Source organism: Mesocricetus auratus, unplaced genomic scaffold (genome assembly GCF_017639785.1).
Source record: "Mesocricetus auratus isolate SY011 unplaced genomic scaffold, BCM_Maur_2.0 Super-Scaffold_100021, whole genome shotgun sequence".
NCBI classification, from domain to species: Eukaryota; Metazoa; Chordata; class Mammalia; order Rodentia; family Cricetidae; genus Mesocricetus; species Mesocricetus auratus.
This window is the reverse complement of record NW_024429202.1, coordinates 34,877,721-34,941,722: the sequence shown is the minus strand read 5'-3', so window position 1 is coordinate 34,941,722 and position 64,002 is coordinate 34,877,721. Positions and strand designations below refer to the sequence as shown.

Sequence of the window (64,002 nt, the reverse complement as noted above, 5' to 3'; positions counted from 1 at the left end):
GAGTGCACCCTTTCGTGCCAGCATGCTACAGGAGAAGCCCTAATAATTGCCAGCTGTTGGCTGGGGAGAATGCTAAGATCACTGGCAAGTTGTTTGTTTGTTTGTTTTTCTCAGTTTAGTAATCTTGCTTTGAATCCTAATGCTGCAGTTCTAGGTCATCAAGAGCAGCCTGGGTCTGCTGTCGCTGCTTAGCCTATGATGTCACTGAGTTTCCCCCTCTCTACTTTGACAGTACAGGGTAACCATTTTCTATAGTGGAGTGATTCCACTAGAATCTACTGGCAGCCCACATTCAGACATGAGTGTTGCCAGGAATGGGTGTGCCAGTGGGGACTGGATCCTCCTGAGAGAAGCCATTCTGTCTAAACCAGTGGCTCTCAATATTCCTAGTGCTGCAGCTCTTTTAATTCCTCATGTTGTGGTGATGTGTCCGTTCCCCCCCACACACAATAAAATTATTTTCTTTGCTACTTTATAGCTGTAACATTGCTACTGTTGTGAATTGGGATATAAATATCTGACATGTAGGATATCTGATATGTGACCTCTGTGAAAGGTTTGATGGGGAGGGTGGCCAAGGGGTCTCGATCCACACATCTGAGAAACACTTGCCTAAATGGCTACGAAGGATGTTAGGTGTACCACGAATAATAAAAGACCCAGAGACTGATATTGACTGATGCTGGGGCTCAAGCTGATATTCAGATAAGCAAAGCAGACAGCCACTACTTCTTACCTCTACCTCAGACTGAAAGGGCGATCTGGCTAGCTCCATAAACCCTGAGTGCAATCCTAGATTGCTCCCTGTCCTCAATGTGTCTGGGAGCTAAGTCTCCAAGACTTTACTGCTTCCTTACGTACCTCTCTCTACCAAGTCATATTGCTCCTGTCTCTACCCCTAGTTCTGGGATTAAAGGCGAGTGATCCCAGGAGCTGGGACCAAAGGCCTGAGCTCTGTCATTCTTCACTCTTGTATAGGCCAGGGTGGCCTTGAACTCAGAGATCCATCTTCCTGTCCCCTGAGTCCTGGGATTAAAGGTGTGTGCCACTACTGCCTGACTCTGTCTACGTGGCCAGCTTTGCTTTCTGAACCCTCAGGCAAGCTTTAATAAATCATAAATAATATATCACCGTAGTTAGGTTAAGCGAAAGTGAGGCAGCATCAGAGAAATGCATTGTGTGTGGTCTTCCTACATGAGGACAAAAGAGAATGCTGATCAGAAGTTGTCAGTGGACTGCTGGTACTCTGAGGCTGAAGGAGTAGGGCGAGGGCTGGGTGTGGCTGGCCAGGGGGCACTAAGTTAGCTAGATAGACTTAACCTCTGGGCTCCTCTCGTGCAGAGCAGTGACCACAGTATTGGACATTTCAAAAACAGCTTGGAGAGTTTTGAATGTTCTCATAACAATAAGAGAAGTTTAACAGTTGGAGGCCAGGGCTTGTTAGGACAACGCAGAAGCAAACTAGAAAAGCTTCAGCTGATTGAGGGAAGGATAGGAGAGAGAGAGAGAAAGAAAAGCCACGCTGGCATCCAGGCACCACGCTGGGTTGGGTAGTGGGATAGGAGCTGGACAGAGAAGGCTGCTCCTGTTGCCCTGAGCTCGGCGGCGTTGAGCTGGCGCTTCTCCCCGTCCTCTGGGCCTGGTATGACCCCCACACTCCTCTTTACTCATCATCTCATGAACGGGAGTCTCAGGCGCCCGCTCAGCGTTTGTCTTCACCCAATTTGAATCAAATGCCTTCGGTGCCCCTCCCCCCACCCCTTTTGGTACATTAGCATTTAGACAGCTTATAAACAATTCAAATCACTGACAAAGCAAACACAGTGTTGAAATGGCAACTGATGTCCAGTGGTTGTCATTCAGTTCTGGGGACCCCACGGTTTGAGACGGAAGCAGCGGATGCCAGACTTACTGGCAAGTGATCTCCAGGAGGGGGCGGCCACTAAGCCTCAGAAGTTTGGCTGCAACTCTTCTCTAACCATTTGCATCTTTCATTGACAGGGCTTGCTTTAATGGTGAGATAATTACAGGTTCAAATGTACGCATAAAGGAGTAAGTGAGAATTTAGAAATGTGAATGCAGTGGGTAGATTTAGAAGGATAATCCACATACCTAGTATTGCCAGAAGGCAGAAAGTGTCCAGGAATCACAGGAGGTTAACTCTAGGAGGAGGCTGGAATCCCTTCCTCATGGCTAAGGCATTCAGTTGCTTATTCTGTTGTACAGTACTCCATCTTGTGGTTAAACAAGGGTACTAATTGAGATGCTACTGTTTCACACAGAAAATCAATGCCTAGTCGCTGTCCCCCGCATCTGCAGAGATCCATTCTAAGACCCCAGTGGCTACTTGAACATGGATAGTACCAAAACGCACGTGCTTTTTCCTAACAAAAATTAATAACATGTAGGACAATTACAATTCTCTAATTAAAGACTCACGGATGTGCTCTCCTCGCTCTGTGTTTCTGTCTCTGTCTCTTTCTCCATCTCCATCTTCTTGTGTGGTACCCTCTGTCTCTGTCTCTTTCTCCATCTCCATCTTCTTGTGTGGTACCTGTCTGAATTTCTAGCACCACTGCTTTTGCACTTTGGGCCACTGTTCAGTAAGATAAAGGTTACTTGGATGCCAGCCCTGTGATCTCAGTACTGTTAGCCTGGTATTCAACATGGCTGCTAAGAAGCTAACAGGCAGGTATTGTGTATATCACTGGTATGCTGGACAGTAGGGATGGTTCATTCTAACCAGAGATTTCATCAGGCTACTCAGAAAGGAATGTATTTTAAATTGTGTGAATTGTTTATTTCTGGAATTTTCCACTTAACATTTTAGAGCAGTTTTGCTCAGATAATTGACACAATGGGAAGCAGAATCTCAGCTGTGGGGAACTACCATATTCTATATGCTTCAAAGTTATGAGTGACTTTTTAAAGAATTCAAACCAAGGCCTCAGAATATGGCTCAGTTGGTGCATTGCTTGTCTGGCATGCACAGGGCCCAATCCCCAGCACCCCATAAAACCAGGAATGGCAGTTCACACCCATAATCTCAGAACACAGGGTGGAAGCAGGAGAATCAGAAACTCAAGGTCATCTTTGGCTATATAGTGAGTCTGAAGGCAACCTGAGATTTATGAGACCCTGTCACAAAAATACCCTCCACCAAAACTATACAAAAATTCTGAACAAGATTGATAAACCTCTAAACATAAAAGGGAAAGAAAACTTTTAATAATTAATTCACAATCCCCTTAGTCTAGAGGTACATGCACAGATGTATCTTAGAAGTCAAGTACAGTCAGATGCATACTTTATTAAATAAGAACTTATGTAAGACAAGACTAGTAATTGGCTCCTTTTAAAAGATTTTTATGTGCGTTTGTTGTATGTATGTCTGTGTACCACGTGTGTACATTGCCCAAGGAGGAGGCCAGAAGAGGTCATCAGAACTGGAACTGGGGTTAGATAGTAGTTACCCTCTATGTGGGTGCTTGGAATAGAACCCAGGTCTTCAGGAAAACCAGCCAGTGCTCTTAACTACTGAGACACTGCCCCGCCCTACCCCATCTTTTTTTTTTCTTCAAATGAATCACTATTTCAACTTAGTTCAAGGAGGAGATCTGGTCAGTAGATGAGCTAACAATTGAATATCTTTGTGGTGATTAGGTTAAGTAGCCACTGGTTGTATAGGAACCTCTTGATTTGTTAAAGAGAGTGTGGGGATGTACCAATGGGATGCCAGCTCCAAATTCAACATTTTCATAATAATTTGAACTTTCTGTGCTGACAGTGTTTTCCTTTCATCTCTACCCTCTGGCCTTGCACTGGTCCATGTGTTTATATTGCTTGCCTGGGATGGATTTGGTTGGCAACCACTGGATCAAATGATGCTTTAACTCTCCTCGCTCTGCCTGAGACATTTAACCATGCAGTTCCTATCCTGAGGATTGCTTTTTGTTCTTGGAATCTCCAGCTGCTTCCGCTGCCTCCTGAGTGCCACAGGGATGCTTACCACTCCTGTCTCTCCTGAGAATACTGGCTATAGGAAAGTAGTGATCCTCAGGAACTCAACCAGGAAGGACCACAACTTGCCTTGGAAAGCTACCGGGTAACACTGGTACAAGTTAACTAACATTAACTCTGAGGTTCACCAATGGAGAGCAACGATTAAAATTCCCTGCTCTTTCTTATTGGCCTGTCATTCTCCATTCTTCATTCTCTCAGTTTTCCCTCTGCTCGGGAGTAGGCTACAATTCAGAAATGCTCACAATATGAATTGTATAACTTACCATGATGGCGGTTATTGGCAGTCTCTATCAACTTACAGGTTATGGCAACAACCTTAAGATAAAATCAAGAATCACTGCCACTTGATTTTGGATTGGCTTTCAAATCAATCTGATGTGTTTGATCAATCAATTAAACCAGTCTGTCCCTTCTCTGACTCCACTGTTAGTACTCTGGTCCAAGCCACAATTATCTGTTATCTGACTTGGTTCAATAGTTTCTTGTGTGAGCTCTCACATTATGTTAGCCCTCTTGTTCCCTAAAACAAGCAAGGGGAGTCAAACCTGCACCCCAGTAACACCAATGAGTCCCCTGTAAATTGCTGATGAAGGAAATGCCCTTGTACACTCTGACTGTACTACAGGTCTGCAGACTTGGTCTTTCTAGACTAACTCAAGATGGGGCTGGGAAGAGGGTAGTCATTTGATTGATTGATCAAATCAGGTTGGGATGGGAAATAGGTCATGCAGAACCCCCAGAAAGCCCCAGGATCAGCATGGGTTCCAAACAAAAACAAGGTCAGTGAAATAGTGTTAGTGCGGGCTTCCTCAGAAAAGAGAGGCCCAGGTAGAGCTGAGGACGGACTGTTGAGTGGCCAACTGACTAAATACTACCAGGGAGGTGACACTCACTTTCTCCTTTGGGTCTCCAGGTGGTTTAGAAGATTTTGGTCAGTGCTGATACCTCTTTAGAAGATTCGATCCCAGCATCATGTGACAGGTGAGGTCATGTCCCTTATCACCTACCACATGGGGGGACCATTCCCATTCCCACTTACAGCCAACACCTCAAAGCCAGGACTTAATTGCCTTCTAATTGTTTTCTCTGCACTTGTGTTTCTCTAATTAGCCTAGAAACTCGGAGGAGAGATGCTCCACTTGACTATTTGGTAACCATCTTGCTACTGAACCAAAGGTCGGGAGATGCTTATCAGTGTAGAGGAATCTAGACAGTGGGAAGACATGTCATGCCAGTGATTTGAAGATATTTGTAGATCAGCAATGTGGCCCTTTCACTGGCAAGCAAACACTTCTCTGCTTTCTGTGTATAGGTTCTGGGACAACCTAGGGGAGTAGTCAGACAGAGGGCTGTTGGAAGGGCATGGTGTGTGTGTGGGGTTTAGTAAGCCTGGGACAGCAGGTAAAATAGTGTAAGTTGGTCAAGAACATTCAGTAGCTACGGCTTCCAGAGGATTTGGGTCAAATTCTACAGGTTCAAAGAGGCAACTTCTATATAGGATATCCTGGATACATGCCCAGGGCAGAGCCCCTTTGTCTATGCAAGCTGCTACCTTCTGGGAAAATGAAGGGCTGTACCCTGAGAATTGTACCTGCTGCTCCAGCATGAGTTTAGCCAGGATGGTTATCGTTTTAATGTGAGCCGAAGGCCAGCCTCTGAGGGGTGGTGAGCGATTCCTGGATTCCCAGCATCTTTTAGAACTCTAAGTGTCCAGGATAGAAGTGTTTCCAGAAAGCTGGCTGAGCAAACCAAGGCAGCATTTCTGTACAGTGTGTGTGTGTGTGGGGGGGGGTAGGGGAGCTGGGCATTCTGAGCACACTTTGCTGCCCTTCCAATAGGATCCTTTCCCAAAAAATGCCCCTTCAGACAGTTCAAACTGGGCTCCCCCCCTTCTTTTTAACCTAAACCAGACTCCTGAGTTTTTCTAGTGTAGCCACAGACTGCAATGCAGAACTCAGTCTCCTGGACTTTACTGAACAACACCACGCGAAGCAACTGCCGCTGCAACTCTCCTCAAACAAGCCATACTGTGACATAGCCAAGGAGAAACTCAAGGGAATAATGGGGCTCCCTGGGAGGGGCCAGCTTCCTCCAGCGAGTAAGAGCAACACCCTTGGAGAAGATAAGGCTAGGCACCCCTGGAGAGGGTTCCAGAAGCAGCTTTCATTTGTCTCACAGGGAGGCTTCACACTGTGAGGCCAGCTCCCCCGGAGGGTTCAATCACTTTTAGGAGGGCCACGGAGCGGAGCGCTGGGGAAATGAAGAGAGGCACAGATCTGACATTCTCCTGCAGTTTTCATCGAGGAGAGGTGATTTAAAGGAAAGTGGTGTTAAGACCGAGAGCCCAGCCTGGATAGCACACTGACCTTGTGGGCATCAGGAAGGGTTGACAATGGTTAGCATGTATTCTCCGAGGGCCGAGGAGCCACTCCCAGGAACTGACCTGGGTATCCAAGCACTACTGGAGGAGTCTATCCTAACCACCAAGTGTCAGCTCACTAACCAGTCCTTTGTATTTTATTTCCCTCATTCTGGATCACCGCCTCTCCTTCATATTAAAAATGAACAACATGTACACGTTTAGGCAAGAAGCCAAACCCCAGGCCCTGCTAGTACATTAGTAGAACCAAGAGGCTGGAGTGTAACTTTCCTATTCTTGTTTTTTTTTTTTTTTTAAGTTTTATCTATCAGTCATTTCTCTACCACAGTTGTAAATATCAGTCAGGCAGAGTTCCTTCCAGGACATTTCTGTGGAAGGAACGGTCCCCGTTATCAGCACAGAACGTTCATTCTGCTACCAAACTGGGCATGAAGAATGCCAATCCCTCAAGGATAGGTTTTTCAAAGGAGAAAATTTAGGTACAAGGTGGTCCAGCGTGGAGACGGAAGATCAGCTTTCAGACTTATTTCCCTGAGGGCAGAGCTCTATAGCTAACAACGTTTTACCAAAGTAGGTGGCGATCTTTTTTGTCTATTTTTTAGTATTAACATTAATAATTAGCAATAAAATTAATATAAATCACTAATACATTGATCTTTGATTTTTTTCTGTAAATATAAAATAACATGTCTTTTTTTAAAAAAAATAAATAGCTGTAAGTTCCTTATCAGGAGCGATCTAATGTGGTTTTGATGGCTGCCAGGCTGAACTTTTTGTCTGTGGGGTTTCCTGGGCCAGGATTTGCCAGTTGACATGTATACACCTGATCTAAAACATCAAATTGCCCCAGCATTTATATCATTTATTTTTCCCAGTAGTCAAGGTACTTGCTGCTAAGGAATCGATGTATCAAATGTTAAGGGATTGGCCGGGTCTTTAATCCCAGCACTCGGGAGGCAAAGGCAGGCGGATCTCTGTGAGTTCAAGGCCAGCCTGGTCTACAGAGCGAGTTCCAGGACGGCCTCCAAAGCTACAGAGAAACCCTGTCTCGAAAAACAAAAAACAAAAAAAGAAAAAAAAAGTTAAGGGATTGACTGTCATTTTATTTTCAAGAAAACCACTGGTTTACCTACCTTCTCCCTCATCTCTTCCAAACTCTTGTTATACATCTGTATACTTCTATTTAACTTGAAAGCTAAGAGGCTCAGTACTCACACCAGCATTTACAGACAACTTCCTGCAGGCCAAGTGGTTCACATGTACATACTGAATGTTATTATCCAGGCATCTGTACTGGCCTGTCCTTGGGGTTCTGACAGGATACGCCCTCAGCTGCAGCCACTAAGAGCACCACCTGTGCACATTCACTGTGCTCCCTTTTAAAAGGGCCCTGCCCACCTCCCATCCTTCTCCCTGTCTGTTCCCCCTCCCTCTCTTCCCTTTCTCACCCTCTTCTTCTCTCTTCTGCTGCTGCTCTCCCTGCTTCCTTTTCCCCTTTTGATGATCCCTTTTCCTAATTAAACAAAAACCCTCGCTTGAACCCTGTGGCAAGGCATCTTTCTCTGGCGTGCTGCTTTTCTTAAATCACAACTCTGAATGCTAGCAATGTTTGGAGATGATGCTTTCTCTCTACCTCACAAATGAGCCGCCAAGGTTAAGGGTCAGCCTGCCTGGCATCATCATTCCACGATACCAGCGCCTCAGCTAGGATTCTTGTGTCGGCCTGACTTGGGTACCAGCTGCACGACTTAGGGCAAGTTACTAGACTTCGGTGAGTGATAACTGTCTCAGTGTCTACCTTAAGACTACTATGGACAATTAAGCTGAAGGAGATGTCAAAGGAATAGGGACTCCAATGGTGGGGGTTGGGGGAGACTCTCAGGCAGCATCAGCCTGTTTCCTGGGCCTGGTTTCCCCTCTAGGCACTGCTCTCCTCCCTTGGGCTTTACTCTTAAGACATTTCTCCACATGTGCGACCAGCATGTGAAGAGCTTTGGGGCTTCTCAATGTACTTCTTCCTGCCCACCTTCCAAGTTGCCCCAGTGGGACAGTCTCCCTAGTCTCTTGCTTCTAAATGTGGGGCTAACATTGTAGGTGCTGTAGGCAGACACAAACCCCAGTAGATCTCACTGTTCCCCTTTTATTTCCCCTCTCCCAACTTTCCCCAAAGTTCTATCCAATGGCCAGCCTGATTTTATACTGGAGATCCACACCACCAATGCATTATCACATTGGCCCAGGTGAGCTGAGGAACATTTCTCCCTGTGAATTCTCACTTCAGAGTCAGAGTCTCCTTTCTTATGCCTGCAAATGGTTCCTTAACTTCCAGAAGATTTTTTTTCTAAATACTTTTTCTCAGGGGCTCCAAAACTGCTGTTTAGGAAGGTGGGATTGAATAAGGCTCAGATGTTTTTATTATACTACCTGTGGTGACCCTGCTCCATATATCTTTGAAGTATCCTCTTGTAAAACCACTGCTCGGCTCTGGTCTCACTGCTATTCCTGGTGGGTGTGGTCACATCTCCATGACAGTTTGGTCCTCCAGACTTGCCTCGGCCCTGGCCCTTCCCAACCAGCTTTCACAATGAACTCTTCCCTTGCAGCAACCCCCAGCCCTGCCAGGCTTGTTCCCATCTCCCCGGTTTCTTTCTGCCCCACTCCCCCAACCCATGTCCTCTCTACCTCTACATCAAGGCCAGCTTTGCATCAAGGCCAGCTTTGCTTCTCCTCTCGACCTCATTCTGGGTTTCCACAACCGGATCGCCCCCGTGACATGGATGCGACTGAGGGAAGGACGGGATGGGAACGTCCCAGTCAGCACCCACCTGCTAAGAGCACACCAGATAAAGCAAAGGCCTAGGCAGGGCTGAGACACTGGCCGATCCAGTGCTCTCTACAGGTCCATGCTACACAGGGATGACCTTCTCTCTCCTGTCACTGACTTAAAACAACAGCATGCCTAAAGACTGTGGCTAAATAAACATGACTGACCAAAGCCAGACACCACGTCACTAGGGGGACTGCTGTACGGCAAGAATCACAGAGAGCTCATAGACAGCAGCTTCACCCCATGCATGGGGTGCTGTCACACATGCCTGTAGGCTTACTGTTTTCAGTTTGGGTGTGTACAAAATGCCTCAAAATTCATCTGAGTTTTTTTTTTTTAAGATTTTTATTTATTGTGTATACAGTGTTCTGTTTGCATGTATGCTTGCACGCCAGAAGAGGGCACAGATCTCATTACAGATGGTTGTGAGTCACCACGTGGTTGCTGGGAATTGAACTCAGGACCCCTGGAAGAGCAGCCAGTGCTCTCAACCTCTCACCTGAGATTTTAAATAAGCAAAAGAAACCACCACCGAACAAACCTCTCTAAGAGAATTGTGGGCTAACTTCTGTGGTATAATAGAGATTTCTTAGCCATAGGAATGAAGTAAGTCAGATTCAGAAAAACAGATACTCACACTTTTATTTTCTATGTGGAATCTAGATTAAAAAAAAAAAGACTTGAAAAATAAATGCAGGAGAGGGTAAAGGTATGTAAGAGGGTATTGGTTGAGTATGGACAATATCAGATGTGCACAATTGAGAATGTCATAATGAAACTTGTTTTGTACAATGAATACGTTTATATACTTAGATAAGAATCATTTAAAGTACTCAGCTACAAATTGCCTTATTTTCCCTCTAAGACCCACTACGAAATTGTATGGAGATAAAAATGTTAAGTTTCTTCATTTAAGCCAGGGAAGTTAGGAACCCTAGCAAACTTCAATTTAAGTGTCAGTTGTGTCCAGCTCCAGGCCAAACACCGTGTGATGGATGGGCCATGTCTAATACTTAACCTGGCAGATCTCATAGGGTTTCTGTACATCTGGCCTGGGGTCCAGCCAATCTCTGGCTACCACTGGGAGAGTCAGTAAGGGAATCCAGACTGCCTCCCTGCCCCAGGCCATTTGCACAGCAGCCCTCTGAGTCCGGGTACCTTCACCCAAAGGCCCTGTTGCCATTTCCTTAACCAAATCCTTTTTCAAGCACCTTCAGTGAGGCTCCAAGGGGAAAAGCTTTCAGGTATCTTACCCTCTATTCTCCATGTTGCTGACTGGAAATGGATTCCAAAATGGACCAATAAAGAACTCAGTATGTGGTGAGTGTTGCTTGTTTCATCGCTCCTAAAATACCTGACAAAAAGCACTCCAAGGAGAAAGGGTTTACTTTGGCTTGGTATCTGAGGGCACAGGACATCACGGCAGGGAAGGCATGGCAGCAGGAGATTGCAGCATTCCAAGTCAGGAGGTGGAGAGGGCATGCTGGCACTCCACTTACGTTCTCCTTAGTCTATCTGGGATGCTGACCTACCAGTGTTGTCTACATTCATTGAGAGTTTTCCTATTTAACAAACATTTCGAGAAGCACCCTCACAGACAGGCCCAGTGGTTTATCTGTGGGATTTTAAGTTACATCAAGTTGACACAAGGTAAGCATAAATGTGTGTGTGTGTGTGTGTGTGTGTGTGTGTGTGTATGAGCCTACATGACATCTATAACAATTCACACTTTAATTAAAAAAAAATCCTTCCACCTGACATGGATGAACCATGAGGATATTACACTGAGGATATTACACTGCATCCAATCTCACTCAGCTGTGCCGTTATGAGAGTTGGACTTGGAGAAAGAGCACAACAGTGGACGTTGGTGGGGTAGGGAGAAAGAGAGGACCTGGTAAAGGGTGAGACGTCCCAGCACTATGGGAAGGGAAGAGTAAGGCTACACAGCTAACTCAGAGCATGTGCATCTTAGGAGTCTGCTTTTCATTCTACACACAAAAGAGGAGCCATAGGAGGTGACGGATGTGTTCTTTCTCTTGATTGCAGTAAACATTCCATTAAGTACATCAAAATACCCTGTTGTATACCTTAAATATATGACTAAAAACCATAAAACCCCAACTCCAAACTGATCTAAAATAGGCTCAGCCTCACTCCGCTCCTGTCCAATGACTGCAGATGAATTGCCCTCACTGGCTGCAGCCTCACCAGCTCTGCGGAGCTCCTGCTGCAACCCAAAAGTCTCAGCTCTCAATTCTAAAAGCACACTGCAAGAACGACCAACTGAGTGGGACAACAAGCCTACTGCAGCGAGTTCCTACTCCGGGCCTAGCACTGATGAGCAATGGTCTCTCTCTGGTAGGCTGCTTCACCCTTCAAACATAATCCTGCACAATGGGGTTATTACTAACTTTCAAGTCCATGTGCTAAGATTTTGTAAAATACACACCTGGATCTCGAAAAAGTTAAAAGAAGACTGAAACCAACATTATTTTTCACTATTTTTAATGGCAATCACAACAAAATAACACTTAAAAATAAATCATGTCGTATCTCACAGTCAAAACAATGTCTAAATGTGCTGCCCGCCCTTGGTCAGTGTACATGAAGGCGCTCTCCCACGGGCCAGGCACACAGACACAGGTTCCTCGCTCTCTTGTGAAAGCCTTACTTAGCGCTTCTTCCAGGTGAACTTTCTCCGGGCACCCTCCTGGCCTGGCTTCTTCCGTTCCCTGATCCGTGGATCAGGAGTAAGTAGTCCAGCTGCAGTATAAACAGAAGCCTTTGTGAGAGTGGGAAACTCAGGCTACCTAGCAGACAAGGGAATGCACTGCATGATACTCATAGCAACTGCTATTAGAAAAACCTGGAGGCATGCAACCAAACCAACAATTGTCATCAAGAAGGCAGGCTGTTTTCACTCTCTTGGGATACTTTCCAATTTCAGACACAAACACCAGCAATGTTTTATGAGTCTGTTTTCTGCATCCTAGAATTATGACTTTCTTTTCTTTGATTCAACAATACTGTTCAACTTAGGCTGAAACTGTTCTTCTGTGGTCAGCCACTATTTACTGAGCTGGAATGTATTCTCCATATCTCTAAGAATGACCCTGAACCTGTGATTCTCACAGCTGTCTCTGAGGTGCTGGGACTACAGGTATATGTCACCTCGCCTGGGAATGAAGTCAGAGGAAGTTTGGATACCTGTAAACTTCCGTAGGTGGTGCAAAGACCATCTTGAGCTTGAATGGCTTCTACATGTTTAAGCAATTTCCTAGTGCAAGAGTGAAGTCCATTCTTTATACCACTGTGAGGAGATGCCTCCATTCATGCCCAGGTAATAGGGTCACAAAGTGGAATGAAAAAGAAAATGAAATCAAATTGTAATATCACAGTGGGGAAAAAAGGAAAACCCCCAGTAATGTTGGAAAACTCACCTGTCATTATTACTGATTATTATGATAAAGTAACTAAACAGCCAATGTGTTTCAAATAAAATGGAGTTACATTCTGCTTCAGCTACACAAAAGATCATGATTTAAGGCAAAAATAATTCCTTCTGGCTTTGGGACGGCATGTTTTAGCAGGGACAGTGCTGGGAAGGAGGACCTTTTCTTGTCCTAATTTCACTTTGTAGAAATCCAGCCTGAAAATGACGCTTGTGGTTCTGAAGAATGGAAGGAGCTAGCAGTGTGCCGAGATCCCAAGAGGAAATTTTCTCACACTAACGTAAGTAACATCAACAAGGGTGGCAGCAGGACCTGTGTATGTGTACAACACACATGCACACACGCGCGCGCACGCACACACACACACACACACACACGCACACGCACACGCACGCACACACGGAAGCACCTACCTTGTCTCATCCACTCAACCTCGTCCTCGGTGATGAAGCTGCACAAAGCTCTGGCCATCGCCAATCGTATGGCTCCTGCCTGCGCCGACCTCCCACCCCCGGAGACTGTGCAGGTTACATCGTGTTTCTCCAGACGGTCCAGGAAGTGGAAAGGGAACATCAACTGTTCTCTAAGGCACATCACAAATACATGGGTTAAGCCTCCTGTGAAGACATGTAGTTTCATAAACCACGAACCCTGGGAGTAGTTATAACCAAATGATGCCTGCCAGTTATCCTATTCACACTTCTCCATCAACTCGACACCAAGGCATTATGGAGCTGAGCTTTCATGCAAGGTTTTTTATTTATTTTTTGGTATCGACAGAGTAGCTCACTGACCTTACTGTTTACTGAATATCGCATAAGAACCTTGTAAGTTGTGAAAATGACCTTGTAATAAAGTCTTACAGCTGAGGAACTCTTTTAACTCCCTGACTCCAGCCTTTGGATTCAATGATCAGGTATAAATTAATAGGTCTTCTGAAGCAATATTCAAATGCCATTTGGCTTTCCTAAACGAGGTATATTTTAATATTTCTGTATAATTTAAGATGCTCATCTCCATAATGCTGCTTTTAAAGTTACAAAAACCTCAGTGAACATGCCTCCTTCATCCAAAATCACATGTTCCTATTGGAGTTCTGTAAGATGCAAATACAGTCAGGCCTGCCCCCTCAGGACTAGAGAGCAAACCAAAAGTAGGCACCAGTGAGTAAGCCACACACAAGCATGGTCCTGTGCCTCCTCCCACTCGGTGAGCAAGCACCTGCTGAGCACTAAGATGTCAGTATGATGCTCACTGTCATCTCGACAAAAGAGCTGGATTTTGTTATCTTGTCTTTACCTCTGCTGAGTTTATTTTAACTGATTTACCCAAGGCCATGTGTGCACCAGGTAAGCACTCCATCCCTGCGCTATGCATCTCCTGAACCTTTCCTTAGAACAATCCATCTATATTGCACCTGCTTGCTTTGTCTATTACAGCAGCTTCTAGACATCCAAATGAAGCTGATTTTACAGTCAGCCGAGAGCTGAATACAACTGGAGATTCAAATGTGCCTTTTCACAGTATGTAAGACAAATAACTGCTGTAAGTGGACTCACATAGGCACTCCAAGGTCCATGGCAAACTATGTTTGTAATGATATATCCAAGGATGGGACAATCCTGCAACAGACATAAACCTATCCTGCCTTTTTGACATAATACTTAAGGCAACCAAACAAAACTAGTCATATTTTAAGATTAATACTACTGTAAACAGTAGTTAATAGTATGGAAACTAAGAAAACCAGAGACCAATAACCAAATTCTGCCACTGCAGGGCAAAGTATGATTGCCCCATGCATGCATTGAGGAAGTCACTGCATACCTGACAGGAAATGAGTTTGGAATGGAAGTGAAGCTACAAAAGAGGCCTCTAGACAGCTATTTGTTTGGGACCATACACACTTATCTGTCTCAATTCTCAAGGTTTTAAGATTCCCAAATATATGCGCTTATATATATAGTCACCAGGTCAAAATTCAGAAAAGAATTGCATACTAAACTTTCTGGAGCTACATTAAAGTAATGGAGGCAGAATGGTCAGGGTAAGAAAGAGGGCATGTCTGGAGAGCCGGAAGCTGGCAGGACATTGTAAAAGACAAACTCTCTAGAAACCTCACCCCAAATTTTAACAACGAATACCGATGGTCCCACCGCTACTGACTGAACTGCACTGGCCTGTCAACCAGCACATGCTACAAGGTCCATCACAGGAAACACTCCACGACTCAGCACCTCTTCTCTCAAGTGGCCTAGAAAATCCTTCTTTACAAGAACCACACTGACTTTGTTCTGGCTGTACGAATTGCCATAGCTAAAGGATATATAAATAAATGATGTCCTTAATCATATGTTTTCTGAATGCTACTCCTCTGGTACCAAATACAGACAATGATTTTCCTGTAGCTGCTTTAAATGCAAGCATGTTCCTTCTACTACATGGTTAGCATGTGTTCGCATCAGGGAGTACTGCTATCCAAAAAGGTTATCAACTTTTCTTGTACCCCACAGTACTAGGCATATAGCAATCCACGTGTGCTGTAAATAAGAGCAAATGAAAAAGAAAATTCTGACAACACTGGGAAGGCAACATAGCAGGCATCCTCATGACCAGCTTTCTGTTTGTGTAAAAACAGCAGACTCTATGGAGAAGACCTCAAAGGATGACTAGCTTCAGTGGCTTTAAGACGAGCAGCTAAGGGACCATCATGCTCAGCTCCCTCTTTCCAGTGACCCTGAAGCTCCAGGGGTAAAGTTGCATAGCTAAGAAGCAGGTCCCTGATCCTTTCTTCTGCCATCTGCCATGGGTCAGTGGTCTCTTCACTGCTGACCTGTAATTACCAGCCCTGCTTCTCTAGATGGAAAGGCTAGTTCATGGCTAGCAGGGCAGCCCTCAGTCCCTATAACTATTTTAAGTCAAAGAGAGGGTCTGAGTGTCCCTTCCCACTAAGATCACCACTAGCATCCCAAGCAGATGTTATCTGACAGCAGGAATCACCTTAGATGGCACTGACATCTTTCCCATGCCTTGGACAAGATGGACCACAGAAGTTGCTACTGATTGGTTCAAACCACAAATAGAAGCTGCCAGGAGTGGTGGACACAACCTTATCAGAGCAACTGAGAGGCAGAGGCAGGTGGATCTCGGTGAGACTGAGGCTTGTCTGGGTCTCACAGAAAGTTCCAGGCCAGTCAGAGCTATGCACTGAGACCCTGCCTCAAAAGGGGGTGGTTGGTTAAGACTTAAGGAGTAACTGCAAGCCAGCTCAAGATATGGTGGAGACTTGCTGTTAGATCATCAGGAATTATGTCTGAATGAACACCAGGTGACAGACAGGTCCCCATCAAATGCCACCCCTTTCTGTCTCTAGTGAGTCACTGTCCTGTGGTGTGGGCTTCTCTGGCTTTTCCTAAGCTTTCTCCATCTATTCCAGTGCAGACGATGACAGGACGAGTTCAATCTGTATTACATGGAGTTAAGAACAAATTCCTTCCTGACACAGGAACACAAAGCACATTCCTAAGGTAGCTATTTCAGAAGGGTCCCTCCTCCCCATGCAGCTACAGTCCATTTGCCCTTAAACACCACCATTATAATCAGGAAACACAAGCAGCAGAACCTAGGAAATAATCACTCAGCTTCTGCTATGCATGGACCCAACAGCAACTACTGGAACACTAACCACTGTCAACAAGAGCTCTACATGGCGGCTCACTCGAGAGCTCCAAGGGGAGGAGAGTTAAGGGGCACGAGACATCTAATGCCTGTTTATGACAAATGACACAGCACCGGGAATGGAGCAAAACCTGTGTTCTGGTTTTACACATCCCGGGCTTCTTTGCTTCCTCTATATATGTACAATTAACTTCTCCAAGCAGGAGGAAGTCGAAAGAGACAAGGAAGGCCTTTCCTAATGCTCACAATTAGGAGGAGCGAGCCTAAGCCACGGAGATCTGCTCACACCTCCCTTGTTCCTCGGCCTCGTCAATTAAGAAGCCAGGTTGGTTTCTGGGGTTGCTGCTTTCCGTGAATGCCTGTCTTCCCGTCAGAAGGTGATATGTGCTTTCTGTACGTTTTGGCATACTCTGCACTTCAGAATATGAGATACGCCTCACAATATTCAAATTCCAGCAGGATCTGACAAAATGAATCAATTAGTGGGGGCTTCTAGGAACGTTTTTTCTAAAAAACTGAAAAACTACCTAGAAAAATAGCAGTAGTTTCCACTTAGCTAGTTTATTGGCAAAGAGAAATAATCCGTCAGATAAACAATCAGAAAACTGCACTCTTCTTAATTATGATGATGAATTATAAAGCATGCTTTCCTTAAAAGCAGGAATCGCACCACACCTGTCTTGTGTGACGGGAAAGTAAAGCAGATAATCAAGTCCATTCACCCGGATCTTCCCACTTCCGTGCTGGTAAACAATGGCCTGTGCTGTGGCGCTCTTCCTCCTGCCTGCAGGACAGAAAGGCGGCAAGTGAGTTCAAGACCGCGCTTCAGCATGCCCCAGAGACCACTGCTCCCCACTGCGTAAGCCCGCAGTGAGGAAAGGTCTAGAACCACAAAAGCAGTCAAAAGGAAAGGGGACTCACACTACAGCTGAGGTAATAAAGCCGACCCGGAGGTAAGTACACTCTTCAGTTCCATTTTAGAAACACAAATGATTTCAAATTTGTTTCAAGGCCCAAGACATTCATATTCATCTTGCTACAAAAACAGCAACCAACTCACATTGTTTCTTATAATTAATAAAAATGAACCAACACAAACTTTTAAAACTATGTGGACACTAGAATGAAATATAACTGAAGAGAAATGAAAGGAATCCTTAGGAAAGGTGACATTTCAAAGGTGACCTGACAAAGGACTGAGGTGAAAATTTTAAAAACTGTAAATATATTTAACAGGCCAATTTTTGAAAGAGGAATCATGGCTAACATTGTCCCTCATAATCCAGGAAAATTCGAGTTGGGAACTCAAATGTTTGTGTTACATGTTTACATCTGAAATGCAGACTCACTGAACATTTGTAGCTTTTGAGAACCCTTACCACTGCTGATTCTACCAGTTGAAAACATGAGATAGTTTAATGATTGCATGGCTTGTAGATCCACACTTTCTCTTGCAAGGGTTTTTTTGTGCATTTGGTTAAGAAAACAAAACAAAACAAAAAAACCAAAACAACAACAAAAACTCCAAGAGAATCATAAAATTAGGAAAGCCAATGTAACAGTAGCAAAATCTAACAAAACAAATAGGTACTGGATAACGACAGCATAGGAACAATCAGATTTGAGTCTTTACTGAACTCAAGTCTCTCTGTGCAATGTCATTACCTTCACTGGTGCTGAATGCCAGGCCTTGCTCGTCATACTGCACGGGTTCAATCACCTGCTTTTTGGACTGAACAGTTACACTTTTGCGGAACCTCTTCACAAATTCTTCTTCAGCAGGACCATACGGCAATGTCAATAACTTTTCCAACAGTCGAATGAACTGTACATACTGCAGACAATAGATTTCATTAGAAGAAGCAAGTGTAATTGCATTTGCTAAAGTTTTGCTATTTTTATATACTTGATCTTTCCAATGTTGCTTTCCTGATGAACTCTGACAGGATGACACTTCTGCATCTTCATGCTGCTTTTAAAACAGCATGCAGATGCTTCGCTTTCTTTGTGGATCTTCAGTGCTTAAGCTTTCCTCTCAAAAAACAAAGGGATTTATCATTCAAAAATATCAATTTTTCTGCATTATGATTATGAAACTGATATTTAAACTCTGTTTTCAAAAATATTTAGATGATCTTCCAAAGTACAGCTTCTATTCTGTCAATAGAACTGCATCAAGAGGAACATTAGAAATAATTTCCAGCCAGTTATAAATAGCAAAAGAGTCTGATTTTGAGAAAATGTTCCCCTTAAGTTATATTTCATAATACATTTGGCAAATATATTTTTGGCTGTTCAAGCTGTGTTACTTTAATGTTTATGATTTCCTTTAAAACCGAACAATCAAGCTATTTAAAAATTCAAGAGATACTTGACTTAAAGGGCAACCTCTTGAAATAAATTATCCTTGCTACTCTGTGCATTTTTTTTAATAGTTCTTGAACATGTGATTAGAAAGTAAACAACTTGGTATTAACCCCTTAAAATTAGAAGCCAGAATAATCACTCTAGAGTGTCTGTGGAGAAGGAAACAACTATACTTAAGAGCCTTAGTTAATATGGATCGTGTAGACCAGTTTTTGATGACTTATTTGTTCCTTGCCAACCCTAAAAGTCATACCCAAGTTTACCACACTTGCCTTTCCAGTGGATATCCTTCAGTGATAATGTGAAATATTTAAGAATCTCATCAGTCTGATTAGTATTAAAACAACTGTTCAAATCCGGCTTCCTGGGAAACCAGGAGAAAAGGAAGGCATGCATGCTCTAAGTCAGTGTGGAGAGCTTACCACAGCCACGGTCCATGCTGCTAGGCCTTTCCCTCTCCTCCCAGTCACACAGCTGTGCCCTTGGGCTCAGCTACTCTCACAATTCCTTCACTGCGCATGCACAGCTTTGCTCATGAACTAGGCTATGGCTCGAGGCCACACACCACTCCCACTCCCCTCAGCTTTATTACCACAGACACAACTTCCAGGACTTCTGATGATGCCAGGCACTCTGATATCACATACACTCTGTTGTGTTTTTATAGCTATATGCCTGCATTAAAGTCCTCAATGGAAAAACAGACAAAAATCCCCAGATTTTACAAAATCAAAGTGGCACTGGGAAGCAGGAAGAAAAGGAAATGATGAATTCACTGGAGAAACAGAGATCTATCCAATTCAACTCACACACACCAGTTAAGATCCCAGCAGTCACCTCCAGGTCTGCCACCAACCAAATTCCTGACACTTTGTCTAAGGAAACTGCAACTTCCCAAAGCCACTAACTTCTCCAGTATTAAATCGGAACAAGCAAGGGACACAACTTAAAACCTGCGGTGGCAAGGAACCAGCCATACTAGGCATTGCCACAGCAGGATCTGTGAGTATAAAAATCTCTATTTTACATCTAAATATGTAATACATCCAACTTCCCTGATCATGCTGGGCTATTAGAACACTCAACATAATAAATACAACTAAGACCTACAATGGGGTCATGGACTTCACAGGGCAGTCACAGAGGGAGTTTGTTTATCTTGGATTCCAGGATGACTCTCCAAAGATTCTGTTGGGTGAGGCTTAGAGCCAGCATTCTAAGTGTCATGACACAGCTGATGTACAGCTCCCAAGATACCACTGCCCTCATAGACCAGGCACGTGAGTAAGGGAATGCAGGAACTTACACACTGCTCGAAGGTAGCCATGTGCTGTATCCGTTTCTACTTGATGGCTCCCTGCATTCATCATTAGCTTATAACATTAACTACTGGCCTTGCTGAAGAGAACAAAACCAACATCTGCTGTACTCCCTAGAACAACGGCAGAAGACATAAGGGCACTTATAAAAGGAAAAGGAGGATCTGGAGACTAGATGTGTCACTTTCCTGATGGCAGAAATCAACAAGGGCTGTATGAGAACAAGGGTAAGTGTCTGGGGAACACCTGGCTCTGAGGAGCATCACTATCAGGATCTTAATACAGCAATTGTCTGCATTCTCATGACACAGGTCTCCTTAAATTAAAAAGATTAATTACTCACATCTTGATCTGACAGTTTTTCCACTAACATTTCTTCTAGTTCCTCCTTAATCAGCCATCTGCTGCCAATCAGGTCTCTGTTAAAATATCACATATATTTTTAATTAAGCATGCAATTAGAGTTATACCACAAAAGATCCTACATACAGTAGCAATTCACAATATGGAGACAAATTTTCATGTTATTCAGGAGTACTCCTATATACACCATTTTGGAGAAACACTCCCTTCTACTAATCCACTTTAGAAACACACTGTGAGCAAACGTTTTGTCTGAAGAGTTAAATGCGTTACTCTGAAACTCATTTAAAAGTTAGCAGATTCCTTAAAGCTTACAACTGTGCCTGTGTAAGTTATTAACAAGACACAAAGGGTAGTGTTTCCCTATCAATCAAGTGAAGTAGTAACGGACTCCAAATAAAAAGACCAAAACCACCACCACAAACCAAACAAGTTGAGTAAGATGTCTTGAACAAGAACAAATACATGCGTAGGTCTGAGGAAAGCTGGTGCACAGGTTGACGGATCTTATCAACTGGGCAAACAGGAATACAAACCACTAACATATGCCGAATAGGTGTGCAGCAATACACACAACACTGAGAACCACAATCCAAACAGTGATTAAATACCACTTAATCCACAAATCTGGAATTAGGTAAAAATAAGCTCTTACATAAAAATCAGCTATTCAGAAACTTAACCTTAGTGACTAGTGCTGTAATACTGTCTAAATCTTAGGCATCATTCTAGCAACGAGAGACAAGAGCTTACCTGGAGTCAGTTTTTTCTGAAAGTGGACCTCTGTGCGTTTCTAGTTGGAGGATCTTTCCATACACTTCCTAAAGCAAACAAAATACAGCTAAAATGAGAGCGAAGGTACAGTATTCCTGATTTTACCATTTTCCTGAGCACCCCTTATTCTAAGTGCTCCCTCTTCAATCTAGCTTCAGGGTAAGAAAATGTGTTCTAATAAAATGTCATCATCTGAACCAAGGGACAGTGATTTCAATGAGATTTACAACACTTTAACTGACTTAAAAATGCCTGTAACAACTTGTAAATTTCACAGCTATGAGTATGGTTAAAACAACAAAACTCCTGTAAACTATGTCTTTTCCTTGCAGTTTCACAAATAGGATACAAATTTTCCTTAAGAAAAAAAATCCTAACTTACGTAGTAATATGCCCTTTACACTAAGACCCAGTGAACTTACGGCATCTTTTTAGTAACTACATACCTAACATTTAATCGTACAATCAGGTTTTAAAAGCTTGGTTGAAGGCCAGGCATTGGTCGCATACCCCTTTAATCCCAGCACTCAGGAGGCAGAGGCAGGCGAATCTCTTTGAGTTTGAAGTCAGCCTAGTCTATAGAGGGAGTGCTAGGATAGGCTTCAAAGCTACACAGAGAAACCCTGTCTCGAAAAACCAAAAAGCCTCGTTGACTGTGGTTAGGGTGCTTTGGTACTTTTACCTGGTGTGTGTGAGGTACTAGGGACTAAACTCTGATTCTCCCTTTTGCTATACAAATGCTCTGTCAGTAGCTAACGCATTAGGGGAAAACTCCACGTCAGTAGCAGATGACAATGCTTTCAGCACACTGCATTCTAAAGAGTAGTTCTTGACACTCTCAACAGGTCAATCCTTCCAGGAAGCGAACCTTCCTCACATGCAGCAAGCGGACAGACACAGCATGTCAGTGTGCAAGCGGCACTGCTCGAGCTGACGCTCCAGGAAAAGAACGAGTCAGCTAGAGACTGCAGTGGTCAGAGACATGGCTTTCAAACACAGAGATATGCAACTTATGAGAACACCAACATGGTCAGAACACACCTTCCTTTCTTTCAAAGGGTTTCTTTAATTATCTACGGTAACTGAGGCAACTATTTTAACACTAGCTGACCTTCCTCTTAGATGAATTTCAAGTCAACGTTAAGCTGGTAAATTAACCATTTTCGATGGTTTTCTAGCAGTTTTCAGTTTTTTTCCTAAATTCTATTTATTATTGCGTGTCCATGTTCATGGTCTGTATATATGGGTGCATGTGTGGCGGTCAGAGGATGCTTCTGTAGAGCCTGCTCTCCCCTCCCATTTCCACATGGGTTCTAGGGACTGAACTCAGCAAGTGCCTTCACTCCCAACTCATCTTGTCATCCCAATTGTCACTTTTAAGTCTGTATTTTTCTATGAATTCTCTCACTATGCCATTTCCTCCTGATGTTGTTTGTACTAGTAACTATGCATGATTCAAATAAAGAGATGTGAAAGAAAGCAGGACAAGTGTGCAACAAATGCCAAGCTGGGAGTTCCACTCACTGAGGGCAAATGTCTGGGCTGGGTGAAAACAAGCAACTTTGCTGCTCCCTGGCCTTCTTGAGCAGGAGGTTCTAGGCCATGAATCCAGAGCCAAGCACGCAGGGAGCCTTGATGCTGACCTATACTCCTAGCTGCAGCCACCATTTCTAACAAGAAAATGTGTGCAAAGAACTTAACAGAGCTTGACCTGTAGCAGCAGCCAAAAAATGCTTTCAGAGTCAGACAAGTGGAACCACTGTGTTGGTGCTCCACTTGCATGCACTGTCTGTTAGTGCAGGAGTCTATTGTGTTGGTGCTCCCCTTCCATGCATTCTGTTAGTGTAGGAGTCCACTGTGTTGGTGCTCCCCTTCCATGCATTGTCTGTTAGTGTAGGAGTCCACTGTGTTGGTGCTCCACTTGCATGCATTGTCTGTTAGTGTAGGAGTCCACTGTGTTGGTGCTCCACTTGCATGCACTGTCTGTTAGTGTAGGAGTCCACTGTGTTGGTGCTCCACTTGCATGCACTGTCTGTTAGTGCAGGAGTCCACTGTGTTGGTGCTCCCCTTCTATGCATTGTCTGTTAGTGTAGGAGTCCACTGTGTTGGTGCTCCACTTGCATGCACTGTCTGTTAGTGTAGGAGTCCACTGTGTTGGTGCTCCACTTGCATGCATTGTCTGTTAGTGTAGGAGTCCACTGTGTTGATGCTCCCCTTGCATGCATTGTCTGTTAGTGTAGGAGTCCACTGTGTTGGTGCTCCCCTTCTATGCATTGTCTGTTAGTGTAGGAGTCCACTGTGTTGGTGCTCCCCTTGCATGCACTGTCTGTTAGTGCAGGAGTCCACTGTGTTGGTGCTCCACTTGCATGCACTGTCTGTTAGTGCAGGAGTCCACTGTGTTGGTGCTCCCCTTCCATGCATTCTGTTATGTAGGAGTCCACTGTGTTGGTGCTCCACTTGCATGCATTGTCTGTTAGTATAGGAGTCCACTGTGTTGGTGCTCCCCTTCCATGCATTCTGTTAGTGCAGGAGTCCACTGTGTTGGTGCTCCACTTGCATGCACTGTCTGTTAGTGCAGGAGTCCACTGTGTTGGTGCTCCCCTTCCATGCATTCTGTTAGTGTAGGAGTCCACTGTGTTGGTGCTCCCCTTCTATGCATTGTCTGTTAGTGTAGGAGTCCACTGTGTTGGTGCTCCCCTTGCATGCATTGTCTGTTAGTGTAGGAGTCCACTGTGTTGGTGCTCCACTTGCATGCATTGTCTGTTAGTGTAGGAGTCCACTGTGTTGGTGCTCCACTTGCATGCATTGTCTGTTAGTGCAGGAGTCCACTGTGTTGGTGCTCCCCTTCTATGCATTGTCTGTTAGTGTAGGAGTCCACTGTGTTGGTGCTCCACTTGCATGCACTGTCTGTTAGTGTAGGAGTCCACTGTGTTGGTGCTCCACTTGCATGCTCTGTCTGTTAGTGTAGGAGTCCACTGTGTTGGTGCTCCCCTTCCATGCATTGTCTGTTAGTGTAGGAGTCCACTGTGTTGGTGCTCCACTTGCATGCACTGTCTGTTAGTGTAGGAGTCCACTGTGTTGGTGCTCCACTTGCATGCACTGTCTGTTAGTGTAGGAGTCCACTGTGTTGGTGCTCCACTTGCATGCACTGTCTGTTAGTGCAGGAGTCCACTGTGTTGGTGCTCCACTTGCATACACTGTCTGTTAGTGCAGGAGTCCACTGTGTTGGTGCTCCACTTGCATGCACTGTCTGTTAGTGTAGGAGTCCACTGTGTTGGTGCTCCCCTTCCATGCATTGTCTGTTAGTGTAGGAGTCCACTGTGTTGGTGCTCCACTTGCATGCATTGTCTGTTAGTGTAGGAGTCCACTGTGTTGGTGCTCCACTTGCATGCACTGTCTGTTAGTGTAGGAGTCCACTGTGTTGGTGCTCCACTTGCATGCACTGTCTGTTAGTGCAGGAGTCCACTGTGTTGGTGCTCCACTTGCATGCATTGTCTGTTAGTGCAGGAGTCCACTGTGTTGGTGCTCCACTTGCATGCACTGTCTGTTAGTGTAGGAGTCCACTGTGTTGGTGCTCCCCTTCCATGCATTGTCTGTTAGTGTAGGAGTCCACTGTGTTGGTGCTCCACTTGCATGCACTGTCTGTTAGTGCAGGAGTCCACTGTGTTGGTGCTCCCCTTCCATGCATTGTCTGTTAGTGTAGGAGTCCACTGTGTTGGTGCTCCCCTTCCATGCACGATCTCTGTTGTTAGAACCAGCTCTTTCAAGTCTGCCCATGGTTAGCTAAAAACAGCAGTTCTCTGGGAAGTAAATTCCATAGATTTAATTCCCATAAGAGTTGTGGTCCGATTTGCACAGAAAGATCGTTGAGGGCATAAAATATGCCAGGAACTGTCAACATCACAGATTATCACTGGTAGCTTCTGGTATATTGTTATATTTCCACTTAATTTTTAAGGGACACTAGAGAATTAGAATGACCCCACCTACACTAAGCTTATATACTGTACTTAACAGTGTAATTTCAAATATGACAGGAATAACCCAGATGTGAAATGCTGAATCATTAATCACAGCTATGATTAATATTTCATAAAATCAAAGCAAGCCTATTCACCCCTTGTGCCATCAGATTTCCATAATGTATGAGTCAAATTTAGAAGGTGCCTTAATTTGAAAATACCAGATGCTCAGGTTGAGAAAAGAAATTCTTAAACTAAAAACCCTTCTCAGAGCCTGAGCACTATGAATCTCAGTATCCTTCTAAAATTTGTTTGGGTTATACTAATCATGTGGAAATTCCAATTTTAGGAAGGGTAAACAAATAATAGTTCATAATAGTTCATTGAAGGGGCAGCATAGGAAAAATCAATTGCATTTGGTATACAAAATAGTAAAGAAGTAATAGTAATTGGTATTTGAGATAGTTTAGTCCTGACAGTTCATAATTTGTTACAGAGAAATCAACTTCTTTTTTTTTTTTTTTTTTTGAGAAATCAACTTCTTAAGTAATAACCACCTCAAGTGTTTTGGCCACTCGTGTAAACAAAATCACATGAATTAAACACCAATGTAATTCAGAGAGGTTTCAATGTACCTCAAGTTGCAAGTGGCATGTTCCTATTGCAGAACCTTGCCACCCCTCTGTGAACGGTCTATCTATCAAGAAGGCCATTTGACATAAACTGGCAAGAATTTTCACTTCAGGTCATATGAGCCACTCTGGGAAGATAACTGCCAGCAGCAAGGACACCAGAGTGCTTGGGACTCATGTCCCACAGATTTTTAGTTTCGAATCAGAGCCATACATTGTAATATTTGTACCACTACAAAAGAAGTAATCCCATCAAATTAACAAAGGCAGCAAGTTGAATCCTATTGTAACATTGTTTTCCTAGCTGTATACAATAGTAATTATTCATATATGAGAGAAATGAACAGTAAAGATATCTCTAGACTGCTGAATTAATTCCTGTTGCCAAGAAGTCTTAAACCAACATGTATAAAAATATAACCCAGGCACAGTTCAGGGTTTGTTTTTTATTTTTAAAGAAAAAATAAAAACAAAAACAAAAGAAACCAATCACTCCACAGTCCTTAAACAGTTACTTGGTAACAGTTATTTTAATTTCATTTTTAAAAGACAACATTATATCCAAGAGCTTTACAATTTACCACAAGGTCACAAGGAACATCTAGAAACATATAGCCACGTACAAATGCCATAATACTTTGTCCCAGGACCCTGGCTTACAGTGGCATCATCAGGTAGCCAACTCCTGATGGGCTGCTCTTCTTAGGTGGAAGAACTGGGGTTATTTAAGTAGTCAAAAAAAAAAAAAAGCCTAAAGAATCTCTGCAATGCAAGTAACTTCTTTTACAAGGCAAACAAGTCCTGTTTATGTAAAACTTCCAGAGATCAGAATGGCAGCTTTTCATTTTCTTTGAACTTTTTTCTTAACCCAATAGTCTAAGTATATAATGAGCTACTTAGTCCTTTATTTATCATGTTTTCAGTATATATGTATATATTTATAGTTTTATATGTGTATATATGTATTTCTCAGTGACCATGTGGTTACTAAAATTAAAGAACCATTTTGAAAATACTCCATTATTTACTGTAAAATTCATCACAAAATGTAAACGAACTTTCTACATGATATTAAATTTCTATTCTTGTTTTCAGAGTTGTGTATCTGGCCTCCCCTAAAAGTCTGGGATAGGGATATGTAAAATTTCTTGAGTTCTCACTGTATGAATTATAGCAGGCCTAAAACTGAGGGTTTATCTACCTGCTTTGGAGACAGTATGTCAGAATAATGTTGACAAGGACAGTATACAAATTTCACTATTTTGCATGGCCTGTCCCAGCATGGGTTTCATAGGACACAAAAAGTGCTCTGTGTACAAAAGACTGCATGCCAACAATGAGCAACAATGTGTGAGGCACACAGATTTCTTTACTCACACTCTTTCCTGAGGCGACACTCTATTTACTAAGTAGAGGACACCAGTGTACAACACAAAACACTTTCAAACTCCACCCACCAAGTCTGAATGTCCTCTTTCTTGAAGAACATTTCCGGGGAGGTGCACTCAAGCACTGTTGTAGCAATTAAATTTGAAAGAAAAGAAAAGAAAAAAAAGAATCCTGTGGTGGTTTGAATAGGTATGGCCTCCACAGATACATGAGTTTGAATGCTTAGCATATAGGAGTGGCACTATTTGGAGGTGTGTGGAGCAGGTGCGGTTTTGTTGGTGGAAGTATGTCACTGTGGGGGATGGGCTTTGAGGTCTCTTATCCTCAAGCTATGTTCAGTGTGGTAGACAGTTCCTGTTGCCTGCAGATCAAGATGCAGAACTCTCCCTCGGCTCCTTCTCCAGTACCACATCTGTCTGAATGCTGCCATGCTTCTCGCCATGAGAATAATGGATCTCTGAAACTGTAAGCCAGCCCAATTAAATGTTTTCCTTCATAAAAGTTGCCATGGTCATGGTGTCTCTTCACAGCAACAGAAACCCTAAAACAGATGCCCATGTAAAAGTCAGATAACCACCTCCACAGCGAGTTGTAAAAGAGTTTTGCTACAGTCTGGATGATGTTGTCCCCTACAAGCCAGGGCCCATGTGTGAAGGCTCTGTGTCCAGGGTGATTCTATTGAGAGGGGGCACCTATAGGAAGCTGGGACCTATAAAACATCATCTGCTCACGGGGAAGTATGACTCGGAAAGGAACCTTTACTTTTTCACTTCCCTACTGCAAGATAAACAGTCCTTTTGCACATGCCCAAAAGAAAAGGGGCCAATTTACCACTGACAAAAATTCCCAAAACTGTGCCAAAGAAACACCCTCTTTTTAAGTTATCATAGGTAATTTTAAAAATAGTATAGATGGAAGAAAACTAACAATTTTCAACTAACTTCTACTAAGTGAATGCCATGAACACAGTCCACTACTATATCTGCCACCAAGACAGACATCCTGAGCAGGCTCACACTGCTCTGGGAAAGCAGGGCTCAGGCCACAGGCCACAGCAGCCTACTCTCCTAGCCCAGCTCTCTGACCATCTTACTGAGCTGTATATACAGGGTCTCACTAGGCCAGCAGATATACAGCTTGCACATCTGCTCTATGGCAATTCTGATTTCACAGTGATAGGGACAGAATCCAGAGCCTCACACTTACTAGGTAAGTGGTCTGCCACATGGCCACATCCCTACTTTTTCAGACAGACACAATATCTTTAAACAACTTCTCTGTCCTATACCCTTGCTTACTGTTTTCGGGAAATTTGTTGTCCCTTTTTCCTTTCTTCTGTTCTTTAAACCTAGACTGCAGCTTCTCCTGCTGGAGAAATATACGAGTCCTACTGTTTAAATGGTTGCTGAGGGAATGGAAGGTCTCCATCCAGAGAGCAGGTCCAGCCAATGCTGCCAAGCACCTAGCTAGTCGATTCCAGCTATTCAATGCCGCTCTACAAAACCCAGGAAGACTCTTACTTCTTGAAGCCACTTTTTATTGTTTAAGTTGTGGTATCAGGATGGTTTTACATCTATTCATCATATATGTATATCGGAGGCCCAGCTGATCTGCAAATGAACCTATTGAGTGTGACACAGAGTGGGGCACACCACAGACCAGCAGTCTTCCTCCATTTACATGTCTCCATCATGGTTCCTTTCCTGACAGGAACAAAGAAGCTACCTGATTCTTTTCATTGTCATTTTCCCTCAAAGACAGGTTCTTGCTAAATTTCTCTACTGGCCTGGAATTCACAGTTCAGATAAGGCTGGCTGAGGTTACATGTATGTGTCATATATATATTTAGAGGCAGTGTCTTTCTATGTAGCCTTGGCTGTCCTAGAACTCACTATGTAGACTGTTCAAATTCAGAGATCCACCTGTCTCTGCCTTCTAAATGTTGAGATTAAAGATTTGTATCACCATGTCTAGCTTATTATATGCTGTTCTTAACTGTAGTATGCACCGGGTTATCTTTGATTAGTTATAAAGTGGCATGTATACTTACTATGCAAACAGCCATCCATACTAAAAAGACTGGGCACAATTACAGACAATAAGAAAGGTTAATGGGGCTTAGAAAGGTCTCCTCACACAGCTGCACACAGGCTCAAGATCTGTTCCCTTGTCAAAAAGCCTGACCACAGACTGCCCTGCCTCACACAATTATAGCTGGTCACAGACATGGGAAAGCTATTTGGTTGAGTGTCTTTTCCCTGTCATCGTGGGAGAAATTTGTATGGACAAAAGCAAATGGTAGCACCAAAGCTTATTCCTATGGCTTCGGAGTCTGCCAGTCTACAGGGGCTGCTTCCCGTGCCGCCCAGGGATGGAAGGAAGGCACCCTATTACAGATGACAGGGCAGAACAAAGGAGAGCTAGCCTGCGGACTGGTCTAAGTTTCACAGCTGGACATCATGTGCAGTGCTCACTTCAGCATGAAAGCGCTGCTGCAGGCTGAGCAGTGAACACTTATCTGAGATTTCAAAGTCTGAGCCCCACAGAAGCCAGCGATTTGTGTGCTTTATGAGATGACATGGGTGTGACTGCAGCTGTAATTAATGGCATTTGCCATAAGTGATGCTGATGTGACCGGCAAACATTTAGGATTTCCTGAGTTGACTGAAATGTAAAAGCCCACAGAAGTCTTCTATGTGCAACAAACCCCAGCCCAATTCAGGGGAAGAGCATTTATTAGTCAAATATAATTTGACATTCCAGTCAGAGTACGGTAAAATTCTAACACATCAGTTTCTGGAGCAATACCTTTTAAGGCACACAAGCAAACTAAAAGTAAAGCCAGACCTCTTACACAATATGCAATTTCTTCATTATGATGGAATGCAACAAAATATCTTGCCCTTGGGTTGCTCCATTTCAGCCAAAACAAATGCAAATGGCTTGTCAGATGACAGCTGCTTGATAAGGCTCCTCTCTAAGACCTGTGTGCTTTACTGTTCTCCGTGAAACTTGGGATGAAGGCAGAAGGCAGGAAGAGAATTAATGTAGCATACAGTCTAAAGGCAATGCTACAACCGTGATTAAGTAGAAAAGTTAAAAGGCACAGATTTTCCACAGCTTCGCTGCGTGCAACCCATCCGTGTAACAAGTTGACAGGCCTAGCGCGTCAGCTCCATCATCCCCTCCGACAGCTAAAACGCAGCACTGCATCCCTTTTCAGGGGAAATTTGCGTCTGCACCATGAAGCGTTGTACATTATTTCTTAGCACTGCAGGGGGCTCAAGTCCATATGGAACCTTCACAAATATTACCACAGATCAAACCAGCGGCATTTGGAGGCAGATTTGACATACCTATTTAAATGAACAGCAGGGGTCCTCGGGCAGCCGCAGGCAGGCTGTGTGCCGGAGCCTCCATGGAAGCTGGAGCACAGCCCCATTACTCAGCAAAGACACACTCTACATTTGTCATTCATTTCATTTCTGCCAGGGCAAGAAGCTCATTTGCCCAAGGTCAACAAAAAGCGAAAAGAAGGTTTTCTTTTTTTCCCTAAGAAATAAATGTACCTGACAAGTGGGGATTTTGTCCTTTGGGTTTGTGAAGCACAAATACATAGCAGGTACGTGTAAGGCAGAGAAATGCAGGAGGACTCCAGACTCTGAGTGTGGATGGGGAAGCCCCATAAATATTTCTATACCTTTAAAAATCACATATAGATAACACAAATGACACCACGTTCTACAAACAAAATGGGTTTGTCTTTTAAAATGGACACTGACATCCAACTTTTTCTTCTCATAGCAGTCTTGGGGACCCCCCTCAAATTCACATACTACCAAACAGCTCTCTTTGAAGGGAGCAAAACAAAAACTTGCCAGTGTACTCCAAAGCACAGTAGGACCTCACTGCTTGGCCTGTGGTTGTGGCCTGGATTCTCTCTCACACACTGTATTAACCAACGGAAGGCGCACTTTAACATGACAACAGAAGCAAAACAGATGGCATAATGCCTCCCAATCCTACAGCACAGGGTACCTGGCCCCTGCCCACTTCGAATGCACACATGAGGGTTATTGAGAGGGTCTGAGCTCGTGAGCAGGAAGGAGCATTTATTTTTCTGGAAAAACATTCTGATGCAACAGCAGACAGCACAGGAGCTTTCACCAGCAGTCCCACCTCAACAAGCCCGCCTCTTCCACTATGAGATAGTCCTGATGCTAAGAAGTCTCAGGCATAGTATTATAGCTTATAAATGAACATACTTACGTGCATTAGTGAATAGTATGACTGTTTGCCAGTATAGAAGAGAAAATGAAATGGACGGCCATCTTCTCCCCATTGGATTGCTAATGAAAACAAAAACATTCACAGAGATAAACCAAACTGTGAGTCTAACTATGGTATGGGACACATCTGTGATTCAGATTAGCATATCAAAAGTATCTAAAATATCAAAAGTATGCACATTTAAAATTCATGTATTTAGTATGTTTAATATGTAAATGCTTAGGATATTTACTGTTTCATATCAATTAGCATAAAACAATGTATTTAATATAATATTCGGCTGGGAAGATCTGTTTCATTTGTTTTAAATAAAGTCTCCTAGGATAATCCAAATCACTTTGGTAGAACAAAAATATTCAGGTCCCACATTTTTCAAGTGAAAACTAACAGTCAATAATTTGGAGATTTGAAGCAGGCCCAGTGCAGCAAACACATCTGCACTGGAGAGCCTGCTTACCACACCATTCATTCCACCCCCACCACGATCTACCTCGAGAGTTTAAAACAGCCACAAACAGAAAAGGCCTCAGGAAGGAGTTAGCCGACTCCTTTTGAAATACAGTTAGCCACTTAAATAAATAACCACAACAAACAGACACAAACTCCAACTCTCTTGCCCATCTTCTGCTGTACGTATGAACTGTTTGCAGTGAGTCCTCTACAGTAAGGACTCTTTTCTTAGGTGGGTGGAGTGGTGCACATGTGTAATCCCCACACTTTGAAGCACAGACGGAGGATCAGCACAGACAGGGGATCGGGAGTCTTGAGGTTAGCCTAGGTTGTATAGGAAAACTTTATCTCAAGAGAAAACAAGGGAAAATGACATTCCTAGGTTTACGACATATGTTTTCCTGTCTGCTACTTCCTATTACTTTAATTTACAGTGTCTTTTACAACTAAGATTTTACAGACTGTATCACTCAGTGGATCTGGTACTTCTTGACATTATTTGCAGCCCTGTTTTCACTACTGAGTCTACCAAGAAACTTCTTCAGATATTCTTAGCCAGCTTGTCTGGCTCCTCATGACATGCTCCTACTTCAGATAAACCATACAATGGCTGGGTGTTGTGGGTCTTTGAAAACAGGCTTCAACTTTCTGAAACAACCTCCATCTCTACAGGAAAGCATGCTTTAAAGGCTTTGGGCTAAACTTATTTTCTTCTGGAATTCTAATCACTTTCATAGTCGGGTATTCAATGTATCTAGAATTTATGCTGGTGAAGCAGAAAGCCTTTATTTATTTATTTATTTGTTTGTTTTCAAATGGTAAACAGTTTTCTGTTGAAATACCTATAAACACAGGATGTTTTTCTTTTCTGATCACAATTAGTATCAGACTATGGATACACTTAAAATAGAGAAACAATATTGAATGAGTGTTGAAAAAGTCTTAGCTGAGTTTAGACTGAAAGGAAAAGCCATGTTCTGTTTTTTGGTTTTGTTTTTTGAGACAGGCTTTCTCTGTGTAGTCCTGGCAGTCCTGGAACTCACTCTGTAAACTAGGCTGGCCTTGAATGCAAAGATTAGCCTGCCTCTGCTTTGTGAGTGCTGGGATTAAAGGTGTGTGCTACCACCGCAGGGCTAGAGAAGCAGTATTTTACTAGCCAATGGATTGCAGATGACTTAAATACTTTCCAATGCCATTTCCAGAAGCTCCATTGTTTCCATATTACCTAGACCTTGAACCTGCACTATGTAATGGATTTGGTGACTGTCATTTTGATAGCTGGGGCTAGAGATGGTTTAGTGGTTAAAGACATTTGTTGGTCTTGTATAAGACCAGGATTTGATTCCCAGCACCCACATGACAGCTCTTAACTGTCAGTTACTCTAGTTCCAGGGGGAATCCGATGCCTTCTTCTAGCCTCGACGGGTACTGCATGAATGTGGTACACATACATACACACAGGCACACTCATACTCATAAAATATTGCTAGCTGTATTATCTGTCTACTATTCTAAATTAGCCTTCCTTCCTTTCTTAAGGGGCAGAGGGCCAAAGTTGATATAATGCCTTTCTTTCTGTAGCCTAGGATAACTTCAAACTCCAGATAAACCCTCCTGCCTCAACCCTCTGAGTTTTTTTTTTTTTTTTTTTTTTGGTTTTTACGAGACAGGGTTTCTCTGTATTGTTTCGGAGGCTATCGGTCCAGCCCAGCCTCGAACTCACAGAGATCCGCCTGCCTCTGCCTCCCGAGTGCTGGGATTAAAGGCGTGCGCCACCACCGCCCGGCGAGTTCTTAAGATTATAGAGGTGAGCCACTAGCTTTGGCTCAGGAATTTGGCATATAATGTTGCTAGTGTCTCAACCCAAATTTCATCATCTGGATACATCGGTTTTGTCAATATTCTTTAAAGTGGATTCAAAACAACACAAATTTTACCATGTCTACATACATATGTAAACATGTATTAGTATGGTTGGACTCGGTATTTTTAAGATGTGTCTCCCTAAAGAGAATGGTGACAATTCATGGGTTATCAGTAAGACCAGTACTATATCCAATTCAAAGTGATTTTCTTCCTTGTGTGGTTTTGGCTACTGTGCTATCACTGGTGGCAAGATTCTCAAATATTTCCACATGATTTCACATTTCACCTTTAACTCTTCTGTGGCATAAACACTTTTATAAAAGACATGATTTAAAAGTTTCAGAATTCAATTTTAATATTATTGTGAATCAGATATCCAAATGATACATTTCCAGTAACATTTTAATATAGTTTTTCATTTACATTTTATCAGTTTCTCAACCATAATCTAAGAACAGTAATTGAATTTCCTGGTACCCTTGTTGCTTGTTCTGCAGTGCTGAGGATTGGGCCCAGGGCCTTGCACATGCTAGATATGCTCCATCACTCATCTAAATTCATAGCTTCATCTCCCATGGTCTTGAACTTGCCACAAGGTCCTGTGTGCCATTCATTTCCCTAATTATTTGGTTTGGACCTATGCTCTTTATAGTGTGTGTGAATGTGGTGCTGGGGATGGAACCTCACACATGCTAGGCAAGCACTCTACAACTGAGCTGCATAAACACCCAGTCCTACGTGTTTCTTTTAAAATTATAATGGTTAAGGCTTCCAAATAACCGCTGATAATTGACGTATAGTATTTCTGAATGTAATGGGATTTAATGACACATTTAAAGATTGATGTTTGTTTTCTCATGAAAAGTGCTACTCAAACAAGAATGTTTCTTTACATTTCTAGCTGAAACCTTTTTACCAAAAATAAAAGGCTCCATTTTGTTAATTGTTTTCTTTATGTAAATGTTTTCTCCTTGAATCAAAAAAGAATTACATTAATACACTGATTAATGTTAAGCCATACTTAAAATTCTGAGAAAAATGCTCTTTGGTAGTCTCTTAAAATGCTGTACTTGTGAATTTAGGAGGCAGAGGAAAGTGCATCTATCTGAGTTTGAGGCTAGCCTGGTCTATAAAGCAATTTCCAGTTAGCCAGGGATATACAGTGAGACCCTGTTCTCCTAGAAGTAGGGATGAGGGGTGGGGAGTTTTACTTATTTTTTTGTGTAATTCATTTCCAAATTTAATGATTGTGTGAGTCTGCAAGTAAATCTAGAAGCCTCTGTTCTTTTTTATTTGGTATATAACAAGCTATCTGTTACTTCAAGGCATAATAGAACTCTTGACTAGCCCACTGCTAGGCCAGTACTTTTTCAGTAAACCTGATGACCTGTGATCTGCCTGGCTTTTAGTCTACACAGAATTTTCCTGATTGAGGTAATTGTGGTAATAAAATTACTCCTTAAGCCATATGTCTGAGAATGCATGATCACACATTTTTAACACGAGTCATTACTACCTGGGCCAAACTACATGTCCAGCCACTCCTGTTTATGTATCCTTGGAAATTAAAAATGGGGAAAATAATAGTTTGTGCTTAAAAATACTGTTGTGAATGTTTCAAGATAAACACGAAGCACTTAGAACTGTGCCTACCTACTCTGAAGTTCAATAAATGTTACATGTAGGGAAAAGGGACCAGTCAAAGAAACACACCCTGAGCAGAGCCAAAGAAACACACTTTGGCCCTGCAACCAGAACCAAAGAAATGTACCCTGACCCTAAAACCAGTGCCAAAGGAACACACTTTGTCCCTGGAATCAGAGTCAGTGAAAGAAATGTACCCTGGCCCTGAAACCAGAGCCAAATCTGACCCTAATCCTGTGTAAAAAAGTAACCAATCCCGGAGCAGAGCTCTAGTCAATCTGAGCTCAGCACTGAAATCGGACCAATCCCTACTCTGGAAAAACTTCCCCAACCCCAGGAATCCCTATATAAACCCTGTGTATGTTCAGCTTGGCTGGTCCAGCTGTCTTCCACTAAACCCCTTTGGATGAGCTTCGGGTGAAGGTCTTCTTTTGCGGCGGCGACAGAACAGAGGCGACCCTGGGCAGAGCAGAGCAGAACAGAGCGACCAGCGCTGTAACACTTGCCCGGGAAACCTTCCTTGGCAGAGCAGAGTTGTTACACTCTGCTCCCGGCTCCCTGCTCTCTGCTCTCCGCTTTCCAGGAGCAGAGCTGAACTGTAGCAACTTCGCCCAGAGAAACCTCCTGCGGAGCAAAACTGCTACACTAGGTGAACGTCGCCAGCTGGAAGACCCTGTCCTGCCGGAGCGGAGCTGATACACCGGAGAAGCCTTTCTCTGAGCAAGGCTGTAAGCTGCTAAACTTACTGCAACCTGTGGTGGTCCTGGCTCCCGAGCTCCAGGATACCTTTCCACCTGAGCTGTGTAACACTGAGTATTCTGTGACTCCCGAAATACCTGACCCACTCCTGTTCCATCCTGTCCTGACCCATCCCGACGAAACGCTTACATTACTGTCATTACTTGGGAGAGTTTTCAGATTAGCATGAAGTTACTGTCTTATATCTGTGTCCTCACAGTAGCCTCTGGATGCTTCTGAATGCCTCCATTTGAAAGTGTTAATACTGGGCAGCAAATACAGCTTTGTGGTAAAGCATTTGTCTGCCTGGCACACAGGAGGAAACCCAAGGTTCAGTTCAACCAAAAAAAGTAATAATAAAAAGCCTTCTCAAAGGTTACAGCCACTCTTCAATTTGCCACTATATTCATCAATTTAATTTTCCTTTTACTTTGTCTTTCTCAATTACTAACGACTTGTGTTTGTGTCTGTATGATATAATGATTATATCCCACAGGACTTGATGGGAACTTCCAAATAGTATGTAATTTCAAATTTGATTCTTTAATCCAACAGTGATATAGTTCTATTGATTTTAAGTCAGAAAACTGAGCTGACATAACTTCTACTCTTGGAACTTCATTATTTTTTTTCCTCAATGTTTCACTTCACCATGCATAATTAATCCTATTACTCTTTGGCAGTATCAACATAGAAAACATATTCTTTGGGTTTTTGTCTAAAACTACAAAGCCATGATGCATTATTTGAATTCTTTAGCCTTAGTTAACAGTCCCACTCTCTAACCTGCCAGTGCTAAGTGTTTGGTACAGAAAGGCTCAAGGTCATCAAGTCCACTTACTGGACAAATTAATTTTCGTGTCTCGCTGAATCATTCCCCAACTTCCTCCAATTCCAGGCTATTAGTGCTCCTTCTTGCTTCTGTCAGCAACTTGGTATGTATCTTCATTTTCCCCAATATTTTTTACCACTTTACAGGACAGGTGTTTTATAATAACTCAATCTAGGAGCTTTCAATAAGCCAAGTGGTAGTATAGTATAGCACCATAATCTCTCCAAATCTAAACTTCACTGTTACTTTTCTCAATACTACAAACTGGTTTATCCTACCCAAACTACAACAAAACTGAGCAGAAAGCAAAACTTCTTCTATTTCTAAAGGAACACTGTTAAATATACTTAGCTGCAAGATCAGATGATTCTACAAATACTGGCTGTATTTTCAAAATCATACATGAACATTTTGCAGGACTAGCCTGAAACTCCGGTTTCATATTCCAGATGCTAATAATAATGAACACATAATACTGAGAAAGTGGTATGATTTGAAGGAACCAAGATGTCTCAGAGGACAGAAGAGACATACTTATAGAGATATATGAGAGAACTAAGAGATAGAGAGGAATTGATGAGAACCCTTAGGAGTTGGAGCAAAGATCAAGTCACTGAAAAGAGGAAGAATAAATTGCTGCTATTCCAAACATTTATCAGAAAAGCAACTACGTACACGTTACTCTGCCCATACAGACAATTGGACTATAAATGACACTGTATCTTCAAACTTGGTGTGCACGTGCATACAACATTCAATCATTTTTTCCCCCAACAGCTATTTTGAAACGAATGTTTTATTTGTTATAACCAATCATATCTAAGAATTGAGACTAGGAAACATAGGACACATTTAGAAAGAGAATTAAAATATCTGTAAAAATCTAAACTAAAAGTTACTTCAAAGAGTCAAGGGAGGGTCTGAGAGACGGCTCAGTGAGTGAAGCACTTGCCATCAAGTCTGATGCCCTGAGTTTGAGCCCTGGGACCCACATGGTACAAGTAGAGAACCAATTACTCCAAGTCGTCTTCTGACTTCCTTGTGTGCATTCCTACTAGCGCACACATACACAAAGGTATTCAAAAAGAGTGAAGCTGAAGCCCTAGGAAAGAATGAGGTTTAAGTTGAGAGTGGCCTGGGGACACCGACCTATGTCTCCATGTACACAGGAGGCTAAGGCAAGGAGCTAGAAGAACGGCTGGGTGGTGGTGGCGCACGCCTTTAATCCCAGCACTCGGGAGGCAGAGGCAGGTGGCTCTCTGTGAGTTCAAGGCCAGCCTGGTGTACAGAGCGAGTTCCAGGACAGGCTCCAAAACAATACAGAGAAACCCTGTCTCGAAAAACCAAAAGAGCTAGAAGAACAAAAAGGCTTAACACTCCATAGTAAGCACAAATACATTTCTAAAAGAGGAGAAATAAAGACTTCACAAAAGCAAGAATTGAATGAGTCACCCACAGACCTATACCTACAAACTCTTCCTTATAGATAAAGCTAGTGGAATGCAGAATGCAAGTAACTAACGTGATATTGACAGACAAAAGGCTTAACTTGATCTAACTTTCATATCCTACCAAAACCTGTACACTCTAAACACTCATTATTATACAGGGTACTTCTGACCTATTTCACAGCCACTGAGACAAAACTCCTGATGTGTAACCCAAAACTGGAATAAAGAAAAAGGAAAATGAGCCATCTCAGTCTTACCTCTTTGTTTTGGAAAAATTTGTTCAGGATGCTGTAAAATAAATGTAAAGTGTTATTAGGCAACCTCTATAACACATAAAAGACAGTCTTTAACAAGTAGTTAAACTTACCTTCATTATTGGCCTGGCTTGCTTCTCAAACAAACCGCTTGGAAAAAGGTAAGCAATAGCTCTCTGAAAATACATGAAAGGTTAATTAACAAATGTTACAAAAATATGTTCAATTTATAACCAAGATACTTACTGTATACCAGATATTGAACTAGTTTTGTATGCAATGCCAGTTCAAATGGCAAAGCACAATTACTAAGCATATATCCCCCAAACAAAAAGCAAACACAAGACAATGTGCAATTATTAACCTGGCTATAGAAAACTTCCAAGTGTCAGCATCAAACTAGAGGTGCTTTTTCATAAACCCTGTGCCGCCACTGTGCTCAGGTAATCGTTCAAGCCCAGGCCAGGACCGAACCTGCAACAAGCAGGCTTGTGTTTCATTCACTGTGACATACTCGAAAGAACCAGTTTACAGGACAGATTTACTTTGGTTATCATTTCAGTAAGCTGTGCCGGATCCATTGCTTTGGTTTTGAGCCAACACAGACTATCTGTTGGGAAAGTGTGGCAAGCCTTTTACTTAATGGTGGCCAAGAAGAAAAGAGAAATGAATAAAGGGCTGGGGACAAGGCTTGTACTTCTCTGGCATGACTTCTAACAGGCCCCAGCCTCCAAGAGTCCTATCATTTCCTTAAACAGCACTCAGATGGGATAGAGCTCTCAACACATCGATGGGGGGGGGGCAGTACATCCACCATGTCCCCCTTCTTGATATTTTTAAGTGATCTTTTAATTTACCCTACAATCCTGAGGACTGAACATGGGCCCTCACTCACAATGAACACGTATTCCACACTGATCTACCCTGGTCTGGTGAGTTTTAAAGTATGCTTTTCAATCAAGTCCTCCTGCGCATTTCTCACAAGGAACGAGGCTGACCTTGCTTAGTCAAGCATCACTGCAGTACTCTCCCCTCATGCTCTGGCTCAATCCCATTTACACCAGTGCTTGGACAAATTTCAGCCCCTGCTCCAGGACAATTTGAACATCAAAAAGAATGACAATGCCTGACAACACACTTAATAAGTGGATGTACATATACGTAAGTCTAGTAGTCAAGTATACATACACATTGGAGTGAGGAGCAGAGAAAAAAGGAAACTTGCTTAACAAAACAGTATCAAGTATGAAAGTAGAAGAGATGGCATAGGCAGAAAGCCCAGCACTTTACAACTTCCAAGTCAGTCATAATTCAGGCAAAGATCACACAGGCCCTGGCTGACATGCCACCAGGGACCAGAAAACTCAAATATTACCCTTCTGTGTTAGTTATTTTTCCACTGCTGTGATAATCACCATGACAAAGGCAACTTATCATGAGTTCATCACCATTCTTGGGTAGAAGCATGGCAACAGTCAGGCATACCAAATAGGACAGCAGCTCAGAGTTCCTATCTTAAACCACAAGCAGGAAACAGAGATCAAAAGCAATGCCATAAGTGTCTTATCACTTGAGGCCTACCTCCAATGACATACTTCCTCCAACAAGGCCAGACCTAAGCCTCTCAAACAGTGCCACCAACTGGGCACCAGGTATTCAAATGCAGAGACTGTGAGGAACAATCCATTCAAACCTCCAGCCTCTAGATTGCTTGATAGGGACAAAGGGAAAGGGCACTTTCACAAGAGTTCCAGTGGGACTACTAAAAGCAAAGGACAGTAACACCAACAGAGGGAACCATGTTTCCCTGGGGTGAAGCTGTATGGGTGTCCGTCAGCTGAGGACTCCCTTCATCCGCTCTAAATCTGATCATGAGGAGGCAAGTACAACTCCAGAGAGAGCAACTGAGCAGGTGGTCTAGAATCTGAAATACTACACAACCAGGGACGATCTGGAAAATTTAAATATAGACCACTTACATAAATGACAGTATAGAAATGCTCTATTAGAAGTGACAATTGCACTGTGGGAGATAACAGCATGAAGGGTATATACATATATACATACATACATACATACATCTAGGTGTTTTATTGATATGTTTAGGAGTTAAATTTTCGATGGACTAGTCAAAATTATTCTATACAGAGAGAAAGGAAATGTGGAAAATACTGTCAGATTTATCTATGAGAAGAGCATATAAGCATTCAAATTTCATGGAAATCTGAAACATTTCAAAGTTAAAAGGTAGGAAAATATGTCAGAAACTTTTAAATGGTGCAGACTCTCACATTCAACCTGTCTGAAGAGGCCATCTCTAGCCTATAGCATTTGCGAGGCTTTGTCCACAGAGCAATTCCAAGGTTGTCAGCATTGTGGCAAGGTCTAGGTTAGAAGAAAACACACTGGCACAGAAGACTATGTACGCCTGTCAGCCCAGGCCATTCATCCTCCAATGAGCATCAGGCTATCACTGGCATCATTTGAAAGTATGAAACTGACCAACTCCTGTGATCACTGAGTAACCCTAAAGGGAAATGCAAATATAAGAATCCACACTTTATATTTCTTAAGCATGATGCTAATAAGCCTTGGAAAAATCATGAGAAAGTTAACTGGGAGAGGGTGGTAAGGAAAGAAAAAGAAAATCACTGCAGCGATGGCTAGGATGCAGAAACAATCTCTTCAAATACAAAAACAAGTGAACAAAGAACTGCTGGAAATATTCTGAAATTCAATCAAAAGGTACATCTAACTTAAAGAGAGGAAACCCAATTTTATAATCTAGTTAAAAATAAAAAAGGGAGGGAATGGCTACAAATAGAATGAGAACAATAAATAAAATCAGCCAGTTGTTTGTAAATCAAGTAAGAACATATCCCAAACAGAAACTACAGGTTCTCAGCATGCTGCCTGCATCTGTTTAGTATGCATGGGATAGTACTGACATGACCTAACCTATTACTTCCATTTGTCTCCTATGGGCATTCTATGCAGATTTTTTTTCATAAATTTTGAAGCAAACAAAGGACTCACTGGCTTTACTGAAAAAATAATTCTGTTGCTTTCTGGGTTCACATAATTCCCAGTTAGCACAGTTGTTAAAATGTAAGTGAATGCATTGTTAAAATAGATAGTGAATAAATAAGAATAAGATTTTTCATTAGTGTTGTGTTGAACAGTCTACAGTATGTTTTGGGCAGAACCCTAGGTGCTATAAACAGGAAAACCTTGACTACATTCTACTGCAGAGAAAGAAGCAGTGAACAAGAACAGGATGGAGACAAGAGCACAGAAGCTATGTGCTTCACCATCACTCTAGGAATCTGACTGCTGGTTGTGGGATTACACAAAGTACTTTAAAAAAGCACTGCTAAGTGGGCACTCAGTAAATGTTATATAAACATAAAATTTTCAGATTACAGAAACCATATTATTCCTCATATTATTTTAAGAATAAGTCATGTTTTTATTAACTTTATTTTACAGATGAATCCTCAGTTAAGTAATAATACACAGTCCAAAAATACCTTGACTCAGAACTGAAACCTCAGATTGAATTCTGGGATATACTCTTCCAGTTCTCTCAGATTACAAAAATATACTTCTTTGCTGGCTTAACAGGCACACAACTATTTAGCAGTAAAATTAACAAGAAAATTCCCAAAGAAATAAAGTTTTATTTAACTATTTACCCCAAACTGTTTCTAGGCACTTGAGTGTAGGAAGAATAAGATATAGCCTCCAACTTCATTCTGTCAGGAGACAAAGAATCTATAATGTCAGACACAGAAGCTGATATACAAAACAGACTAAAACCAGTTAGTGGTAGTACACACCTTTAACCCCAGCACTTGGGCAGAGTCAGCCCGATCTGGGTTCAAGGCCAGCCTGGTCTACAGAGTGACATCCAGGATAGTCAGGGTGGTTACACAGAGAAACTCTGTCTCAAAAAACAAAAACAAAAAACAAACAACAACAAAAACTAACCAAACATACAAAAAACAGATGAAAATAGAGTGATCAGTTCAGTTAGTTATTACAGTAGCACTTTCCATTTGGTTTTCTTACCAGTCAGCTCCTCCTCTATAGCACTATAACAAGGACCTGTGCTTATTGACTGTCTGCCACACTACAGCTCCTACCCCTTTAGACACCCAGGAAGTTCTCCAGAAATAGATCAAGTGAAGACCCTGTACACCCAGGACTCCCAGTTACTTTTCCCTGTTTTTTTTTTTCCCCTTTCTTTTGTGGTTTTTCGAGACAGGGTTTCTCTGTGGCTTTGGAGGCTGTCCTGGAACTAGCTCTTGTAGACCAGGCTGGTCTCGAGCTCGTAGAGATCCACCTGCCTCTGCCTCCCGAGTGCTGGGATTAGAGGCGTGCGCCACCACCACCCGGCTACTTTTCCCTGTTTTATGGAGTGCAATGCTCTCCACAATCTCCCATGCTCTGACACTTCTGTCAAAGAAACACTCTTCCCATCATACTGCTGTCACCAACTTCTACATGACTTATGGCTATCACAAATGGTTCCTTAATGCAAACTGTTGTCACATTTGTGAGCAAATTAATAGGAACTGATCATCTAAATTAGGCTGTACAAGTTGTGGCGGCATCTAGGTTAATACTTAATTCTCAATTCCCAACCCGTCCTTAGATGTATCCATCTACTTCCTGTAATAGCCCCACCTTTCCCGAGATTTCTGTCCAGCCTCACTATTATTTCAGTCCTGCAACTGCTTCAACACCATAAACAAGACAACTTATAGAAGGAGCTTATCTGGGTCTGTCATGACAGGAAAATGTGGCAGCAAGTGGCAGGCACAGTGACTGAAGCAGGAAGATGCGGGCATATGTCTTGAACTGCAAGCACAAAGCAGAGGGTGACTTGAAATGGTGTGAGTTTTTAAACTCACAAAGCCTGTCTCCAGGGATACACTTCTTCCAGAAGACTGCATCTTATAAGACTCCCCAAATTTCGTAACTCCCTGTCTCTGTCTCTTTATTTATTTTTTGCTTTTTCATGACAAGAGTTTCTCTGTGAACTCACTCTATAGACCAGGTTGACCTCAAACTCACAAGAGATCCTACCGTTTCTGCCTCCCGATTGCTGGTATTAAAAGTGTATACCAGCACTGCCTGGCCGTAACTATCTTTCTAAGCAACCTACACTGAAGATAATTACTTAAACTAAGAAATACCTAACCTTCCAGATGGTACCATTTGTATCCACCACCACACCCACCCACACAGTTATTTCAAATAAAGTAATTATTACAGAGACTAAATAACAAAACTGGTTGAGGACAGAAAGTTATGTCAAATAAAATTCTTAATTTGGGTAAATATTGTGTTCTTCCGAAACATCTATATTGGCATAATAGATAATGTAAGATGTCAGATTTATGATGGGTGAAGTCTGGCTAGCCAGAAGCCCACAGGAGGAACATAACGAGAGATGTGCTGCTGGCCTGAGTCCGTCTGTTCACTCCCACTGCCCTTTGATTCCCCAGTGCTCATGGGAGTCAGCAGTCATGACACAGTAAATGGTTCACTCTCTCAAGTACCTTTAAAATGGGTATTTCATTTCCAAATTGTGATTTGGGTCTACTTGAACCAAGTTCACCAACTATAACAGAATTAATCAAAATTCATAATTCTCTTCCTAAGCAATCGACAATGAAAATAATTAAACTAGGAAATAACAAACCTTCCACAAAAAGAAAAACTGGGGTGCCAGCTGGAACTCTGCTAATGATCCTTCAAGAAGCTTCACATGATACTGTTAGCTGAATACCTGCTTCTGACTTAGCAAGTGTGTTTTAGGACATTGTTTGTATTTAAGAGCCAGACTCTGGGCATCGTCCGTATTAAATACACTGTATTTAACCAACTCCAACACATATATATGTACATATACCTGCAACAATACAAAACTTGTCTTCTAGTCCATGAGTACGGCCATCAGTTTTAAATTCACCCAAAGAAAATGTTAACTTCAGAAACAGAAAAACAGAAGGGTTTTTCTTGTGGGTACTAGTTTAACAGTTCTTAGACAAAGTCTCAAAATTAATATGAATTTAACCTGGCAAAGTTCTTTGATGTTTTAAATTAATGTCACATGTTAAGAAACTGTTACACATAAAGTTTAGGTTCAATACTGCTGCTCCCTTCCCAAAACACACACAAAGAAAAAAAAAAATAGAACACACATTCAGTTTAAGTATACCCTTTAAATATTAGTACATACACTAAACTATGACCTGCATTTCTAATTGACTCCCAAATGAAAGGGCTGACAAAAGAGACGAAGAATGCAAACTGTAAAAATTTAAGTCACGTGATAAAGCTAACACCATTAGTAAATATTAGTATCTCCTTTTAAAAATGTAGTTTTTGTTTTAACCATAATCATGACACTCCAACAGTTTCCTAAAATGAAGGCACTCACTCTGTCTGACTATATTCTCAGGCTTCAGTCTAAAGTATAAATGGACTGTAGGCTCAGCCCAGGAGAAGCACCAGGTCAGCAATGCAATCTCTATTAATTAGGTATCCCAGCTGGGCAGGGGGTTTGCAGCTGTTAACTTGATCAATGACTTACCTAAATGTCATCTCTACTGATTCGCTTATAAATTACCAGCAAGTGAGACTAATGTACAGGTGCTAATTTATTTAAACTGTTCTCCACAGTTCTACATAGCTTTACAAACTGCATCTGGCACCTAATGTTAGCTGTCAGTTGTACTTAGACATGCCTGTCCTAACGACTCTGTTCATTAGAAGTGAGCACAAATTATGAAATATTGTGAAAAATGATACATCAAATGGAATGGGCACAGCAAATCAATTAGAGAAACTTCATACAGCACATTCACACTGAGGAGAATAAAACATTCTGGTTTTAGAATGAGGTCTATAATACCAATTAAAAAGTAATTGGTAGACTTCAGCAGTGTTATACATCAGTTTGCTGGCTTTCTTCCTGAAATTCTACAGTAATGTAGAACTTAACTTTTAATTCCCAAATAAAGGTATTAGTAAATATGAGCACACGTCTGTGTTCACCATAGTTAATATAAGTCAGTGAATGTCTCCAACCTAAGATTTGTCACTACTATGTGTTTAGTCAGAAGGAAATCTAGTAGCAGGGCATGCCTGTAATATAACAGCTTTCAAGGCAGATGAAAGATTAACAGACTCACTGAGACCTTGCAGACTGGCAGTCAGTAGTGTTACTCAGGTCTGATCTGTGCCCAGAAGATCTGCAGGTCCTGGCTCCTCTCACTCACCTGGCCATCCTTTGCCCTGGGCTCAGCAAGGAAGCTGAACCTGCACTGTCATGTGCCACCCCACACTTGTGTACTGTTAGCTCCTTATAGCTTTCACAGCCCACAGAGATGCCTTTCCTCTAACTCCTTCCCACTGTACAACCTACTCGGTTCACTGTTCCACATAACGAATTCCTGCTAACAGTCATGAACTGCCATAGACAGAAATAATTTTACACACCCATCAACACGTGGCAGGAGCCTGTGCTCTACATAGTGAGTTCTAGGATAGCCAGGACAATAACACACACACACCACTGTCTGCCAGTATCTGGACTTCTCCTGCTCCAGCTTCTGAGCAGGAACTCCTAATCTCTTTGATTCCCTCTCCCAAATACCGGGACTGCAGGCTTGTACCAGTATACTTAGATATAACACGTGATTACTAAGATGTTCCAGACATCTATTACTGTAGCCTTAAAAACAGCACATCTACTATGTGACAGAATTCTAAAGTTAATACCAACAGTGTCAAGAACTATTTGTATTTCAACAAACTTAGCCACCAGATTTCTTTGTGTTTTTGCTAACATATTTAGTACCCTCTAAAATAAATGTCTTATAAGAAACACTAGTAACATTAGCTGAAAATAATTTTCACACATACATTTTATGTGACATTCAGTGAAGCCAGATTTCTCTTCAAACTCAATTCTCTAAGGTAACTTTGTAAACTAAAAATCAATTGCTCTCTGTTACAATTCACATTCCTGACAAATTCAGTTATGCCAAAAGCTTAGCTAGCAGGGAGCAGCTAGAGGTGGATTCACAGATACCCAATGGGAAAAGGGACGGCAAGAATCAGAGAACAAAGCCTGGCTGTACACAGCAGGGACAAACTCGCACTGCCAGCCAGCCAGGAGTCAGCGGCTGAAATAGAAGGGTAAGTCCTGAGGCAGACCTGGAGACCTGGCTAACACTAAACTCACTATGCTCTACCAAATGACAGCAATTGATTTCAGAAACTGTTAACCCTAAAGGCTTATCTTGGAAACTGTGCAGAGCACAGCCTTCAGAGAAAGGCTGCTCACTGACTTGGAATCTTCCACAACTGAAGACATCTGGGGCTGCTTGTGAAGACTGAATGTGACAGTGTATCAGGCTCCCTGACAGCATCTTACACACAGGTTTTCAGTATGTGGTAGCTCCTTTCCTGTAACTGGAAAACCTGCTTTTGTGGAATAGTCAACTCCCGATCAGAGTGAAAAGGGGAACATTTACAGTATTACTTTTAATATATTACAAATAAAACACATTAGAGAAAAATATTATATTGTCTAAATACATAACAGCAAATGCATGGCTGTTTAAAATACTTTTCTAAATTTGAATAAGCTGTTTTTGTCTTTGGAAATACCTAAGCAGTTTTTCATGTGGAATTTGTCAAACACAGCTCATCATCTATATTGCCTCCTTTTCAGTTTATATATATAACCAAGCCTCTTAAGAAATAACAGGACAACAGAAACCATACCGAGTAAATGTAATGCTTTTATGAGAGTTGGTTGTCACTGTCTGCTTTTGCTTTTACATCTCCCTCTAAAATGCCAAAGGGAATGCACTAAAATTAATAAAAGGCTAAGAGTTAATTGTAATAAAATGTGAGAATCAGCGAAGCTGATCAATCACACACAACACAGTTTAAACAGTAGGATTATGTCACTGGCATCAAGGAAATAACAAACACGCACTTCCATGTGAGTTTTTGGATATGGAGCTAGGTAAGCCACACCATTCTGCTGGAAACCAGGCATCTCCCCTTGAAATTAATCAACGGCAAATCACTGTATTCAACAGTGTCTTAGGTGTAACAAAGGCATCTGGGGTATTACGTAATGGTTCCAGCTGCAGTATACTGCATTCCTCACTACTGACAGTGACGAGAGAATCAACGTAACTTGTCCACTTAAACATCACAGCACTAGAGACACTGCAAGGACCCGTCAGCCCAGGTTCTATAGCTTCCTGTATTGCTTCAAAGATGAAACCAATATAACATGAAGATTCTACAAGCTGTTCAATTATACACCTCCCAGAAACTCAGCTCCATTTTAAAAGAGTCTATTTTAAAAAAGGATGATTTCATTACTTGACTAAAGCTAAAGGTTACTAAAACAACAGACTAAATGGTCTTCAAATATGTATCTGTCACTGACACAAGAAAAACATTTTACGATGTTTTATTCTATAAAAAGCTGTTTTAAGTCCTAAATATATTTGCCTAAATATATAACGTAATGTTTGGGGTCCTTGCTATTTTAGCATTGGCAAAGTAATATGGAAAGTCAATTTCTAAGAAAACATATAAAATAACTAATAGCCTCAGTGTCACTTAATTTACCTATGTGAAAACTATAGTAAGCCTGAACTTTTATAACTAGGTAACTAAATGAAATTATAGGCCATGTCTACAGTACATAAATTTAACCTACCAAAAGTTATAATTTCCCAAACTACTATTTAGAGCAAACATTTAAGCAATGAATGAGCAACTCCAAAAAAGATAATTCATTTTTAATATAGTGAAAATGCTAACCCCCAACCCATGGATAAACTCTCTGTTTATTTGGTTAAATAAAAATAAAACAAGCTGAACAGAAACAATTTTAAAGCCCAAAGAGACACTGGCTTTAAGGCCACAGGAGCAGGTACAGCATCTCCTTGCTATTTCTCCAGCCCTCTCTGCAGACCACAAAGATACATTTAGATGCCTTGTTAACTTACTCACACAGCCGATTTGGAATGTTTCTCTCCTGGTTCCTCACAGGCATGCTTTTAGAAAACCTTTTGTCTTTTGATAGAACAATGAAACTGCTGAGTGATTTTCTTCTTTTCAGAAGGTTACTATGTTCCATGAACATCAAAAGGTAATTAACATAGACATGCTGGCACCCACCTATAATCTACCACTGCTTTGGAGGCTGCACGAGAATTACAAGTTCAAAGCCCCTGTGAGCTACCCAGTGATACCTTGTCTTGAAAAAACAGACCCAAAGTGGTATGAACTGGTATCAGACTCAAAAATCCTCAGCAAAATGCTCAAAAAACAAATTCATAAATACATAAAATTACACAAACTGATGGAGTGGAATTATCTCATGAACACAGAGGTTATTTTAATATTTGAATATTAATTAGCATGATAGGTGGGTTGATGGAATAAAAGACAACATATGGTCACAGAAAAAGTGTTAAGCAATATTCATCATGTTAGCAACAAAAAGATTCAACAACTTGGTAGGTGAAATAACTTGCCAAATGCAATGAAGTACCTATAAAACACTTAACTGTAAGACAATGAACACTTTCTCCTAAGTTCCTGCACAAGATAGGAGTGTCTGAACTCACAACCCAAGTTCAACTAGGAAAGAGCAGATTAAAAAAAGAAGAAATTATAAGGTATTCAGATAGAAAATAAATGAAGCTTTATGTATTTCCTGAAGATGGTACAACGAAAATGCTAAGAAATCAACCTGAAGACTCAGTAAACCATCTCAGCGATACTGCAGATTTAAGACCAATCTACAAAACAGACATACTTCATAGAAAAAAATCAACTTACATACTTGAAGAATACAGAAAGAAAAGAAAGTAATTCTAGTTATGGGATCTTTATGAAACAGAAATTCAGGCAAAGAAGCTTACTAAGCATCAAGCATCAACTGTGGAAACTACAAAACACTACTAAGAGATACTAGAAGATACTAAAAATGTAAGCAAGTCAGACATGTTGTTCTTATAGGCAGAATCTAACCTTCAGGTAGCAACCAACAGTCTCCAAACTGATCCAGCCATCCAGCAAGTTACAAGCCACATCCCTAGGTGGTTGTTTTGCAGAAAGCAACAAACTACTCCTAAAACTTCATACACAGATTCAAGAGGTACACAATAGCCCTAATTATCTTAGGGGGAGGGAGGACAAGAATGTCTACATTTTACAATTTAAAATGCACTGAAAAGCTATAACAATCAAAATAGACTTGCACTGGCAATAGAATAAGAATATAGATAATGGAACAGAAATGAGGGTTCAGAAATAAAACCTTCACATGTATATACAGTTGATTTTAGGTAAAACAACAAAAGAATTCAATGGGTGAAACAATTCCTTACAACAAATGATGCTGGATTAACTAAATATTCACATGAAAAAGACAAACTGGACACCTTGTTCAAAATTTAAATGTAAGAGGTAAGATCATAAAACTCCTAAATAAAACAGGAGGGCAATTTTCATGACTTTAGCATAGTAATGATATAATAAATCTTAAAAGAAATAAAAAGAACGTTGGTACAAAATTGTATAGACAAAGCATATACATGTTCACAGCAGCTGTATTCACAGCAGACAGTCTATATAAAAACTACATAGCCATTTTATATGAGATCTTGGTATCGTGGGGATTTAGAACCAACCCCCATGGTAACTGTACTCTGTCACATGCTGAATAATGTTTCAGTCAACAGCAAAAACCATATATGATGGTGGTCTAATAAATTACATTGACTAATATCATAACCTTCTTAGTTTGTATAAGAGTACTCTGCAATATGACAAAATTACCTAATGACAAATAAATTTCTCAGACTATAGTCACATCACTCAGAAAATTAAATTACAAAAAATAAAAATAATAAATAGGTAAAAAATGTTATTCTTCAGTTAAAATATAAAACAAAGTTAGATGTTGCTTTTAAAAAATCAGATGCAGCTTTAGCGTTGAATTCCCCTGCTACCCTCTCTTTCAGGTGTCTAGCAAAACACTAAAAGTAATCCCTGCCCAGTGGTCTCCACTCTCCATGGGTAGCTGCCGTCTCCAGCTGATGCACCGTGCAGCCCTGTTTGATGAGTGTGGCTTTCACCTATCCTCAAAGAAGTTTTTTTTTTTTTTTTTTTGCAGATGGTCTCCACAACTGGGTAAAGGGAAGAAAAGGGAAAAACAAGCCCAATTGATAAATTATAATATAACCTCTACACTTACCCCTCAAAGAAGAGTGAGAGAATGGAAAGACTATGAGAGCCAGAGAACCTATCCAGTAGACAGGATAGGGAAAAGATACTCATGAAATCAACAATGTTACTGCTAAACAAGATTGGCTAATGATACTACCAGCCAATATGCCAATGTGGATGGGGCAAGGGTCTATCCCTATAAGCAATCAGTGGCTGCTGGGGATGGGGGGTGGGAGCAGGTAGGGGGGAGAGATGGACAGACAGACAGGTCAGTTTTTTCCCAGGGACAAGCCCCTGATAAGTTATTCAATGCCAGAGGTCAGTCCTGAACACAAGTACACAAGAGCATCACTAAATGGACTCAATAGGGTATGTGTGCAATATGTATGTGTACAAATATGTTTGTGTACCTCTGTGTGTGTAAATCAATAAAGACATAATGAATCTGAAAGGGAATAGGGTACATCCAAGGACTTGGAGGGGGGAGAAGGAAGGGTAGAAATGATGTTAATGTAAGAACAACAAAAAATTTTTCAGGGACTAGAGATATGTCTATAGGCTAAGAGTACCTGTTACTCTTGCAGAGAATCAAAGTCCATTTCCTAGCACCCACATGGAGGCTCACAACCATCTGTAACTCCAATTCTAGGGGATCTGATGCCCCTTTTTAACACCTCTAGGCACCAACTGTGCACACGGTAAACATATACACACGTAGGCAAAACACTAAAACAGAACTGAAAAACCAAATTGACCAAGATTTACTTAAGGGATTTTCTTCAACTTTACGTCTATTGTCACACCCGTAATCATCTACAAACAAAGCAACATTTCCAAACTCACAGTCACTCCTACGACTCTAATCACAATAAAGAAAACAATTCATTTCTGCATTACCGTACTTGGTGAGGCCTCAAATAGAGCGGCACGTCTCTTTGAAACCATGGCTCCAAGTAAAAACTCTAGCCAAGGAGAAGGACACAGAGAAGAGAGATAGATGATGGAAACAAATAGGAAATAAGCCCAAATAAATAGATCAAAGATCTATTTATCTTAAAAACTACTCAAATAATGTGAAGTCTCAGAAAGAAAGAAAAACTTGCTACACCAGAGGTGCATTCCTTTTTCTGATAACCTGGTGTACAATTTTACAGAGCTAAAGGGCTTATGCCAAGGAAAGTGCCGTCCACAGCTCTGCAGAATCACTTTCCCATCGGATTTAACCGTACTCACATCGACATCCTCTTCGGTAAAAGTTTCCGGGTCCTCTCCCATCATGTTGGCTAAGTGCCTCTTCCCGATGTTGAAGTCTTCAATCTGCTTTTTAATAAAATCTTCTGTATATGATTCCTGTCTTGAGGCTTGGACATTTTTCTTTTTTGTTACAACTGTGGTATGTATTAGCTTTAATAGCTAAGGGACATAAATGGAAAGAAAAGAAAATTTTTGAAATTAAACAGCAATTTAACAGGTCATTGTCTCTAAAAAAATCTTTAGTCAACAGGCACACAGAAACAAAGAAAAAAGGTCTCCCAACCAAGGTGCTACAACTAATAATCTCTGCTCAAAAACTTACAAGTACATTAATTCAGGAGCATTTTCTGTCTCACACACATTAAAAATCTCCTTCACACACAAAAGCTATCCCTCCCACATTTTTTCACCTTCCCTTCAGAGAATCTTAAATGTAGAACATTCTACAGTAATTTACCACTAAGGTTGCAACAAAAAGCAAAGGAAAAAACGGAAACCTTGCAATACCCAATTAACAGTAAAACTTAACATTCTGAACTGCCTCTGATTAATTGGGTGAAAACTACTTTAACCCACTCTTTAATGGGTAGGCAACAGCAATTTAAAGTTCCATAAAAGCTTAGTTTATTCTGCTAGGAGAGCAGAGCTTCACCTTTGAAAAATATAATTATTCAACAATTATACTCTCGTAATACATTGCTTTACAAAGTGTTATCAATGAGTAAAAACAAGACCAGTGGCTTAGGTTCACAGTAGCTCCTCTTGTCTTGTTCTGCTTTTCCTGATTTCAGTTACTTGAGTTTAAAGTATGAATGTGATAGATACAGTTATTTTGGGATAGAGATATACCCACCTAACTTATATACTGCTATAACTGCTCTATTTTATTACTAATTATGGTTGTTTAAGCTATTATTGTACCTAATTCATAGGATAAACATAGCTATGTAATGGGGAAAGTATAACACGTAGAGAGCTGGGTACTGGCTATAGTTTTCAGCATCCAGTGAACTCAAAAAGCATCCATTGTGAGAAGACAGGCCTACGAGAGTCAGCCTGTTTGAGAGACAGTCTACTTTAATACCCTTGCTCACAGTCTAGGGCAGCCAATTCTCCAATCTAGAAGTTTTATCATCTAATGTGTTTAATAGTTTACATATTCTTTTGGCTGGTTGTTTTTATGATTCCAGGTCTAATTTCAGCAATGGAGAATCTTGTATGCAGGCAATAGAAAAAAAAATGCCTTTCTGCTTTAAAAGTTCAGGCAAATGCATGAATTTGAAGCCCAAAGTACAGCAATACAACAGATTATTATTTCAATGATCTTCATGCCAAAAGGATTTGCACATAGTGTGAGCAGACAGTGCACTCAAATGCAGTTGAACCTGTGATTCAAACCAACCCAGAAGACAGTCTCTCAGGTTACCCCCACTACACTTCCCAGCAGCCAGTATCACAGTATCAGATCTGAGCCTCAGATAAACAGAAGTCCATGCCCTGCAATAAAGGATTCTAGAGGAGGGACACAATCAGGGAGGGAAGTGACAGTCCAACTGCAGGAAAGCTAGGGTGAGATGTCTGATGAACATTCCAGGAAGCAGATGGCTCTATGGATATACACAGGAGAGATCTGAGATAGATGTATGTGTCTTGTTAAAATCCACTTAAACTAGGCATGACAATACACACCTTTAATTCCTATTTGCAGGAGGATGTCAAGTTTGAGGCTGGCCTAAGTCATATAAATAGAACCTGTCTCAAAACAAACAAACAAAACAAAACAAAACTTGGCTGGAGAGATCTTCAGTAGTTAAGAGCACTTGCTGCAATTCCAGAGTGTTGAGGGTTAAGCTGATCCCTGAAACCCTATTGTATGGAGAAGGCATATAGGTCCTTGGCAGAGTCAGTAATACCCAGACCCTGATGTATGGACAGTACATAGTTCCTTCTCTAAAACCAGGAATATACTTGGCTGAGCCAGTAATGGCCTGGGGCCATTAGGGGAGCTGTGGCCTCAGATCCTGAGAACACAATTTTTCATAGCCTAAGGGGTGATTGATTGGTTATCAATCCCAAGGCCCAAGGGCTCCTTTCTGAAGTCCTTGAGAATCCTGTGTTCCCCTTGTACAACATGGTTCAATTAGCTTCTGTCCCCCCTACTTCTGTCCCATAATAGTATGTTGGTTTTTTGCTGACTCTGTCCTATTTTCCCCTATAAAATAGTATGTAAGAAGCTGCTCTTAATAAGCTTGCTTGACATAAGACATAGTATATGGTAGACCTCCTGATCTCAAGCTTTTCTATCCCCTCATCTTTTGATCTCCTGGTCCTCTCTCAGGACCCTGTAACTGAAGAAAGACTTGCTGGTCCAGGTCATGGAGAACCAGAGCTTAGTTCCTAACATCCACACCAAGCAGCTCACAAGCTCCTCTAACTTGGGCTTTAGCGGACCTGGCACCTCAGGCACCCACATACATGGTATATACTCACAGGGGTACATAAATAAAAATGTGCTTGACAAATGATGTTCATATACCTTGAAATATGGGAAATGGCAGGCATTAATGAACATTACAGAAATAAAACTCTTCCATGTAAAGAAACAGATTATAGCCAAGGGATCATAGGCAGAGAGGTAAAATCATGCCTTATGACTATTGTTTTCTTTTTTTGAAGTAGATGAGATGGTTTGTGATGATTAAGAGGGGAGGTATGATGAACCAAATACTTCCCTTTCAGAAGAAATTACAGAGAAATGATAAGCAAGTGTTCACACTGTTGTGAACCAGAGTTCCATCCATACTCTGTCTGCAATAATTTCTTTGTCACTCATCTTTTCCATCGAGCTGCATGCTGAGTAGCTGAAGAGAGTTGCATGCTAGGGCACATGGTACCCTTCAGCACTAAAATGTTTCCCAATCTTCTGAAGCACTTTACCTTGAATTTAATTTAATTTGGTTGGATCATAATGCAACCTTGTCAACCTCCTACTTACATTGCCCTGGAATATTAATGCCTGTACCTTTCATTTAAATTTTAGGTCACTAGAGAGTATTGAGAGAGAAAGAGAAAGAGAGAGAGAGAGAGAGAGAGAGAGAGAGAGAGAGAGAGAGAGAGAGAGAGAAAGAGAGAGAGAGAGAACATGTGTGTAATCTGAGTTCTCAGTAAATGAAAGTATCCTTTTTACACTGGTTTTAATAGCTGCTGCCTCATCATTCATCTTCACATTTTTTATGTTTTATATCTATTTAGGAAATTAGGTAACACCCACTCAGTTTTCCCCAAATATTTTGCACTTCAGTCATGCAATGATCTTTCCTCCATATATAAATTCCCCTGGTCTATTCGGCCCATTGTTTCTGCCTCTGTGCAGTGCGTAACCCTTCATGTCTAAGACCCTTCTGCTCTCTGCAGTATCAGTTCTACTTCTGCAGCCACTCGAGATTTTTAACTTCATTGCTGGTCTGTCTGCAAACTCTGTGCCTCAATGGCTTCTCTTAAGCATAGACTGTCATGCCCCAACTCACAGAGCTCTCCCTTACCCAAACTTTCTAAGAATGTTCTTGATAATGTGAAATGGTTACGGTAAAAGTAAGATCTCTTTTTTTTTGGGGGGGGGCACTTCTTGCCTAGAGAGTAACAGAATTCCAAAGCCCCAGAGGGTAACTGAAACCACAGATAGCTCAAAATCCCATCTACTATTTCCACATATGCTTAACTTCTACATAGTAGCACAGTAGATTAGCAACAGTAATTCACAATAATATGGCCAAGTCTAAGTATATGCTGTGACAGAAAAAGTTCAGCGAATGTGGTCTCATTATTGAGAGTCAAGACAAACACTTTGGGACTGCAGCTGACCAGAGTTGACGCAGAAGGGAAGGAGTGCTGTAGTGCTTCCACTCAAGAGCATCAGTTTGTAGGCTTTTCATCTATCTGGGCCGCTGTTCCTTTGCTTCTTCAGTTCCTACATGTTAGCATCTTCTCAAGTGAAAGAGTTGATTATTGACTTGAAGGTTTGTTTCCTCACTTGATTTGTTTCTTCACTTGTCAATCATAATCGTTGGAGTTTGTGACATGAGATGACAGTTTTCCTAATTTTAATGTGCGGCCTAAATATATTTATAAAAGTTTTTACTATTCACTTAAAAAAGACTTTCAGAGATGTCCCTAACTTGGAACATTTTTTCCTCAAAGTCATAAAAATATGACACCCTGAAATTCATAATACTAGTAATAACAGCCCAATAAATACATTCCTTTTTAAAGGTTCTGAATTATTCCAGCAATAAGTTTACATAAACATGTATACTGAATGGAGTCCACTACTCATTGGTACAGTCCATTAAGGTGAGGCTGAATGAAAAACAAACAAACAAACAGCTTTTTAGCCAAACACAATTCTAGGAATTTCTTTGCACCATAAAACAGAATGGGCTACAGGTTCCATCCCCAACTGCAGAGCCATGATGCCAGAATTTTCATCAGACTTTTGTTCAAGGAAAAGCATAGATACAAAGTGACAAATTTGTTTCTTTTTAAAGATAATCAGTAGGTCAGACAACTATAATTTCAATCAAGCTGGCTGCCAAAGAGGCAGACACATCCTGACAGCTATGATGTCCCAAATTTGGCCAAATGCCATTGTCAACATTACTTTAATAGTATTACAGCAGTATTAGGCAGTTTCTTTTTAGTTTAACTGGATAAAAAGAAGACTGTGTTGCTACTTTGAATAGGAAAGGTGGAAAAGTACTTTGAGGAATTTTGCTTTTATGCTCCCCATCTTGCCCGGAGAAAGCTCCTTGATTTAACTAAGTAAAAGGTGCTCATGATCCTGTAAACAACCCTAATGAAGTTCCCTGGGCCACAAAACCAAAATGAACCAAAGCCATGGATGTGAAAGGACTGCTAGTTGAGAGGAGGAAGGGATAAGTGGAGGATGACAAGGGGGATAACAGGGAGGACTAAAGATGATCAATATTCACTAGTTACATGTATGAAATGTGATAATGAAACCTATCATACATAACTAATACATACTAATGAGCATTTTATTTTCATGAATTTTTTTAGTGTTCTTTTTAGGATCTTTTTAAAAAAATATGTATGTGAATGTGCTTGCTTGTCTGTATGTAGACAACATGCATGCAGGGACCCACAGCTAGAAAAGGACACTGAATTTCCTGGAAATGGAGTTACAGGCAGTTGTGCTCACTCAAATGTATGTGCTGAGAACTGAACCCAGGTCCTCTGCAAAAGCAGCAAGTGTTCTTAACCCGAGGCATCTCTCCAGCCCTATTTTTTAAAAATTTATTTAAAAGGCCACACAATTATATGTAAAAGCAGGCAGGGTCTGAGGAAGTCTAACAAAGAAAACCACAAATTCCAATGATTTACAACAGGTTCAATATAATTGGAATGTGGCCACTAAGATAAAACGAGACACCGACTATCCTGTCTCTTATGTTGGAGATCTCAAGACAGTAATTACCGAGGGGGGCTAACCTAACTGGGTCAGGTGTCCCAGGTCACAGTTCTTCTGGAACACATTCAAAAACACAAACAAAAAACCCAAACAGCAGGTTCCTCTTGAGGTATTACCATGAAAGGGAAATGGCTGCTGCTTGCATTTGGCAAAACATTTTGCAACACTACCAACAAAAAAATCCTCCATTCATATTCATTCCACAATCATGTATATTAAGACACTCAGCATACTTACCAAACAAATAAAACACACAGACCATATCTGAATAATGATCAAAACAACCCAATGTATGACTATAAAAGTTATGGGTGTAACCATCAGGGAAATATGACTATGGCGAGCACAAGTAATGCCGTCACAAAAGTATTACTATAGTTACAGTGGTGGTATGGAAGCTACGCTTAAAGCAGAGAAACACCCTGGTTCTGCTAGAGATGTACTTACTATTCAAGTACAAGTCACATAACAGAATGTCTGGATTTACACTAGCCACCTCTGGGGGACAGAATGGGTGGAAGGAAGGAAGGAAAAGAGGGAGGGAACAAGATGGGAAGATATGAATGTATTATCAAGCTTTCTTAAAATAAATGTATAAACTGCTAAATAAGGAAAACATCAATCTTAATGTAGAGGTACTTTAAGAATTAGGGCAATCAGGGAATGCACTAAAGTTTATCCAGGACAGGATGACGTCTTAAAGGGAACAAATCTAACTAAAGAGGCTACCTTTCCCATTACTAATAAAGTACAGTTAAAAATATACATTCAAAGACTGGGCTGAGTATCTGACTGGTATGCATACAGCTCAGGGTTTGACCTTTAGCATATATACCATAACACAGATATACAACATATATGTATGTGTATATATGTACACGCTTGTGATATAGATACATACTTGAGTATGAAGAATATTAATATTCAAAAATTATCTAAGGAAGATAAAAATTTACAAAACTGAACACAACTGTCTGATAAAATGCAAGCCAATTTTAAAATGCATCTTTCAAAGTACCTTTAGCCACAGATTAAAAAGTGATTTTTTTAAATAAAGCCCTTACTGTACACCAACATAGTAACTTGCTAAATATAAGATGTTACAATCCTTGGGAGTTCATGAGAAATAAAATGAAAAGCTACCTTACATGGAGACAGGAACAAATTTACTATGAAACCCTAACGAGGATTAAGTAATCAAATGTCAGTGATCATTCTTCTCTGACAGATCATCCAAATCAGCAAGGGCATCATGTGGAGTTTGGAGAAAATTAAAGATTTAGGTACTAATAAAATGCTTAGTAGAGAGCGAAAAGTAAAAAGGCATCTCACCAGAATTTCGCAGCAATGTTTTTCAAAATAGCAATGACTCTAACAGTTTTATTTTTAAAAGTTAAGATATATGAAAAACTAAAACAGCATGCCCTTTTTATTAAACTATAATCATAGAGGGTTTTAAAATTCATGGGTAATTTTTCCAGAGCACCATGGAAGGGAATTTATCAACTGTTCACAATAATGCCAACACTATTTTGCTCACTTGTGACAAGTTTAAAAAAATAAAACCCTTCATGCCTAAAAGAGCAGAGCATACACTGACACCTAGTAACATTTCCAATCCCTCTGACATCACTGAGACCGAGGGAAAATTAACCCTCACTCCATTTGCTTTTAGTTCCTTGCTCTAACCACTAATTGGAGAGACTACTAGCTTAAGCACAGGTCACAAGATTAATGCTGCTGTTCAACAACTGGGAAAGAACTGTAAGCAGCAACTCTTTGAAACAATTGACCTTCTGACTTCATGCTTATATAGCCAATATGCTGGTGAATTTTTGTCAACTTGTCACAAACTACAGTCACCTGGAAAAAGGAACCCTCAAATGAGGAAGTGCCTCCATCAGACTGGCCTGTTGCACATTTTCTTGATTAATGATCGATGGGCCCAGCTACGTGTATGTGTCAGGTGGTTCTGAGTGGTATAAGAAAAGCTGAGCAAGCCATGAACAGTGTTCCTCCGTGGTCTTCAGTTCCTGCATGGAGCTCCTGACCCAACTCTCCTTGATGATGGACTGTAACTTCCATGTTCAAACAAACCCTTTCTGCCCCAACTTGCTTTTGGCCATGGGTTTTAATCGAAACAAGAGAAAGAAAATACAGCTGCTTTTTGTGAAGAGCCAGGAAGATGATTAGGTAGGACAGATGACCCATCACAGAGGCACTTTTCCCCCCACCTCCAGTCACCTTTCCTACACCCCGACAACCATGTTCATCATCTCATAAATACTATAAACTCCAACCTCAGGGAGGCAGAGTTGAAACCTGCTCTCCTGTGCCCAGTGGTCTGACAAGTGAACAGATCTTTCTCTCTAAAAGCACTGTTTCAGTGTGGCCAGAATATGTTTGGTTTGATAACTCCGATCTCTGGCTCAGTCCCTAAGTGCTAACCGATTATTTGTTGTTGCCAGAATCCACCATGATTATTCTGTACCTTTTTATACCTTTGGGCAATTACATCTTTCTAGAGCATAATAACCACATAATATTCATAGATAACATACAAATAGCTCCTACTAGCTCATTCATATATGTGAAATCACCAATTGCTGCTGAGACTTCCTCTTACTATCCCCTCCCCTGGGAAGTTGCCCATCAGCACCTCTGTCACCCTCTATTGACTCCAGACTGAATCAGGTAAATAAATACATTTCTGTGGCTCTTCTGCATTTCTTTCTGTAAATCTCTCACAGCACATTAGATTCCAAGTCTATGAGGGTATACTTTATGAAAAGTTTGGTCACTACATAAACGACTGCTGTCCTTAACCAAACAGCTAGCAAGGTTCCCAACTGAGAACTAGGAGTCACACTTAAGTAAAGCTTGCTTCCTTTTATTCATTGCATTAGTGCTTCTCAAAATAATTTTTTTTTACTGTCACCCATAAATTCTGTTTATATCACTACCTAGTACACACCAGTGTAAACAAATGCAAAAATACTCTTTATGAAATGCATTTCATTATTCTATTACCTCTAGTCCTTTCAAGCTGTTTACGACCTCTGAAGAGATTCCATAATTAATGGAACATGACCCAAATATGAAATGAAGGGAGTTAGTTGGATAGTGTTTTATTTGCTCATGAAGTCATTAATTTTTTTGTTGTTTTAGAAAACATGGGCCCTGTGAGAAATACAGCTATTAACGTTGGATGCAGAAGTAGATAAGTGCTTTTTAATATGAACATTAAGAAACATTAATATTTCAGACAGGCACTGTACAAAAAACAGGTTTCTAAATGTCTTTGTGCATATATACATACATACATGTGTGTCTGTGTATGTGTGTGTAGGCTAGGAGGGAGAGGTGATTTGAAAGAGGATGGTCCAAATAAGTTAATATGATGCTTGGTCCCTAGATGGTAGAACTCTTTTGGGTAGGATTAGGAGGTGTTGCCTTATTGAATGAGGTATGTCTCTGAGGTCTGGGCTTTTAGGTTTCAAAAGTCCATGACAAGCCCAGTCTCTCCCTCCCCCTCTCTCCTCTCACTTCCTTCTGCTGCTAATGTTGCTTGTGGATTAGGATGTCAGCTCTTAGCTACTACTCCACTACCATACCTGCCTGTCTCCATGCTCCCCACCATAATAAACATGACTAACCCTCTAAAATGGCAAGCAAGCCCTAATTAAATGCTTTCTTTTGTAAGTTGCCTTGGGCATGTGTGTTTTCAATAGAAAAGTAACCAAGTCATGAGTAAGGATCTAAAGCAGTTGAGTTTTTCAGTTATTATTTAAGATGTATATTATGTAGTAAAGCATATGCTGTGGTGGGGTTCAGGAATTTGGAGGATCTGCCCCAAGACAACCATTCCCTGAGAGTGCAAAGGATCAATTGTCATAGGTAGTTGTTTACATTTGAGTATCTGGCTCAAGAGATGGGCTCAGTGAGCATTTGGCATAGTTGAGTGGATGGGTCATTTCAAGAGTAGACAAGGAAATAAATATTAGCAAAGACCCATGCCACCCTACAACATTAACAAACGAATCCTGATGAAGGTGGAAGAAGGAACCCTCTGGTATCTTGGTGATGGAATGAGACTTGTACACAGCCTTGGGAATAGTGTTAGGAAATAATGGAAATGAAGATGTACATATCATTTCCAACAATAACCTCACATGTAAAACTCTCCCCGCAGACACGAAAGTGCAGAACCAGAGCAAGATGTTTGTGTTGACAGCATTAGTACAGAAAGCAGTAAGCAATCAGAACTGGCTGTAGACGGAAAAGACTTACTCGTATTTCCCCTATTAAAAAGTGTAAGGGATGTGACCCAGCACGGCCTATATTTTTTTTAATGTGCGTATATACACATATTATAGGAATAAGGAGAAAGAGGTCTTTCTAGGTTTAGAATGTGGGAGAGGGAGAGGAGGCCACCTGTCCCATATGAACGTCATCACAATAAAAACATTCTGTATGCTACAGCTCCTCTCACATGCAATTATGTGTATAAGGAAATATTCAAGAGCTGGTCATGGTGATGCACAACATTCATCCCAGCATTCAGGAGGCAGAGGCAGGCTCTGAGTTCAAGGACAGCCTGATCTACAAATCGAGTTCCAGGAGAGCCAGGGTTACACAGAGAAACCTTAACCTCCCCACCCCCCCAAAAAAAGAAAAGGAAAAATATTCAAAGGGATGTATAGAAGAAATAAAAACAAGTCCTGCACAAAAATCAATGGGTCAATGGATAGGCCGGTTGCTTTATGTTAAAACTGCAAACAAGTCATTTTGCAAACTAGTATCTGGTGCTAGTATTTCTTCACCAACATTTCGGCACCTTTTCTGTTCTAAAGGTTCTGTTTTCCAACCCCCACTTCTTTGGCAGCACATCCTCAATCTCCCGAGGTCTCTTTTTCTGGGCTGTTGGCACTTTAAAGCCCTGTCCCTCAGCCTAAGGCTTGTTCCACACCCTCCCCGTGCGTGCGCTATTCCCTGGGCTTCAGGCTACAAGGAATCAGGACTTCCAAGTCAGGTCTCCCCCTATGTCACAAACACACCTACCGAAGGGCCTACTGCAAGTCTCGGGTGGAACCCCCACAACACCTTAAACACCATCACAACCAACACTAAACGCGTCGTCTACCCGCACAGGCGGGTAACGGAGACGCGAGCTGGAAATCACAGCTTCACACTGCCCCGAGGATCGAGCTGAGCGGACAAAGTTCTGCCCTCCCAGAGGAGAAAGTTCCGGGAAAATGTCGAGAAGTGAAATTCCACAAGGCAAGGCCCTTGTAAAGTCTCTGTCCCCTCCACGGCGGGGTGTTCCCACGACGTCTTCCGGGTCGCAGCGGGGTTCCGCTCCCCTTCTGCCCCCGGAGAAGCCGCACCAAGGCTTACGGAACCGTCTGCCTCGCCGCGCTCCCCGCCCGCGCCCAGCCAGAGGCGGCAGAGATCCGCCAGCTCCCACGCGTGGCCTCCGACCTCTACCAACACCTCAGGGCCGGGGGGGCCGCTACGGACAGCGGGCAGGCCCGGAAAGTGAGCCGGCTTCACTTCGCCCAACCCACACGAACCGCCACGCCAGCTCCCTGGGCCTTACCTGGGACCTGGGCCCCGCCTGCCAGTCAACCGCCGAGGTGGCCCAGTTGCCGGGCCTCTGGCAGAGGCTAACCCTAACCGCGTGAGAGAGGCGACGCGAAAGCGCTCGGCCGCAGGACACACAGGGAGCCGCCATGTTGGCTATGAGAGAGACCCGAGCGGGAGGGGCAGGGGGCGGAGCTAGGGACTGCGCAGGCGCGGAACGCCCAGGCGGAAGCGCTTCCCTAGCAATGGGAGCTAGGGGGCGTGTTTCGCAGCCAGGCCCCTCGCCGCTGATTGGGTGCGCGGGGCTTTGGCTGCAAGGTTGACTTGCACGCGGGTTTTCAGCCTGCCACTAATTGTACTGAGGAGCATTGCAACCCTTGCCCCTCCTTCCAGCGCCTAGCTGAGTCGCGGTACCCACACTCAGACAATCCTTTAGCAGTCCTTGCCCCAACTCCGTGAATTTTAAGCTTGCATTCTTGTCCTCCTACCTGACCAGAACGGCCTTTTCCTCCTCTTGAACTTGCCACTGTTCAGGATGTATGTCAACACCTTCCTAGACTGATTCACTCTTGTGTTGATTTTTAGCTGTACAACCCACAGACTGACAATCAGCATTGCTCTGCTTAGCCTCAGGGCTCTCTTTAAGTATTGCCTCTGAGCTTTGAAATTAGTAAGAACAGAGTGGCTGGGTACACAAG

The 64,002-nt window shown here is 41.8% G+C and overlaps 1 protein-coding gene across 2 annotated transcripts; it reads right to left on the bottom strand.

The window, feature by feature from the left end:
* Positions 1–11,721: 11,721 nt before the first annotated feature.
* Positions 11,722–63,492, bottom strand: Mrps9 (mitochondrial ribosomal protein S9). 2 transcript variants are annotated; one of them, XM_005075360.4, is made up of 11 exons: positions 63,321–63,492; positions 52,213–52,392; positions 38,808–38,870; positions 38,698–38,728; positions 31,439–31,518; positions 21,166–21,233; positions 20,393–20,468; positions 18,029–18,197; positions 17,039–17,147; positions 13,099–13,268; positions 11,722–11,996 (listed from the first exon to the last, which is right to left on the bottom strand). In XM_005075360.4, the coding sequence occupies exons 1-11, from the start codon at positions 63,453–63,455 to the stop codon at positions 11,905–11,907; spliced, it is 1,173 nt and encodes a 390-aa protein (XP_005075417.1). In that variant the 5' UTR covers positions 63,456–63,492; the 3' UTR covers positions 11,722–11,904. The 2 variants fall into 2 exon arrangements, with proteins under 2 accessions (XP_005075417.1, XP_040585275.1); XM_040729341.1 differs by lacking the exon at positions 63,321–63,492 and adding an exon at positions 62,783–62,941.
* Between the last annotated feature and the right edge of the window lie 510 nt (positions 63,493–64,002).

What these genes read in the sequence shown, in the direction of transcription:
- Mrps9 (XM_005075360.4), bottom strand. Translation starts at nt 63,455, where the DNA reads ATGGCGGCTCCCTGTGTGTCCTGCGGCCGAGCGCTTTCGCGTCGCCTC. An exon ending in AAAAACTGTCAGATCAAGAT is followed by an intron (nt 18,198 to 20,392) that starts GTGAGTAATTAA and finishes TATTGTCTGCAG; the next exon opens with TATGTACAGTTCATTCGACT. An exon ending in GGTTGAGTGGATGAGACAAG is followed by an intron (nt 11,997 to 13,098) that starts GTAGGTGCTTCC and finishes TTTATACTGCAG; the next exon opens with CTGGACTACTTACTCCTGAT.